This window comes from Sciurus carolinensis, chromosome 6, assembly GCF_902686445.1.
Source record: "Sciurus carolinensis chromosome 6, mSciCar1.2, whole genome shotgun sequence".
Classification (NCBI taxonomy): Eukaryota; Metazoa; Chordata; class Mammalia; order Rodentia; family Sciuridae; genus Sciurus; species Sciurus carolinensis.
Genome location: NC_062218.1, coordinates 99,597,303 through 99,668,770, shown reverse-complemented (window position 1 = coordinate 99,668,770; position 71,468 = coordinate 99,597,303). Strand labels below are relative to the sequence as shown.

At 38.5% G+C, this 71,468-nt stretch overlaps 8 protein-coding genes across 9 annotated transcripts in view; all 8 read right to left on the bottom strand.

The window, feature by feature from the left end:
- The window catches only part of Pcdhb15 (protocadherin beta 15), a 14,138-nt gene extending 12,823 nt beyond the window's left edge, over positions 1-1,315 (bottom strand). Inside the window, exon 1 of the mRNA XM_047556524.1 lies at positions 1-1,315. This exon is cut by the window's left edge and continues 1,326 nt beyond it. Within this exon, the coding sequence (XP_047412480.1) occupies positions 1-1,249 (1,249 nt within the window). The 5' untranslated portion in view covers positions 1,250-1,315.
- A 410-nt stretch (positions 1,316-1,725) lies between these two features.
- Positions 1,726-6,070, bottom strand: LOC124986710 (protocadherin beta-18-like). The gene has a single exon (XM_047555321.1). The coding sequence runs from the start codon at positions 5,965-5,967 to the stop codon at positions 3,625-3,627; it is 2,343 nt and encodes a 780-aa protein (XP_047411277.1). The 5' UTR covers positions 5,968-6,070; the 3' UTR covers positions 1,726-3,624.
- A 10,203-nt stretch (positions 6,071-16,273) lies between these two features.
- On the bottom strand, positions 16,274-18,982 carry LOC124986709 (protocadherin beta-14). The gene has a single exon (XM_047555320.1). The coding sequence runs from the start codon at positions 18,915-18,917 to the stop codon at positions 16,521-16,523; it is 2,397 nt and encodes a 798-aa protein (XP_047411276.1). The 5' UTR covers positions 18,918-18,982; the 3' UTR covers positions 16,274-16,520.
- A 3,750-nt stretch (positions 18,983-22,732) lies between these two features.
- Positions 22,733-26,597, bottom strand: LOC124986708 (protocadherin beta-12-like). Its single transcript, XM_047555319.1, has one exon. It carries the CDS (start codon positions 26,442-26,444, stop codon positions 24,048-24,050), a length of 2,397 nt encoding a protein of 798 aa, XP_047411275.1. The 5' UTR covers positions 26,445-26,597; the 3' UTR covers positions 22,733-24,047.
- Positions 26,598-31,053: 4,456 nt separating this feature from the next.
- Positions 31,054-34,890, bottom strand: LOC124987490 (protocadherin beta-10-like). The gene has a single exon (XM_047556765.1). It carries the CDS (start codon positions 34,186-34,188, stop codon positions 31,804-31,806), a length of 2,385 nt encoding a protein of 794 aa, XP_047412721.1. The 5' UTR covers positions 34,189-34,890; the 3' UTR covers positions 31,054-31,803.
- A 633-nt stretch (positions 34,891-35,523) lies between these two features.
- Positions 35,524-41,356, bottom strand: LOC124986586 (protocadherin beta-16-like). The gene is made up of 2 exons (XM_047555025.1): positions 40,961-41,356; positions 35,524-39,413 (listed from the first exon to the last, which is right to left on the bottom strand). The coding sequence occupies exon 2, from the start codon at positions 39,041-39,043 to the stop codon at positions 36,650-36,652; it is 2,394 nt and encodes a 797-aa protein (XP_047410981.1). The 5' UTR covers positions 39,044-39,413; positions 40,961-41,356; the 3' UTR covers positions 35,524-36,649.
- Positions 41,357-41,515: 159 nt separating this feature from the next.
- LOC124986587 (protocadherin beta-7) lies at positions 41,516-51,913 on the bottom strand. 2 transcript variants are annotated; one of them, XM_047555027.1, is made up of 3 exons: positions 51,575-51,913; positions 47,278-47,287; positions 41,516-46,030 (listed from the first exon to the last, which is right to left on the bottom strand). In XM_047555027.1, the coding sequence occupies exons 1-3, from the start codon at positions 51,770-51,772 to the stop codon at positions 43,836-43,838; spliced, it is 2,403 nt and encodes an 800-aa protein (XP_047410983.1). In that variant the 5' UTR covers positions 51,773-51,913; the 3' UTR covers positions 41,516-43,835. The 2 variants fall into 2 exon arrangements, with proteins under 2 accessions (XP_047410983.1, XP_047410982.1); XM_047555026.1 differs by lacking the exons at positions 41,516-46,030; positions 47,278-47,287 and having other exon boundaries at positions 48,834-51,913.
- A 15,934-nt stretch (positions 51,914-67,847) lies between these two features.
- Positions 67,848-71,468, bottom strand: part of LOC124987601 (protocadherin beta-17-like) — a 3,770-nt gene continuing 149 nt past the window's right edge. Inside the window, exon 1 of the mRNA XM_047556890.1 lies at positions 67,848-71,468. This exon is cut by the window's right edge and continues 149 nt beyond it. Within this exon, the coding sequence (XP_047412846.1) occupies positions 68,200-70,590 (2,391 nt within the window). The 5' untranslated portion in view covers positions 70,591-71,468 and the 3' untranslated portion in view covers positions 67,848-68,199.

Here is a 71,468-nt window from a genome sequence, read left to right as displayed (position 1 = left end):
ATGATGAAATAATTAGTTCTGGGGAGTTATCATTAACATCCAACACTTTAATAGAAACAGAGCATTTTCCAGAAAGTCCCCCGCCATCAGATGCCTCTATATCTAGTTCGTATGACGATATTGTCTCAAAATCTAGCATTTTAATTAGTCTAACTTCTCCTGAAAGGTTGCTTAGCCCAAAAGTTTTTCCTATCTCCTCTGAACTATAAAAAAGCGAGTATGTTATCTGTCCATTTGCTCCAGCATCTAAATCCCTAGCAGAGACCTTGACAACTAGGGAACCTAAAGGGCTATTTTCTGGGACCTGCACCTCATAGAGTGTCTGCTCAAACTGAGGGGCATTGTCATTGACGTCCAGGACCATGACACGAATCTGAGTGGTACCAGATCGTGGTGGAGAGCCGCCATCCAGCGCTGTCAGGGTTAATCTGAACTCACACTGTTCCTCGTGATCCAGCTCTTTGTCCAGCACCAGCTCCGGGTATTTCCGGCCATCTCCCGGGTTGGGAGTGGAAATATGGAAGTAAGAATTGGGGCCAATATTGTAGTTTTGAATGTTGTTGTTGCCCACGTCCAAGTCCTGAGCTTTTTTCAGAGGAAACACAGTACCAGGAGGGCTACTCTCTAGGATTTTCAGGATCATTTCTCTTTCAGGAAACTCAGGAGAATGATCATTTACATCTCCCACCAGGAGCTCAGCCCGAAATACTTCCATCGGTTTTTTCAGTAATACTTGGAAATGCATTATACAGGGCTCAGTGGGGCCGCATAGCTGCTCTCGGTCTAATTTTTCATTTAATATCAACTTCCCGGTCTGCAGATCAAGCTGCAAACGTGATTCGTTATCCTCAGAGACCACCCGGGCTTTCCGCGCAGCTAACTCCCCAATTCCTAGCCCTAGATCTTTGGCTAGGTCAGCCACAAAAGAACCGCTCTCAGTTTCCTCCATCACAAAATAGCGTCGGGGTCCCCAGTCTGCCTGAGCCACTCCCAGTAAGAGAAAGAAAATCAGGACTTGCCTTTGTTTGCGAACCCTTCCGGCCTCCATCTTTACTTCTGCACACACCTTTGCAGGAGCTGGGGGCCAGCAGTACCTTAGGGAGCAATGGGACTGAAATATTGGTCGATCTTTCAGTTGATAACCTGTCCGGAAAGGTAGGTAAGCAGCATTCTCTGGAGACTTACTGGTCTGACTCTGCTTACAGGCTTTTCTTTTATGGCTGGAGATCTGAAGTAGAGTTCCTAGCATTTATTGGCTTTTGTTTTGAAGCTTTAGCCTGCAGCGCCACCATGCGTTAATTTTTGCTTCAAAATGAATCGCTCCAGTGGCTCCATTCTTTATCTGACTTTAGAAGTTTGGAAATTGGGGGAGAGTATGTAAAAACTAAATCATGCAATTATATTTCATTCCTTCATTCAAAGAAGTGTTATTGACTGAAAGATACATCAGTAAACAACCCAGACTTGACCTCTGTAGTCTGGGTAGGAGTGCTCTGAGGAAAACTGAGATGTGAAAGGAGTAATAATAGATCATTCATCTTGTAAAATTAATGACACATAGGCATGTGATATTTTAAAGTCTCAGCAATATCCTTTGTCCTCGATTTTCTTTCAAATTCTAGGTGACCCATGTACCAATATTATGATTCTTATTGGTTGAATTACATCAAGAAAAAAATCCACAAGTTTATTCCAGTTTATGATACCCTCTTCATATAAAGTGAGTTAAAATTTTATAAAATATTTCAATAATAGGAAAATGCATATGAAGGGACTTCCTATATATCTTGCTCTGTTTTTTCTCCATAGCATTTATTATCTGTCATAGCATAGATGTACATATTTATTTCTTTCCTGTGTCACCAATGAGTGCTAGAACTTTATTTTATTCACCTGCATCACCCAAGTAATCCCTGGCTCATAGTAGATGCTCAACAAATATTTGTCCAATGGACCAGTGGATAAATCACAATTAATTTTAAAATTCTAACAGATGGATTCTTCACCTACATAAACATTCCTCCTTTTGCTGGGATCCCAGTCCATTAGATAAGTTGAATTAAACAAGACAGAATGTTCCCAAGTATCTATTTTCTATGAACTTTTGAAGAGTCATTTAAAATAATTCAGAGTGATATAAAATGTCTTGTCATTGAATGGTAAAATATCTTGGCCCTTTCTAACCAAAAAGATACATTGTAAAAAGAAATAATATAACAATAAGGTTATGAATATCCTACAAATAAGGTATACATCTCTTTTAAATATACATTTTACATCATCAATGGCATTTCACACAAACACTATGATACACAAACATTATGGTACTAATGATATTCAAAAGCTCTTTCTTGTATAGCAGAATTTTCTAAGAATTTCTATTAAACACTTGGAAAGCACATTTGGAAACTCCTTCAGTTCTTCTTAAATTACAGATTTTAACAGAACTTGTACATATCCCTTCCACTCTACTAATAGTCAACAACCCTTTTGATTGCAGATGATATTATGGTAATATAAAACTTTATACTGAAAACCTCAAATTAACAGCAAGGTCTAATTTACCAATATATACAAGAATATCTAAACATGCTTTTTAACAAGAAAAAAACCCTCACTTAGCTATCTTAGAGGAAAGTTATTTTTAATAATACCAGGACATAAAACTAATTAGGAGGGAATGAAACATCTGTAACAGGAAAATCTACACCTACACCAAAGTTACTTTTTTGATATCTCATTCCTTCTTGTCTCTCAGAGTATTGACTTTTTGTACTTATTTCACATATTTAGCCAACATAATATCACATGCAATGCTCAAGATATTCTAATAATTATATGCTGAGGGTTGATATATAAAGCGTAGGAAAGACTTTAAGTTTGAGAGAAATTATAGTCTTTCCCATTTAATCCTCCTATAAAATAAAACCATGAACTTTGGCAGATATTTCTCCATTTAAATATGCTCCACATGAAAGCATATTATCAGGTTAAACAAAATACATACTAATAATTCATTACATTATGCTTGCTTCAAAACATCAAAAGTTTAGAAAAAATGACTGGAAAACAATGAAATAGAGAATGAGGCTGGGGTCATATTCCCATCAATACTATTTGATGTTGAAATGTTGATAAATAAGCTGGGTACAGTGGCCCATGCCCAGCAACTCCAGAGGCTGAGGCAGGAGGATCACATGTTCCAGGCCAGCTGAAGCAACTTAGCAAGGTCATAAGCAACTTAGAAAAATCCTGTCACAAAATAAAAAAAATAAAAAGGTGCTGGGGATGTCCTTCAGTGTTAAAGCACCTATAGGTTCAATCCCCAACACTAAAAAGTAATGTTGATAGAACAGATATACTTGCAACTTTACAGTAACAGTAGAGTTGAAGGTTCATTACCATCAAGTAAAAATGATAAAGGAAAAGGAAACAATGGGAATACACTAGAGGAAAATTTCTTATTAACTAGAAAAATGAATGAAAAACACTAGAAAAATTTACATGAACCAAAAATATAATGGAGACACATTATATTTAGAAAGAACTTTAACCTTCATTCCAAATGATCTCAAAACCAACAGACTACTAATTATATCCCAAACCATTTACAAAGCTAGAATTTTACCCTGTGTCATTCACAGTCCTTTGATGGTTGTGCTTAATAGACTGCAGGAACTTGAAATCGTTAGTCCCTGAGCCTTCCTTTAGACACACTTCATACTGGTAGCTCTGAGACAGGGTTCCAGTGCCACTGATGTCCACCAAGTGGCCAGGAAAGTGGCCCTCAGGCACAGAGCTGGGCGCTGCCCTGTTCCTCCTGCACAGCCTCACCGCCACAAACACCAGCACCGAAAAGAGGAAGAGCGACGACACCGAGGCCAGGGCGATGACCAAGTAGACTGTCAGCGAGTCGGCCTGCGCGCGATCGGGCGCCACTTCCGGCAGCGGCAGGTAGGGCTGCGAGAAGCCATCCACCAGCAGCACGTGCAGCGTGACGCTGGCAGACAGCGGCGGCTCGCCATTGTCCTTGACCCGCACCACCAGCCTGTGCCTGGCCGCGTCGCGCTCGCTCAGCAGCCTGGCGGTGCGCACCTCGCCATTGTGCGCCCACACGCCAAACAGCCCGGGCTCCGAGGCCTTGAGCAGCTGGAACGACAGCCAGGCGTTCTGGCCCGAGTCTCTGTCCACCGCCACCACCTTGGTGACCAGGTAGCCCGGCTCTGCCGCCCTGGGCACCAGCTCGGTGCAGGGCGCAGAGGCGTTCTGCAGCGGGTAGAGCACGAAGGGCGAGTTGTCGTTGTCGTCCAGCACCACGACGCGCACCAGCGCCTGGCTGCTCAGCGCGGGCGAGCCTCGGTCTGTGGCGCCCACGCGGAACTCGAACGCCTGCAGGGCCTCGAAGTCCAGCGCCCTCAGCGCGAACAGCTGCCCGTTGTCCGCGTTGATGGAGACCAGCGAGGCGAGGGGCAGGTGCGGGTCCTGGGGCGGCAGCAGCGAGTAGGTCAGCTGGGCGTTGCTGCCTGAGTCTCTGTCTGTGGCGCTGACGCTGCCTATGTGCAGGGCGGGGCTGTTGTTCTCGCGCACCGACAGCGTGTAGGACGTCTGCGAGAAGGCAGGGGCGTTGTCGTTGACGTCGGAGATCTCTACTGTTACATTGTGTGTGGTTTTCAATCTGGGTGTTCCAAAATCTGTGATAGTGATGGTGAGAGTATATTCAGTTCTTATCTCTCTGTCCAGTGGGTGCTCTGTTACCAGCATGTAGAAATTCTTGAAAGTAGGCTTCAATAGAAAGGGGAGGTTGTCTTGAATTGAGCAAATCATTCTCCCATTGTCCCCTGAGTCTTTGTCTCGGATGCTGAAAACAGCAACCACCATCTCTGGTGAAGAGTTTTCTGGTATGAGGCCAGTAAGAGATGTCATAGCTATTTCTGGTGGGTTGTCATTCACATCTACAACCTGAACTATAATGACTGATTTTCCAGAAAGACCCCCACCATCAGTGGCCTGAATATTTATTGTATACGACTGAATAATCTCAAAATCAAGAATTGTTTTCAAATGGATATTACCAGAAATTGGGTGGATTTCAAATGTTTTCCGCACATCTCTAGAGATATGGGAAAATGAATAGGCTAGTTCTCCATTTATTCCTGCATCTAAATCTGTAGCGGACACTGTGATTATCAAGGAGTCAACAGGGCTGTTCTCTGGGACCTGCACCTCATAGACTGGTCTCTCAAACTCTGGGGCATTGTCATTGATATCAAGAACCACAACTTGAATCAGTGCAGTCCCAGACCTGGGTGGGGACCCACCATCTGAAGCTGTCAGAGTTAAAATAAGTTCAGGCTCCTTTTCTCGATCCAGAGATTGGTCAATTACCAGCTCTGGGTATCTTCTGCCATCATCACTGTCTTGTATGCTGAGGTGGAAGTAAGGATTGGGGCTTATTGTATAGGTTTGAACACTATTTCTTCCTACATCTAAGTCCTGAGCACTGTCCATTTGAAATGAAGTTCCTGGTGTAGTACCTTCAGAGATTTTTAGGAGTATGTTTTCATCTAGGAACATGGGAATGTGATCATTTATATCTTCGATCAAAAGCTCAGCCCGAAAAAATTGCAAAGGATTTTCAAATAATACCTGGAAATGCAATATACAGGGCTCAGTGATATCACAAAGCGCCTCCCGGTCCAGTTGTTCATTTAAAAGCAAGTTTCCAGTCTGCTGATCCAATCTCAAGTAAGGTTTATAGTCGTCAAAGATGACTCTGGCCCTCCGTGTAGCCAGGTCTTCCACACTGGAATCCATATCTTTTATCACATTAGCTATAAAGGAGCCAATCTCCATTTCCTCAGCCACAGAATATCTCCAGGTCTCAGAACACACCAAAGACCCTCCCAACAAAACAAAGAAAAGCAGCACTTGCCTTATCTGCTGAGCAATCCTCTTTTGCACATCCATGGCTTCTTAGTTGAACTCCTTTCTGTGGAAACGTTTCAACTTGATCTCTAGCAGCTCTGGGAGTTGCTCCTATAATGTGGACTTTTGGCAATCCATAGATTTGCAATCCTGTCTGGAGGATGTTGATGCCCTGTTTTACTTAGGAAAACCTTCTTTTTCTTGTTTACTCTAGCATGCTTAGTTCCACTGATTAAGGGAAACCCGAGCAATCTGCTTTTATGAAAATTTCTGCATCTTATCCTGCAGCGCCACCATGTGACTCTGCAGATTTTCAGGTTTTAGACAAAGGCAAATAAGTTCGAGACAAAATATTATTTATGTGTTTGCTAATTTAAATTATATTTTCCCGTATTCCTATTTTCCTTTCTGAGTTGTGTTTTTATGACATATGATTCTCTTATCATTCAGTCATTAACACAATAAACCACAATCTGCTAGAACTGTAGTAGATATAAAATATTTAAAACGTAGTCCCTTCCTCAAATAAGTTATGATCTCTTTGTGAAGACAATAAAGATAGTTAAGAGGACTCTTGCATACAGTTGACTTAGAAAGTAAGAGGTTCCCAGGAAAATAGGGAATAGGAATTTAGAGGTTTTATCTAGTTATTAGTTAATACTCCAGGAAGACAGTAAGAATGATGTTATGCACTTGAAAATGAACCTGGCATATTCAAGTAGGTGTTTCTGGTAAGTTGGCCATTTTAGGCCAAATACCATTTACTTAGGGATACTCCATTGGAAACTTACCTGGCAGGATAAAAAAACAAATGCTCAACAGTAAATAAAGTAAGATAATCTATATCCAGATCATGACATTAAAAGTTGAAAAAAAAATGAGACTTCAGTTTAGTTGTGAAACATCATTTTGTAGACCCAGAATTTCCAGGGGAACAATTCTAAAAATTTTATTTATTTATTCATTAATTTGTTCAGCAGGTAATTATTGAGCATATACTTTGTGCTAGGCATGACTACAAGTGTTAGGAATGGAATGATAACCAAAGTTCCTACCATGAAAGAGACATACAGAATAATGATCAACTATTTAAAATAGAGCATAATGCCTACTACAATAGGGAAAGTTCATACTACTATAAGAGGATAGATGAGGATCCCTTAGCCAAAATATAGAAGTTCTGAGAAGATAGAAGTATATTATAAATCGATACATAAAAATTGAGTAGGAGTAATACAAACAAAAATTGGGTATGCGATAAAAATTTCCAGGCAAACTGAAAACACAATTATGCAAATCCAAAATGGAAGAATGGAGATAAGATCTATATGACTGAGGCACACAGCAAGATGAAAAAATGGCAAGAAGTGAATTTAGAAAGATAGAGTTTGTAAGGCATGTCAAGGCATTTGGACTTTACACCAGTGCAAATGCAAGATTATTAAAGGGTTCCAAACAGAAAAGTGACATAATCATAGTTTTATTTTTTTAAAAGGTCATCTTGTTTCAGAGTTGAGAGTAAATTAGAAAAGAGTAAGATTGAAAGAATAGAGACTGATTAGAATTGGTGGCAGTAATACAGGTAAGAGGTGATTTTGGCCTCAACTAAAAATGTAGCACTGTGATTGTATTATAATGATGAAACAATATGAGATGTGGTGATAGAGTACATGTACAGAAAGGGATAGGAAGGAGTAAAAATAAATGTACTTTGTTTTCAAGCTTAGGGAACCGAGTGGTTGTTAGGGAACCAAGTGTGTTGTGCTATTTTCTGAAATAGTAAACAGAAAGGGGAGAAGGGGAATGGGCACTGAGGTGGATAAGATAATTTTAGTTTGAGGAAAGGAAATTTTTAATTTAAAATATGTTGAGTTTGATGTGCCATAGAGAATATATATAGTTATTTAAATGATTTTTCATTACATAAATGAAGTTGAGGAAGGAGGTTTGAGCTGCAGAGACAAATTTGGGATTTATTGGTGTAAATGATGATTGAGAAGGCCCTTCAAGAAGGTAAATTACAAATTTTGCTTTCATAAATTATGCAGCTCAGACTGAGTATAACTCTGGTAGAACACTTGCCTAGCATGCTTGAGAAGTGCTGGGTTCAATCCTCAAAAAATAAAAAAAAGCAGCTCTTCAATCCAGAATTGTGGCAAGGGATGGGCAAAGAGGAAAATTGTAAGAAGTTTTATTTGAGGCATAAAATGTCTTTATATCACTTCTTTCCTATGGTCTTTTAAACATTTCTTCTTTTTAGATATACATGACAGTAGAATGTATTTTGACATATTATACATACTTGGAGTATAACTTATTCTAATTAGAATCCCAGTCTTATGGTTATATATGATATGGAGTTTCGCAGCTCATGTATTCATATATGAGTATAGGAAAGTTATGTCCTATTCATTCTACTGTCTTTCCTATTCCCATCTTCTCATCCTTTCCTTTCATTCTCCTTTGTCTAATCCAATGAACTTCTATTCCTCCCTCCCTGCTTAGTGTGTGTTCATATCCACCTCTCAGAGAGAACATTTGGCCTTTGGTTTTTTGGGATTGACTCATTTCACTTAGCATGATAGTCTCCAGTTCCATTCACTTATCAGCAAATACCATAATTTCATTCTTCTTTATGACTGAGTAATATTTCATTGTGTTTATATGCCACAATGTCTTTATTCATTCATCTGCTGAAGGGAACCTAGGTTGATAATAGCTTAACTATTATGGATGGAGCTGCTATAAATATGGATGTGGCTGTGTCACTATAGTATGCTGATTTTGGCCCTTTGGGTATACACCACGGAGAGAGATAACTGGGTAAAATGGTGGTTCCATTCTAAGTTTTCTGAGGAATCTTCATACTGCTTTTCATAGTGTTTGCACCAATTTGCAGTCCCACCAGCATTGTTAGAGTGAAACTTTCCCCCCACATCCTCACCAACACTTATTGATGCTTGTTTTCTTGATAATTGCATTCTCACTGGAGTGAGATGGAATCTCAGTCTAATTTGTATTTCTTTAATTGCTATGGTCTTAATTTAAAACTAAACTATTTCAACTTGATATATTTATTATTGATTATTGATATATTTATTATCATTAACTTGATTTTATTATTGATGACTTATATACCATGTCTGTTTAGGCAGGAAAGTTTACTAATTTCAGCACATTGAAGATATATCTTTCTTTCTTTTAATTTCCATTGCTACTGTTGGAGCATAGACATCAGTCTATCATTGGTTTGAGTGATAGATGTCCTTTACTATGGCTCTTTAAAGAAAGACTTATGAAATTTTATTATAATGTTTCTATGGATGGATAGCTTTTTGGTTTATCCTGTTAGGTTTATTTAAATGTTTTGGGTCTATACATTGATGTTTTCATCAGTTCTGGAAACTTCCCGGTCATTATTTCTTCAAATATTTGTTCTAATTCAATCTTTCTCATTTCTAACTTTGGAATATGGTTAAATATATGTTAAACCTTTTTACTCTGTCCTACATTTCTCATCTTTTTTTCATTTTATTAACTTCCTGAGATGCATGTTGAATGGATTATATTCTAACCTATTTTTCACATCACTAATTATTTTGTTTTATCTAATTTTTTAATTAAATATTTTATTCCATTTTAATTTTTTTTAATTTAGGGTATCAACTTTATTGTTATAACATAAAATAAGTTGTTTATATAACCAGTTACAAAGTAATCATTTAAAAGACTTTAAAACAAGTACAAACCCCAATTTCTTTAAGTCTTAGTTTCCCTAAGTAATTAAACCTAACAGACAAAAGGAAATCTTGATAAGAGCAGATCAGTGTTTCAGACTTTGCTTCACATCAGTACATTAAAATTTGATTAACTTTGAGTGTGATAATTATAGCCAGTTTAATCACATACACAAACTTTTTGAGATTTACCTTCCATCAACCTTATACAACTTACTTAGACATTATACAACTTTTTTACAACCTTAATTTTGTCCTTTCTTTCATCTTGGGCTTTAGCGCAAGAATATTACTTTACCATATTTATCAAAATATTTTTGTCCAGAATATTTTATTGTCCAGAAACATTTCTTTTACCTTCTACTTTTCCATACTAAAATATATTTCCATACCTATAACTTTCTTGTATCTTTTTTATAGTTTCAGACCCTTTCTTAAATTCCTATTCTGAAACAATTCTTATGAATGCTATTTATGCTTTTAATTTACACACACAAAAAAAATTCATCCCATGAGAGGGTCAGACAATCTGGCAAACATATGAACTGTGCCTTTGTTACCAAAAGCAGACCCCAATGCCAATCCAGTAAAGAGGACATGGGAAAAAGCAAAAAGAAGTTTTATTGCTTTGCTAACTAAGGAGAAACACAGGGGACTCCTGTCCCAGAGGCTGTCATTTTGCCCATCAATCAGAGCAGGGGACTTCTTAAGAGGTAATTCCACATTTTCTGTCCGGAATTGATTTTGCTTGTTAGTTTCTGAGAACTTCTGGTGCCATCACCAAGACCTAAATTACTTTGTTTTTGTGCTGAAGGACAGATAACTCTGCCGAGGATGGGAAAGAAAGATAATCCTGTTTCCTGAGATTAGAGAAGAGGAGAGATTAGGGAGGAACAGGGAGAGAGGAATAGAAAGAAATATGTCCATTAAAAAAATGAGTGAGTCACAGTGGCAGAGCAGCAAGAGCTATATTCGAAGCATAAAGTGAACCATTGTTACACATTAATCTTTTTTCTCCCAGGTTACATTTGAGGGGTTGGAACACAGGATATTTTTGAATCTGGCTGTCTCCCTTAACATTATCACAATGCCAACAACTTTAAGTGAATACCCCACTGTGAATTGTACCCCAAAGTGTGCTTTTTCTTACACTAAGTATATTGATATTCAATGGAAGGGTCCTTTCCATCCTTATCTTTAGGCTTCCTTGAAGATCCCTTTGCAGAGGCAGATGGTGAAGGGTATTGTGACTTTTTCTTCAAAGTAGACCATGATGGAGCAACCTGTATCGTTCAGGGCTAGAATGCTGGAGATCCCCAAAGCAAAAGAAGCTTAGGCAGCTCTCCATTTTAAATTTTGTATTAGCGTTTTTCATTTCTATTTGGTTCTGTTCTAATCTGTCATGTTTTATAATTTCTTATTCCCTGCATGTCTTCAAGTTTAACTTTCATTCAATTAAAATGGTCAGGTATTATAGACTATCTGATAATTACAATATCTGAAGTGCTTATAAGTTAGTGTCTGTGTTCTTTTTTTACCTGCTGGCTCTCACTCATGGTGTCGTGTTTCTTGTTTTTGTAGTTGTCTTTAACCATGTTCAAGTTAAGGAGATTAGAAATTTGAAACTTATGCAACTTTTGCAGAAGATCTGTATTTGAGTATATTAGAACCTTGGAACACTACTTGTTGATGATCACAAATCAAGTTTAAGGCTAAAAATCAAGTTCAAGGCTGAAATTTCTCACAAGAGCTCATCCACTTCCAGTTATTAGGGATCCATGCTTATTAATGGGAGTGTCTTCTGTAAACTTCTCACTTTGTTAGGCTTTGATTTCCCTCCTCATATAAACCATGGGAATGGAGTTTCAAATTTTCCAGGATTCCAAATATTCCCAGGGAAAAAGTAAGTTTTGTGCTCATTTGTCTTTCTGAGGTTTCTTTTAACATTCACTTTCACCTGATAATATGAGTGTCTTAATAGCTAATTGTTTTCAGTGAAAACATTGACCTACATAAATTATTCCATCCTTATGGAATAAGGTAAAGTCTCAGGCATGTTGCTACAGTTCAAAGTTACAAGTAAACTTTTAGCTTTTATGTATGAGCAATTGATCTTTTTGAAAGGCTACAGAAATGATATATATTGTTAATCAACTTCAACTGATCAATACCAAATCAACTCTATAAGGATGCAATCAAGTTAAACAACCTCTTGGGAGAAACAACTTCTATTATTTACATTGATATTAGTTTCTACTTTTCTTTGTAACCCTGCTTCCCTCAAATACCTGTATCTTATCTCCTATGTCCCACATATATATTCACCTATTATCCCTTATATATTCTTTCCTATATCCATTCTTTCTTCTCTTCTTCCAATATGTGCATTTCTATATTTGTAAATTTCTATAAATAGAATATATTGTATATAGTATGGATATATTTATATCCTTGTCCTATAAATCTCAGTCTCTTTTTTTCTATATTTTTAATTGGTATATTATAGTTAGACATAAAAGTGGAATACATTGTGATATATACATACATGCACATGACATAGTTGGGTAAATTTCATTCTGTTGTTCTTCCCCTTTCCCATCCCTCCTCCCTCCTCATTGTTACCCTTCCTCTGCTCCACTGTTCTCACTTATACTTTCATAAGAACCCCTCTTTTAATTCCTATTTCTCACTAGCTTCCACATATAAAAGAAAGCATTTGACCTTTGAGTTTTTGAGTCTGGCTTATTTCTCTCAGTATGATGTACTAAAGTTCTATCCATTTGCCAACAAATGACATACTTTGATTCTTCTTTATGGCTTATTCAAACTCCATTGTGTATATATACCACATATTGTTTATCCAACCATCTAGTAAGGGACACCTAGTTTTAGCTATTGTGAATTTGCTCATCTAAATAGCAATATGCACATATTACTATAATATGCTGATTTTAGTTCTTTTGAATAAATACCAAGGAATGGGGATACCTGGGTCAGATGGTGGGTCCCTTCCTAGTAATTTGGAGAATCTCTGTACCCCTATATTTGTTTTCCAAACTGGTTGTATTAATTTGCAGTTCCACCAATAAGGTATTTCTCCCCACCACTCTTTTTTTTCTTTAAAAACCTCTGGGATTTGTCCATGGGCTTCTCTGTATATTTAGGTCACTTCTTTTCATCACTCCATAATGATCCTTCACAAACACATTCCAAATTTTATTTATGGATTGATTTACTGATGGATACATATATGGATGGATTCCTATGCTTTGCTTCTAAAAGATGAACACACTCATATTTATCATATTGTAAAGCTGCAAAAGAGTTGTCTGTCTTAAAGTAGAATTGTGGGATCATAGGGAATGTACTACTAAATTTCACTAAACTTTAATAGGAAACTCTGTAAATAGTGTGTACATGTAATTTCTAATTAATCCACATTATATCATTAAATTTTCATCTTTACTATAGATGTAAATGTATGTCCCACATTAGTGCATGTTTCAAGAACTAACAAGGTTAAACATTATTTCAAGTACTTTCAGACTGTGTTTCCCTCCCTTTCAAATTTTCTCTCCCATTTGTCCTTTTTAAAACATCCTTTTGGCTCTCCTGGTTTTTGGTGCCTTGCTTATTTCCAAGAGTTATTTGAATAACCTAAGTATTAATCCTTTTCAGTTAAAATATTGCAAATATCTTTTCCCTGTCATCTGCTTGCTTGTACTATTCTTTAGTTTTGAGGTAGTAATATTCATTAATTTGCATTTTTATTGTTTGTACTTTAAAACTTTGTAAAAAATCTAAACCAATGATAAGGTTATGAAGATATTTTACTTCTATTCATTTTCCTATTCAAATATTTCAAATTCACCTCTTGGATATATATGGAATTTATTTTCATATGACAAGAGATAAAAATTTTGTTTCTTTATATAATGATTCAGTGTTCCAAATAATATTGGATAAGTAAACACTCTCTTTTCTCACACCTCCCTAGTGATTTTGACACCTCCCCTAGTATGACCAAGTTTTTTTTTAATATAGAAGTATCTTATTCTATCTAGTAATCTCTGAGTCTGAATCATTCAAATATATTTATTTGCTTTATATTTTTCATATATACTAATACCTATAAAGTAAAAAATTCCCCTATTTCCTTTTTAAACATTATTTTGGCTCTTCATGCAAGAGGAAAGCATTTTGTTCATGTCAATATTAGGAACAATTTATAGATCCTTATTCATTTGTCATGGACTTTGTAAAAATTGCATTGAATTTATAAATGATTTTTTTGGAGAACAGATATCCTTATGTTGTTGTTCTTTCAAAGAACAGATATCCTTACGTTGTTCTTTCAGGGAACTAGTATCTTTGTCAATTTCTTCAGACAACTATTTCATTTATTATTTTATTGATATCATTTTTTTTTTTTTTTTTGCAGTGCTGGGGATTGAACCCAGGGCCTTGTGCTTGCAAGGTAAGCACTCTACCAACTGAGCTACATCCCTAGATTGATATCATTCATTTTTAAGTTAAACTCTGTCTTCTTTGTTAGGCTAATACCTGGAAATATTCTAGTTTCATCAGTATTTTAAAATTTATTTTTAGTTGGTTATTGGTGGGGGTAAAGATACACTCCTCTTACTTCTTTTTCCATTTCACTTTTTTCTAACTTCTTATCCTATTCTTTAAATTCTCCTTCTATCCCCAACCATTTTTATTTTTTATTTTGAGACAGGGTCTTAGGCCCTAAGTTGCTTAGGGCAGGACTCAAAATTTAGGTTCTCCTGCCTCAGCCTTCTGAGTCACTGGGATTACAGGCCTGTGACACCACACTGGGCTCCTTCCATTCTTTTGAACTAGACAAGCACTTTGCCACTGAGCCATATATCTAACCCCTCAATGCTTTTTCCTTTCATCTGTTTATTATTAGACTTACAAATGACTTTCTTGGGCATAGTTTTAACTCTTAGGACTCTGAGGGATAAGGAGGGTCTAACCGTTCTTCTCAGGATGTTATTGCTTAAATGTCAAATTAAATGAAATTCATACAACTAATATATATTGCTGCAAAAAAGAACCCTAAAAATCAATTAAAATTGCTTGAAGCAGAGGAAAAATATGATTCCTAAGGAAATCTGATTTTTTTTACCTATTTCACAATGGCAAGTGAAATTCCACTTTACTACATCATTTAATCTGTTACTTCATTTTATGAGCAGTTACAGAAATGTATATGCACACTAGCACTATATCCATGCTACATTCTAGTTCAACATTTCTACTATAATCCTTCATTGAATGGCCTGCTGATAAGTTTGAGACATTATAATTTATAAAATGATGAGGCATCTATAAATCATAATACAGACCTATTGTTTCTTGTGGATATATGAGAAAGGTCACACAGCATTAATGATAATTACTCTTTTATTTTTTTCATGCTGGGAATTGAACCCAGGACCTCTTTCTTGCTACATAAGCACTCTATCACTGAGTTATGCTCACTACCCTTGTATTTACTCTTAATAATGATTAGGAAAGAAAACCCAGGTAATTTTCTTTAACAGTTTAAATCTTCATTCTGGTTTCTTCAAAAGTTTTTGTCTTTTATAATCTTCTGATTAACATTATTTTACTCAGGGTGAGACTACAAACTCTTTTATGTTTTAGTAATAAATGACAAAACAACACAAAATTAAGCTAGTAAACACGGTGCATTTAAAGAAAACAAGATAGCAGAGAAAGAAATAGCAGATAAAGAAAGCCCAGAATATTTTAAGACTTTCTTCCACGAACAGATTAATCAACAACAAAAAGGAAAAATTACTTAGAACACCATTAATATGCAATGTGATCACTTTATCTAAAATTAATCTCCTATGGTACTAGGGATTGAACCCAGGGGCACTATAACATTGACCTACATCCCCAGTGCTTTTTGAGATAGGGTTTGCCTAAATTGCAGAAGCTGCCCTTGAACTTGGGATCCTCCTGCCTCAGCCTCTGGAGTGTCTGGGATTTTAGTTGTACAACACAAAGCCCAGCCTAAAATGGGTTCTTGACAAGCAATATATTTTTAAAAGTTCTCTAGTACTGAATATGGAGAGATAGCATATTTTTACCTTTTATGATGAAAATTTTAGAGACCAGTAGAATTAATTTAATATAATTTCCACTCATATTCACCATTCTTAAATATTTTTGCTTTATTAGTATCTTGATGGTGTGCAGAAACAATTTACATATATTGTGACATTGCCCTTTTGTCATGGGGTGGGACCTAGGATTCAAACCTGGGGCCTCAGGAACATATGCACTATACCACTTAGTTACATCCCCAGGCCCATGATATTTGCTCTCAATATTTTAGTTTACATTTCCAAATGATTAATATTTTCTTGCTTAATAATACCGCCGAGACAACAAATAAAAATAACTCCATTAAGATGCGTGACGGCACACACCTGTAATTCCAGTGGCTCAGGAAGGCTGAGACAAGAGGCTTAGGAATTCAAAGCGAGCCTCAGCAAAAGTGAAGTTAAGCAACTCTCTAAATAAAATACAGAATAGGGCTAGGGTTGTGGTTCAGTGGTTGAGTGCTCCTGAGTTCAATCCCCAGTACCCAACACAAATCTATATATAAAATTTTTTACAAAGAGCAGATTATATTTTATTATCATTATAGCAACCAAAAAAAATTTTAAAGCAACCATCAGAACACCATGAGAAATAATGCATGCAAATAGAGTACAACCTAAAATCCATTGCGAATTAGGAATTAAAGTATCTGCAGGAATAAAAGTATCAACAGTTTGCCAAGTAAAATAAAAGATTAAAAGTTTTTAAGAAATTGTTTTATCGACCGCTGAATCCAAAGCTATTCCCAAAGTTCTCGTCGTCTCCCATATTCCTACCAGTATCATGGGCTTCAGGATTGGGAATATATGGCTTCAGGAAATTGAACTCCTTTATCCCAGTACCTCCCATCAGACACACCTCATACTGGTAGCTCTGGGACAGAGTGCCAGTGCCACTGACATCTACCAGGTGACCAGGAAAGTGGCCCTCAGGCACAGAGCACACACCCAGCGGCGCTGCCCTGCTCCTCCTGCACAGCCTCACCGCCACAAACACCAGCACCGAAAAGAGGAAGAGTGATGACACCGAGGCCAGGGCGATGACCAAGTAGACTGTCAGCGAGTCGGCCTGCGCGCGCTCCGGCGCCATTTCCGGCAGCGGCAGGTAGGGCTGCGAGAAGCCATCCACCAGCAGCACGTGCAGCGTGACGCTGGCAGACAGCGGCGGCTCGCCATTGTCCTTGACCAGCACCACCAGCCTGTGCCTGGCCGCGTCACGCTCGCTCAGCAGCCTGGCGGTGCGCACCTCGCCATTGTGCGCCCACACGCCAAACAGCCCGGGCTCCGTGGCCTTGAGCAGCTGGAACGACAGCCAGGCGTTCTGGCCCGAGTCTCCGTCCACCGCCACCACCTTGGTGACCAGGTAGCCCGGCTCTGCCGCCCTGGGCACCAGCTCGGTGCAGGGCGCAGAGGCGTTCTGCAGCGGGTAGAGCACGAAGGGCGAGTTGTCGTTGTCGTCCAGCACCACGACGCGCACCAGCGCCTGGCTGCTCAGCGCGGGCGAGCCTCGGTCTGTGGCGCCCACGCGGAACTCGAACGCCTGCAGGGCCTCGAAGTCCAGCGCCCTCAGCGCGAACAGCTGCCCGTTGTCCGCGTTGATGGAGACCAGCGAGGCGAGGGGCAGGTGCGGGTCCTGGGGCGGCAGCAGCGAGTAGGTCAGCTGGGCATTGCTGCCTGAGTCTCTGTCTGTGGCGCTGACGCTGCCTATGTGCAGGGCGGGGCTGTTGTTCTCGCGCACCGACAGCGTGTAGGACGTCTGCGAGAAGGCAGGGGCGTTGTCGTTGACATCGGAGACGAGGATTAGTATGCTGTGCTCGGTTTTCAGCCTTGGTATGCCAAAATCAGTGACTGTGATGGTGATGTTGTATTGGGCTCTGCTCTCTCTGTCCAGTGCTTTTTCAGAAACTAGAGTGAAAAAGTTCTTGAAGGTGGGTTTCAAGATAAAAGGGATGTCATCTTGAATAGAGCAAAGGATCCTTCCATTGTCCCCAGAGTCTTGATCTCGGACACTAAAAAGAGCCACCAGGGTCTCTGATGAATTTTCTGGGATTGTCTTTGCAATTGATGAAATTGTCATTTCGGGTGGGTTGTCATTTATATCTAATACTTTAACTAGAAGAGTGCATTTTTCGGAGAGACCTCCACCATCTGTAGCTTGAATATTTATTGAGTAGGACTGTATTATTTCAAAATCCAGTTGTGATCTCAAGTTAACTTCCCCAGATATCGAGTTGATTTCAAAGGTTTTACGAATATCTTCTGATGCATGGAAAAATGTGTACCATATTTTCCCATAATTTCCTGTATCTAAATCTTTGGCAGAGATGGTGATAATCGAGGAGCCAATGGGTGTATCCTCTTGGACTTGCACTTCATAGAGACTCTGGACAAACTCAGGGACATTATCATTGATGTCCAAAACTTTGATGAGAACCAAAGTTGTCCCAGACCTGGGTGGAGATCCACCATCCAGTGCTGTGAGTGTCAATCTAAGTTCAGGTTCCTGTTCATGGTCTAATGCTGTATCTAGGACAAGTTCTGGGTATATCTTTCCATCTTCATTTTCTTGAATTTTAATAGAGAAATGAGAATTGGGGCTTATTGTGTAATTTTGGAGACTGTTGTTTCCTACATCCAAATCCTGAGCATTCTCTATTAAGAATGTGGTTCCAATAGTAGCACTTTCTGATATTTTAATAAGTATTTGCTTGTCCAGAAATGTAGGGGAGTGATCATTTATATCTCTGACATTCAACTCAGCCCGAAAAAATTGTAAGGGGTTTTCTAATACAACCTGAAAATGCAGCACACAGGGATCAGTAGAACCACACAGCTCTTCTCTGTCCAGTTTCTCATTTAGGAGTAAATCTCCCGTCCTCAAATCAAGGTGCAAATGTTTTTCATTATCATCAGACACTACCCGAGCCTCCCGTGAGGACATCTCCTCTACCACTAACCCTAGGTCCTTTGCCAAATTAGTCACAAAAGAGCCAATTTCTGTTTCTTCTGCCACAGAATAGCGTTTGGATTGAGTATCTGCCTGCGACAACCCCAGCAAAACAAAGAAAAGGAGGACTTGCCTTTTCCGTAGAGTGCATGCCCCTCTGATCACCATGATTCCTTCAGGCAACCTTTTTTGTGTAGAATAATATTAAGTTCAGTCCTAATTTTGGAAACTGAAGCCCTGCTATTTCGATAGGATACCCCTGGAAAATATGTAGCCTTCCAACAGTTCTGTAAGTGAAGCTCCTTTAATACCTCCCTTCTGAGTGGGTTGGATGGTCTCTGTTCTGAATAATGTGCTAGCTGTGTACCATTTTAATCTTATCCTGTAGCGCCACCATGTGTCTCTAGAATTTTTTTCATTAAGAAATTTTTCTCTTTGAAAAAGAAGTTTGTGAATACATCTGGAGTATTCAAAATTCAATCCCAGATGTCACATATTTTCCCTTCCAAATACTTCGTTAAGTATCTCTAATAGAAAAGGCCTTTTAAAAATACTACTACAAACCACTATCACAATAAAAATTTTAGCAGTAATTCTTGGATACAATTTTACACTTTGACTCTAATTTCCCCCGTTCTCACCAAAATGTCTTTTATTTTTGGTTTGAATCATAATCCAAACAAGGTCCATACTCTGAATTACATTATCACTGTTTTGAATGCTTGACACAATGAATCTCATAAAATGTCCTGAGCTGAAGAAATAACATTTTATTCAGGTCACATCTTAAGGAGTTACAAATATATACTCTGCGCAGTTCTTGTCACTATTTGTCAAGTTCAGTCAATTATAGTTAACATAAAATTTATTACATGCCCAAGGCATGGGAATGTAAGATTCTGAATTTTTATGTTTAACAAATGTACATGTAAGAACATGGAACAAATAAGATAATTTTTGTCTTTATGGAGCTCAAAGGCTAAAAACTTGGCAGATCAGTAATTAAAATGTGTTACAATGATGCAGGTAATAATAATAATACAGAAATACCTAGAAGGGTTATGTACTTATGTACCTTGGAAACTGTATGGAATTATGGTTAGAAACGTGGGTTCTGGAACCAAAGTGTCAACATTAGAATTCTGGTTGTGCCATTTACTGCATGCAAACATGGGTCAATTTTCTGTTTTCTTATATGTAAAACAGGGCACTAATAGTATTTATCTCCTACAATTATCATAGGGATATAAAGAGTTAACATTTAGAGATTGGTCAGTATGTGCTGATTAAGTGTCTATTAAAAACAATCTCTTGGGTTGGGTGCAACTCAGTGGCGAGACATGTGCTTTGCATGCACACTGCAGTCCAGGGTTGAACCCCAGTACCCAAAAATAAAATAAAATAGAACAATTAAAATCTAAGCCAAAAATTTCATCTGTGTACAGACTTCCCCCTAGCATTATTCTCTAAACAATAGAGTATAATAACTATTTACACAGCATTTATATTTATTAGTTATTATAAATAATCTAGCAATGATTTAAAGTGTACAAAGGGATGTGACTAGGTTATATGTAAATACTGCTCTTTGTGGATTTTGATCTCCATAGAATCCTAAAACCAATCTCCCACAGATACCTGTATGACTTTATATGGAGAATTCTAGGATAACCAAGCAAAAATGTCAAGTGTCAAGTGTAAAATTGTCAAGTAAGAAAATAAAGAGCTTCACTCAGAACTCTGAGAAATCTCTTCATTTAGAGGAGAGAAGAAAAGAAGTATCTTAAATGATGGGAAGGCCCAGGGTTCAAAAATATGAAAATAAAAGCAAGGAAACGAGGAAGAGTAGCAGTAACAAATACTTCAGAAAAATCAAGAGAAAGGCAAATATTAAAATTGCCTGTTGGATTTAAGATGATGATCATTGTGGAAGACTGACAGATGTCTGCTAAAATATGTACTTTGTTTCTTCTATAGTAATAGAAATGCACAGAGATACATGGTCAGTCAGATATATTATCTGTCCATGCTTCCCTTGTAGTTAGCTATGGGCAAGTGAACTAAGTCCTCACAGATGCACTGTGAGCACAATTTTTTTTTCACTTCCAGGTTTGAATGTGTCTCTTCCCTCCAAGCCAGTTGGAACATAAATGTGGTGGTAGTGACCAGCTACAGCCATGCAGGTTATGACATTCCCAAAGGGAATGTTGGAATGGTTACTTGGAAATAAATTGGATTCCTAAAGGACTGTTAGGAGCAAAGCTGCCACATATATCTATAATCATGTGGATTGGAACTGTCACATGAAAGAGGCACATAGTTTTATGAGCTTTTGCATTGTTACATATCTTTGTTTCTACAGTATACCAAATTATGTGGAAATCTGTGGTAGCATTTTCAGTAAAGTGGTTGCAGTGAAAGGTAGATTGCACTTGGTTGAAAAGTATGAGAGTTGAGGAATCCAAAATGAGGGTAGATAAAACTTTTAAGAAAATTTTAAGGGAAGAAAAGGCTGTGGGTGGAAGAAAAAGCTTGGTAACTAGAGAATTTAACTTAATTATTTAAGATTAGAAAATGAACATATTTAAAATAATGTGTAACATTTGGTAGAGAGGGAGAAAATTAAGATACAGAAGAGATAGTCAATAGGAGGCCCCTAGAGGGTGGTTAAAGATGAGCTCTGGAGAATACAGGAAGGGATTAGACTTAGGTGGGAGGGAACTCAGTAGGACAATGGTATTGGTAAAGATGCTGTCAAAGGTGCAAAGTTGGGACAGGAAGTGGAGATATTTCCATGGATGGAGTTTATTTTCTCCTTAAGGTATTAGGCAAGCTCATCTGTAAAAGAGGGTACATGAGTGGTAGAGTGAAAAGTTTGAAGTAAGACAAGTAGGTTTTAAGAGAAAGCTGATTAGGAAAATTATAAAAGGATTTATTGGTCTCAAAAGCCCAAATAACTTTGGACATTATATAGTGGCAATGGTATGGATAAATTTTGTCTTATAGAGTGCAGCAGCCCAAGTGTAAGAGGGGATGAAGGAGATGATTATATTCATCTAGAGTAAAGTTTCATCAAGTGATTTTTGTGAAGAAAATTTAATAACAGAATGGAAGATATAGGCATGAGAATGAATAGAAATGGCAAACGAGGGAATTGACTGGATAGAAAGGGAATTTAAAACCAGAGGAGAGTGATAGGTTGTAGCAGCATGATGGAATGGAAGTCCTGAAAAGGTCGAAGACAAGACGTGATAAGAATGGTAAGATAAGAGGATTAAAAGCATAGAAGATTCTCTTTTCAGGAAGATATCTGAAATGATTATATCATGGAAAAAACACTTCCTGGTGCAAAGTAGAGCATGTAGTTATGGCACTAATGACTGAGTATATGTGAAGACCTGGGGGCCAAGAGGCTATATTTTAGATTAACTAGGAGACTCAGAAATGTAAAACAAGGAGACCATGTCTGTAAGCTATAATATTTTTTCTTCTAGTAATTTGGCTAATTCCAAACCTGCAATTTGGCTTTTATTGGTAATAAGCAATCGCTTGATTCATCCTTACTTGTTTTCTATTTCCCTTGCTTGCTCTCTCACACATACACAAACACACCCTCACAGATTCTTTTTCTTCTCTTTATTAATCTACATTTTAGTTAATCTACATTTTCATTACTCCACATACAGTCTTTGGAATTCTGATGAAATTCATGAGAAACCTCTTCAAAACATGGGGGATTTCCCCCCTTTACTGTTATGTAGTAAGATCATTAAAGGCAAGAATGTTTAGTTGGTCCCTAAATTAACATAAGACAAAACTTCCTCCTACAATGGTTTGAATTTTTTTAAAATTGAAACCCACCCAGCAGCTTGGGAGACTGAGGCAGGAGGATCACAAGTTAAGTCTAGCCTCAGCAATTTAGTGAGACTCTAAACAACTTAGTGAGACTCTATCTCAAAATTAAAAAAATAAAAAAGCTTGGGGTGTGGTTCAGTGGTTAAGTGCCCCTGGGTTCAATCCCTGGTACCAAAAATAAATAAATGAATAAAATTTAAGCAAAATAACATTTAAACCCAAAGATTATGTTTTGATAATTTTCTATGTCCCACATGTATCACACTTTGTTTTTTGCAGTGCTGGGAATGGAATTCAGGGCCCCACACATTCTAGCCAAGCTCTCTACCACTGAGCTATATCCCCAGCCCTGTATCACACTTTTATATCTCCAAGAAAAGTAGTCATCAAGCTCTGGATTGCTACCCCTTAGTTGGCCAATTTAGTGCATCATGACCACACCAAAAGTTTAAAACAATGCAAAAGTACAGGCATTTTCAGGTTGCATTACAAAAAGATGAAGAATTGTTTATAAAACATTTATTTGTAATATGCCTGAATGTTGATGACACATGCAACCTCATCTTACTATTGGTGGGGAAGAAATTGAAACTTAGTGCTCAGTATATGTACATTAAACTTAAGGAGAACACAGGCAAAAAAAAAAAACTATATACATTAGCACAGAAGCCCACTTTATAATCTACAAATTATTATTCAGTTACCTGAGTTCAATTGGGTTGCATTCTGGCTTTGGAACATTAGTAAGACATCTAGGAAATTATAACTTCATATTTGAAGATAATATGAGTGGCCATTAAAGAATCTTCACAGTCACTTTCCAGGATGAATAAGGCTTCTTCCTTCTTTTCCTCTTCCTCCTACTTATTTGATTTTGTTTTTTCTGTGCTGGGAATCAAACCCAGGGCTGTACCACTGAGGTATACCCCCATCTCCTCCTCTTCTGGCATTTTTAAACTAGATTTTTAGACTAAAATGTTCTATCATATGAAATGATTTTACAGTATATTTTAAATAGTAATAAAGATTTTAAAATGTTAACTAAAAATGGAAATGGATTTAATTTAAAAGACATATTTGTGACTAGAGATCATTATTAAACCAAAAGAAAAACTACAAAAAGAGTCTAATTCTTTAACTACTTCCAAAGTGATCTGTTTCATTTTACCATAAACACAGTGTGAAACTGGAGTGAAGGACATGGGCCAAAAGTAATTTTGTCTTAGGTAAAGAGGTTTAAAAATTAAGACCTCCTGGGTTAGGGAATAAATCTAATTATGACTACATAAACATTCACATAAACACAAAAAAAAGCAAAGGTGGGAGAACACAATCAAATAAAAAAGAACATTACTACTACTTAAAGTACATGCAAAGTGGGGGAAATAAACATTAGGAAGTGCCAAAAAGTAAAATGCATATGAAATATAAAATCAATTATGGTCACTGAATATTGAACCCAAAGCTACTTTGGAAAGGAGGAGCTTCCTCTGTTTCTTTCCCGGAACAATGGGGTGAAAGGCTGGGGATAATTGGCCTTAGAAATTTAAACTCATTTGTTCCAGTACCTCCCCTGAGACACACCTCATACTGGTAGCTCTGGGACAGGGTGCCAGTGCCACTGACATCTACCAGGTGGCCAGGAAAGTGGCCCTCAGGCACAGAACACACACCCAGCGGCGCCGCCCTGCGACGCCTGCACAGCCTCACCGCCACAAACACCAGCACCGAAAAGAGGAAGAGTGATGACACCGAGGCCAGGGCGATGACCAAGTAGACTGTCAGCGAGTCGGCCTGCGCGCGCTCGGGCGCCACTTCCGGCAGCGGCAGGTAGGGCTGCGAGAAGCCATCCACCAGCAGCACGTGCAGCGTGACGCTGGCAGACAGCGGCGGCTCGCCATTGTCCTTGACCAGCACCACCAGCCTGTGCCTGGCCGCGTCGCGCTCGCTCAGCAGCCTGGCGGTGCGCACCTCGCCATTGTGCGCCCACACGCCAAACAGCCCGGGCTCCGTGGCCTTGAGCAGCTGGAACGACAGCCAGGCGTTCTGGCCCGAGTCTCCGTCCACCGCCACCACCTTGGTGACCAGGTAGCCCGGCTCTGCCGCCCTGGGCACCAGCTCGGTGCAGGGCGCAGAGGCGTTCTGCAGCGGGTAGAGCACGAAGGGCGAGTTGTCGTTGTCGTCCAGCACCACGACGCGCACCAGCGTCTGGCTGCTCAGCGCAGGCGAGCCTCGGTCTGTGGCGCCCACGCGGAACTCGAACGCCTGCAGGGCCTCGAAGTCCAGCGCCCTCAGCGCGAACAGCTGCCCGTTGTCCGCGTTGATGGAGACCAGCGAGGCGAGGGGCAGGTGCGGGTCCTGGGGCGGCAGCAGCGAGTAGGTCAGCTGGGCGTTGCTGCCTGAGTCTCTGTCTGTGGCGCTGACGCTGCCTATGTGCAGGGCGGGGCTGTTGTTCTCGCGCACCGACAGCGTGTAGGACGTCTGCGAGAAGGCAGGGGCGTTGTCGTTGACATCGGAGACGAGGATTAGTATGCTGTGCTCGCTTTTCAGCCTTGGTATGCCAAAATCAGTGACTATGATGGTGATGTTGTACTGGGCCCTGTTCTCTCTGTCTAGTGTTTTCTCCGTTTCTAGGGTATAGTAATTCTCAAATGAAGATTTCAGTACGAATGGGAGGTCTTCTGGGATAGAACAAATCATTCTTCCATTGTCTCCAGAGTCTCTATCTCGGATACTGAAAACCATGACTGCAGTCTCTGGCGAATTTTCTGGGATTGGACTGGTAATTGATGACACAGCAATTTCAGGAACATTGTCATTCACATCCATCACCTGAATTCTGACTGTAGACTTTCCAAAAAGCCCTCCCCCATCTGTGGCTTGAATGATTATTGAGTATGATTCAACTGTTTCAAAATCCAAAGATGTTGTTAAACTAATTTCTCCAGACTTTTGATTTATTTTAAATGTCTTTTGAATATCTTCTGAGGCATGGGAAAAGGTATATGATATTTCCCCATTTATTCCTGAGTCTAAATCCCTTGCTTTGACAGTAATTACCAGTGAGCCAAGGATGCTATTCTCTGGAATCTTCACCTCATAAAATGGCTGCTCAAACTCAGGGGAGTTGTCATTAGTGTCTACAACTACCACCCGAACTAAGGCAGTCCCAGATCTGGGTGGGGAACCACCATCCAGAGCAGTGAGGATCAAACTGAGTTCAGGCTGCTCTTCATAATCCAGCGCCTTGTCCAGAACCAACTCTGGGTATTTCTTATTGTCTGGGTTGACTCTTATTTTAATGTGGAAGTGAGAGTTGGGGTTTATTGTGTAGCTTTTTACAGCATTCATTCCTACATCTAAATCCTTTGCACTTTCTAATAAGAACACAGCACCAACAGGACTATTTTCTGGGATTTCTAGGAGCATTTCTTTTTCCAAGAAGATTGGAGAGTGGTCATTTACATCCCTTACTTGAAGCTCAATCCGTAAAAACTGCAAAGGATTTTTCATTAATACCTGGAAATGCAGCACACAGGGCTCGGTGAAGCCACAGAGCTCCTCCCGGTCTAGTGTTTGGCTTAAAAGCAAATTTCCAGTATTTACGTCCAGCTGTAAAGATTGTTTGTTGTCATTAGAGACAACCTGAGCTCCTCGGGTGGACAGGTCGCTCAACTCTAGTCCTAGGTTTTTTGCCAAATTGCCTACAAAGCTTCCACTCTGCATTTCCTCTGCCACCGTAAAGCTCCCAGGCACAGAGTGTGCCTGAGATATTCCCAACAAAACAAAGAGAAGCAGGACTTGCCGTGACTGCAGAGTACGGTCCCCTCCATTCTCCATAGCTCTTGCCCGGAAAGCTTCCTGCAGAATTGATTCAGCTCCACTTTGCCGTTCTGGGAAACGTGCTTCTGAATTTGTCCACTTTGGAAGAATAAGATTTTAACCCTGTTGATGGCTTCTAGGTCACCCCTTGATAGCTCGTTCTGTCTTCCCTGTTCTCTGTGTGCACTGATTAAGTGTCCACAATGTCATCCAGTGGAATATATGTTCCCCCCGTAGATATTATCCTGCAGCGCCACCATGCGTCACCACAGATTTTCACAGTTTGATGAAAGCTACCTAAATTAAATTCTCATGAATGTCCCATGGAAACAAATGTTTATTTATTGTTTGAATACAAATATATTCCTTCATAATTGTTTTATATACTTTATAATTTCTAATGGTATTATTATTTGTTTTAAAATATTTATCAGGTATCCCACTGTCCACACAACCTAATGCACTCAGTATTTTGGAAAACAGAAATAGAAGATATAGTTCCTGATCCTCAGGAGTTTGTAATCTTTTTGAGAAGGTTATAAACCTGAAACTAGGAGGGTAATATAACTGACTGTCGAACTGAACAAAATTCCATCACTATTTGGTCTTCCTAAGTACTAAAGGAAAGAGACAGTATCAATCGGTAATTTAAGTGTTCTCAGGGAGTATGAAATTGGATTAACAATGAAATGGTACCTATTTATATAGTTGCTATAGTACAAGAGAATATTTCTGTAGATTAGATTTCCTTAATAGAATGAATTGTGAAATGGTAGAAATGAAGTAAGATATTGGGATAAAACACATGATATAAACCCACAATTTAGTTCCACATTTTCATATTTTACAAAATTTATTAACTATACAAATGAAAACATGGTAGTGTCATTTAAAGCAGACTCTTACTCCTAAAACTGACTTCCTTCAGGTTCCCAAGATTTACCCCCACAACAACCATGGCTAACTAATTTCTTTTTCATCCCAGGCAGAGAAAGTGGGAGAGATTCTTTTTGCCAAACAAAACAAAAACTTAACCTTTACTCTGATTAGATCAAGTATATTTCTTCTACTGAAGCAGTCATTGTTTCAAGAGGTATACATAGCATTATAGATGAAACTTTTAGTTTTGGCATTTGAAGATCTGTGTTTGAACTTACTTTGCTTAACCCTGTTGGGAACCACCTCTAAGTTTGAGGTAGTTTCAGTTCTAGCCAAAGTGCATGGTTGCTACTTAATGAAGGCGATTATTTGGAATAGGTGCTAGAAGTTTATTAGTAGTATCAACTATAGGAAGTCTCAAAATTATACTAAGAATTGATGAAGAAAAGTCCTAAACACATGGCATTTTAAAAACATAATTCAAATTATATTCTATAAAATGTAAGCGCTATGCATGGTTGGAAAAATAGATTAAAAAGTTTGCAAAATGAAAAGTAACTTGATTAACTTCAAGTTATCTTCCTTCCTTTAAAAATACCTGCTAACATGAAAAAAATTTAAAAATGAACCCAAAAAGGCTAAAAATACACAAGGGAACATTCATTTTTTAATACAGAAATCAGATAGAAGAGCAGATCAACTCAGATGTTCCAAGAAATGGCTAATGTTTCTGCATTGAAGATACAAAAAAATAGTGAGATTGTCCTACACAATCTCATTTTAGAGGAATCAGGTGCATAAGAAAACTACAGTTACTTAGCAACTATATAAAGTTATTAATTTAAAATGTGTGTATAGGAAAGTTGAATTCTCTGTTCCTCTAACCATCCTACAGAGGCAGGAAAGCATTTCAGGGCCAGAGAATGGACAGTTCATTCTATGGAGAAATTAAATAAGACTTTTTCTAGTCTTGGAGACAGAGGCAGAATTAAACACAAGTGTAAGGTGTGAAACTAAAACTAGGAAAAAAAAAACTTTTCATTTTGGACGATGAGACTTCTAGTAGCTTCCTAGGCAATGCTCTGAGGTTATATTATACAAGGTATATACCTAAAACTGACTCCCACACAGTGGATATTCTAAATTTCTAACTCGAGAATATGAAAAGCCCAAATACTTACACATACTGATACTTCTGGGTCTCCCAAGGTAACAACCCTGTCCTTAAATGGTTAGAGTGACGCCTTTCCTTCAACAGGATTTATTCACTTACAAAGTGTTGATTGCCAGCATTTTAATATAGTGTCCTTATATACAAGAGGAGAGCTAAGTACCATAACACATTTGAGGAGATGCCTATAGCATGAAGTAGAAAGGCAAAAACACCACCCATAGGCTCATACCTTTAATCCTAGTGACTCAGACGGCTGAGACAGGAGGATCACAAGGTCGAGGCCAGCCTCAGCAACTTAATGAGGCCCTCAGAAACTTAGCAAGATCCTCTCTCAAATTTTTAAAAAAAGGGCTGAGAATGTAGCTCAGTGATAAAGTGCCCTGGGTTAAATTTCCAGTACCCCTCCAAAAAAGCAAAGTTAAAAAAGAGAAATACTTAAAAAGAGAGAGAGAGATAAAAATGCCTTTGAAAATGTCTAATTAGCTGGCTAGGGATGTAGCTCAGTGTAGAGCACCTATCTAGCATGCACAAAGTCCTGGGTTCCACCACCAGAACTTGAGGAAAATATAATAAAAAGAGATTGTCTGATTAATATCCCCAGAGAATTAAAATTTAATAAAACTCAGTTTTTAGAAATTAGAACATGCTTCATGCTGCCCATTGTTCTAAGTGCTTCCTACATTTCCCCACTTAATCTTTTGTGGTGTTTTTCAGTTTTTTGTTCATTTTGTTTTGTTCTGCAATAGTGGGGATTGAACCTAGAATTTCTAGCCTGATAGGAAAGTGCTCTACCACAGAATTATATTCCCAGTCCTACACATTTAAACTTAATAGCAATGTTATGAAGTATACATTCCTGCTGTAAGATAAAGAACAGATTCAGACTTAAGTGTCCTTATCAGCTCAAATTATTATGTTGCCTGGTTCATTATCATTATTAGATGGATATATAATAACAATATTGCATAATGCACTTTTTGAATAATGTATTTTAGGGATTAGATTAATTATAGATGAGAGAAGAAGAAATTGCATGAATAAATTTATAACAAAATAACTATGAAAAGCTGGGCACACACCTGTAATACCAGTGGCTCAGGAGGTTGAGGCAGGAAGATAGAATGTTCAAAGCCAGACTCAGCCAAAGGGAGGCACTAAACAACTCCGTGAGACACCATCTCTAAATAAAATACAAATTAGGACTGGGGATATGGCTCAGTTGTTGAGTGCCCTTGGTAACAAAAACAAACAAAAAATATGAAAACTCCTCAGAGAACTAGAAAGAGCTTTTAAAAATATTTGTCAGACAAAAAGAAAAACTTTAAAAAGATTGAACCATTACATTAAAATGTAGGGTCAGAAAAAAAATGTAGGGTCAGAGACAAATAAGATAGGAAATATGAAAGGAAAACAAGTAGAGGGTTTTACTTAATCAAGGAAGTCTAATATTTTAATGAGATTCTAGTTAAAGTGATAATGTAGATAACTCAGGGGAGAAATCATAGTTAAACGTAACAAAAAATTTCTCAGATCTGAAACTGAATGTGTAAACATTAACAGAGTACACCCATATAATCATATTAATAAATAAAGCCTGTACTAAATTATTTTCAGAATATAAGGGGAGAGTTTTCTAATCTATCAGAAAGAAAGAAAGGGGTCTCATAAAAAGAGAAATCAGAATGGAATTTGTCTTCTGAACAATTTTATGTAATAAATAGAGGGAACACTGCTTTTGAAATCTAAGGGAAAATTATTTTCAACCTAGAATTTCATACCCACTGAAACTATCAATCAACTGGAAAAAAGGATGACTTCACAATGCAAGGCCTTAAATAATTATTTAACCTCTTCTGCATCTATTTTAATGAAGGTATTAAGAGATGCATCTTAGCCAAAAGAGAGTAAATTAAGAATCTTATAACAGGGGACCAACACAGGAAAATATTAAAGGGGTAAAAGACTTAGGATGATAGCTTATATATCAGATAGTATAAATGAAGCAGAAATATAGGTAAAATATCTCCAGGAAATAAACATAATTGATAGGTATCTGATATATTTGAATATTTTAAGGAGAGGACTAGCTATTCAAGTGAAGGATACTGTGGAAAATCAATTGCAGTTAATGGAAAATAATCCTTCTAGGAAGGATAATTTTCAAGAAAGGAAATACCACACTAACAATATGGACACTAACTACTAGTTTAACTTATAAAAATATGTGACAATTCTATTAGGAGAATAAGAGAAAGGGAATGTGCAGTATTGTATTTATTGTTGGGAAGTAAGAAAGTTAAATTATTCATTTATTCTAGCAAAAAATGATTAAAATATAAACAATATTAAGATAAGGCATTTTAAACCTACTATTTAGAAATATTGAAATCAGTTTTAGAATAAGCCACTGTGTAGAAGTTGTCTGGAAAAGGAAGAAATTACTTTTCTTTGTAACATTTCATTATCTTGTTTTTAAACTTGAAAATATTAATTTACAAAATTTTAAACTGAAAATTTAAAATCTTTCTGATATTTCACCAAATACACACAAATTTTCAAATGTTTTAAGATTTGTATTTATTTTCATTCAGGTTATTACATTTTATTTGAATTATTAGACATGATGTTTTATGTATCAGCAAAAGTGAACATAAGAAAATATTGACTGAGTTAGAATAGTATATGTAAAGGAAATAAAATAATAGACAATTATGGCAGTCCCATATCAATCCCAAAAAGATGTTTCATTTTGCCATGAACACAGAAAATAATTATTTTTTTCCAAATGCTGTGATTTAGAAGTAGGCATGATTTTTAAGATGAATAAATACAACATTAGAATTAGGTTGGAAGTGCAGATATGACTTCTCACGTGAAGGAAAAACAGCAGATGGGTAGTTAGTATTATGAGGGGTGCAGGCCCTAAAATATACCAGGTGAGGGAATTGGGTGTAACTCAGAAATGCAGTGCTTAGGATTCCAAAGCACTAGGTTCAATAGCCAGCACCAAACAGAAGAAAAACCAAAAGCTCAATGCTCTAGAGAGAGAAATGGCAATATAAATATGTGTGCAATTGTGAAGGATTAAAATCTTAAAGGTATTATTCACAAGTGGATATGAATTCAAATTACACTAGATGTTAATGCAAAAAGAGATCGAAAAACATTGTAAAAAGCTAGACGTATAGTACCTGAAAGTTGAAAATCAGTTGGTTATATTGCATTACAACTAGCAGAAAGCTAAACTTAATAGGGTTTATAATATTTCAAAAGGACATCACAATATAAACAGAAGTGATGCTGAAAACTAAGTTTATAGCTGTTTCAAAAGATAGGATTTTCTTCACTATCCCTCCCAGGACCATGGAGGTGGATATTCGGGTAAATTGGTTTCAAGAACTTGAATTCGCTTGTCCCAGAAGAACCTCCCGTCAGACACACCTCATACTGGTAGCTCTGGGACAGAGTGCCAGTGCCACTGACATCCACCAGGTGGCCAGGAAAGTGGCCCTCAGGCACAGAGCACACACCCAGCGGCGCCGCCCTGCGACGCCTGCACAGCCTCACCGCCACAAACACCAGCACCGAAAAGAGGAAGAGCGACGACACCGAGGCCAAGGCGATGACCAAGTAGACTGTCAGCGAGTCGGCCTGCGCGCGCTCAGGCGCCACTTCCGGCAGCGGCAGGTAGGGCTGCGAGAAGCCATCCACCAGCAGCACGTGCAGCGTGACGCTGGCAGACAGCGGCGGCTCGCCATTGTCCTTGACCAGCACCACTAGCCTGTGCCTGGCCGCGTCGCGCTCGCTCAGCAGCCTGGCGGTGCGCACCTCGCCATTGTGCGCCCACACGCCAAACAGCCCGGGCTCCGTGGCCTTGAGCAGCTGGAACGACAGCCAGGCGTTCTGGCCCGAGTCTCCGTCCACCGCCACCACCTTGGTGACCAGGTAGCCCGGTTCTGCCGCCCTGGGCACCAGCTCGGTGCAGGGCGCAGAGGCGTTCTGCAGCGGGTAGAGCACGAAGGGCGAGTTGTCGTTGTCGTCCAGCACCACGACGCGCACCAGCGCCTGGCTGCTCAGCGCGGGCGAGCCGTGGTCTGTGGCGCCCACGCGGAACTCGAACGCCTGCAGGGCCTCGAAGTCCAGCGCCCTCAGCGCGAACAGCTGCCCGTTGTCCGCGTTGATGGAGACCAGCGAGGCGAGGGGCAGGTGCGGGTCCTGGGGCGGCAGCAGCGAGTAGGTCAGCTGGGCGTTGCTGCCTGAGTCTCTGTCTGTGGCGCTGACGCTGCCTATGTGCAGGGCGGGGCTGTTGTTCTCGCGCACCGACAGCGTGTAGGACGTCTGCGAGAAGGCAGGGGCGTTGTCGTTGACGTCGGAGACCAGGACGGTTATGCTGTGCTCGGTTTTCAGCCTTGGTGTCCCCAGGTCTGTGACTGTGATGGTGATGTTGTACTGAGCTCTACTCTCTCTGTCTAGTGCTTCTTCTGTCATTAGGATGTAAAAATTGTCCACAGAGGGTCGCAGAAGGAAAGGCAGATTATCCTGTATGTAACAAAGGGTCTTTCCGTTTTCTCCAGAGTCTCTGTCTTTAACCCTAAAAACTGCCAATACTGTTTCAGGAGAGTTCTCATCAATGTAGTTGGAAAGTGATGATACGATCAGTTCAGGGGGATTGTCATTGGTGTCTAATACCTGGACCCAAACCACACATCTTGCAGAAAGGCCCCCACCATCAATTGCCTGTATGTTTATTTTGTGAGACTTTACTAGTTCATAGTCAAGCAATGCTCTGAGAATGATTTCCCCTGATAAAGGATTGATTTGAAAGATTGTTTTAATATCTTCAGCAGCATCAAAAAATGAATAGGATACTTCTGCATTGACCCCTGAGTCTACATCTTCTGCAGAGACTTTAACAATAAGAGACCCTATGGGGCTATTTTCTGGAACCTGAGTCTCATAGATCGACTTGGAAAATTTCGGGGCATTGTCATTGACATCCAGGACAAGGATGCGTACAGTGGTGGTCCCAGACCTGGGTGGTGATCCACCATCTAGTGCTGTGAGTGTTAAACTGAGCTCATGCTGCTTTTCCCAGTCAAGAGCTTTGTCCAACACTAGCTCTGGATATATTGTGCCTTCATCACTGTCACTAATTGTAATATGAAAAAAAGAGTTGGGTTCAATTGTGTAGTTTTGGATACCATTAAGTCCTCCATCTAAATCCTGTGCTCTTTCTAGTCGAAATGTTGCCCCTTCTGCTGTATTTTCTTGTATTTTTAATACCATTTCTTTGTCCAGAAACACTGGTGAGTGATCATTTATATCTCTGACTTTCAGCTCAGCCCGGTAAATCTGAAAGGGGTTATCCATTAAAATTTGGAAATACAGCATACAGGGCTCTGTGGGGCCACACAACTTCTCCCGGTCCAGTTTCTCATTTGTGAGTACATCTCCAGTTTGAGAATCCAGAAGCAAGTGTTGTTTGTTATCATCAGAAACCACCCTCGTTCTCCTGGTAGCCAGCTCCTCCACCCCTAGTCCCAGTTCCTTTGCCAGATTGACCACAAAGGATCCTCTTTCTGTTTCCTCTGTCACAGAATAATGTTGAAACCCATTACCTAAGGACACTCCCCAAAACAGAAAGAGAAATAGGACTTGCCTTTGTCTTGGGAAGCACAACCTTCTGGTCTCCATAACCTCTCCTTTCATCAATACCAGTAATAAGTAGAGCTCTCAGCATAAACAGCAGTTGCAAGCCTCAGAGCTACAGGGAGCTAAGATTTCTTTTTTCCTTTCCCAGTCTTGGGAAGCTACAGCTTTTCTTCCCAGCTCATCTGTCCGGGATCTTCCTTTTTTGTTAGAGACCTCGGTAGAAACCTCAGTTCAAAATTTCCCGTCTCTTTAGCCTGCAGCGCCACCGCGTGGCTTCCAAAACACTAAAAATTTTAACTTTTTTTTTTTTGGTGTATTATAAGTTTTCATTTATTGACTTTTTTCAATTTTTATTTTCTATTGATTTTTGAAAAATGTTGATATTGAGATCCATTCACATTGTTTATTCTTCATTACTCCATGGGAAAAATTTTTAAAAAGTGGGAAACAAAAAGGTTTATGGCAGTAACTTTGTTCACTTCACTGATAGGTTTAGCACCTGTACTAGTTCTTTCAATTCTGACACAACTCCTATGCAACCAAATGGAAAATTTTGGGTGCCTTATGGAACCACCAAATTAACTATTTTATTTTTCTAGAGACATTGGGCATAGGAACACCAAAAACTGGCAAAGAAACCTGTTTCACATATTCTTCAAAAAACTCCTTTGAAATCTCATTACAGTGCCTAAACAGAGTCATCACTCTATAATCAGAACCAAGCATTTAGGCTTTCCCTCTTCTGTGTTCCCATAAAGACTCATGCATATAACTATGATTACCTTATTAATAGTATTGCTCTTGTTTTATGCCAGTCTGTCCCTTCTTCAATATGTGAGCTACTTGAGGACAGGAAATACATCTTAGTTATCTCTGGTTGGCAAATAAGTCACTGGGAAAATTGTCATTGACATGCAGGACAAGGATGCTTACAGTGGTGGTCCTAGACTAGGGTGCAGATCCACCATCCAGTGCTGTGAGTGTTAAACTGAGCTCCTGCTGTCTTTCCCAATCAAGAGCTTTATCCAATACTAGCTCTTTGGTTGGCAAATGATTCACTCACTAATTCTGGTAATAAAGCAAACATAGATCAACTGTAGCGAATAGGACCTGAAACAATATTTAGTGCCTTTCGCCTTATTCCCTTACCATTTGAAAATTGTTTTCTTTCATTTACTCACACATGTTTTGCAATTTCTGTTCTCCCTGCTTTGTAGTTGTTGTTGTTCTATAAAATTTTCAATAACTTCCAGAATTAAATAATGGTCTGACCTTTATTTCAAGGTTCCTTTTAATTGAAATTCAATAAGACTTAATTTATGTGTATCAAATAAAGGGAGGCAAAGAACATAACTAACACATGACATTATGGAAAGTAAAAATAACATTAGGCCATTTGCTCACAGAGAATTTTATTTGAAGGACTAATACCTAGAAAGATAATCTTCTAGATATTATGATTTCCCATAACAAGTAAGTGATATAAATTAAGTCCAGTGAATCTAGGAATGTTGCACACAGAAAAGGCTACATAATGCCAAGAAACAAAAACAAAAAACAAAACCCCACTACTCTGCTAAATATAAAAGCCACATTATATAAACTAATTTTTTTTTTCAGCTGAATGGAACTAGATGGCTAGCCAATAAAACTTAACAGGAACTTCTGACTTTTTCACACACAATTAAAAGTAATAAATTATTAAATAATTTCCATGTGATTCTGTAGAATGCCTGAAGTTTGCCTTTGTCTTACAAACTTGAACTTAAGCACATTCACAAACACTCAATATCTTACAATGACTTTTCTTATTTTCAGGTTAGGCTGATTCAATATCATACCACTTACAACAGAAATATCTTAAATGCAGATACATCAACAGGGAAAAAACTTTAAAAAGTAATATAGTTTAAGAAATCTGTAATAATGAAAGGATGACAGATCAAAAGAATACCAATTTAGAAAGGAAAATAGAATATCAAATAGTATATATGCACATCCCATGCAGCAGAATGTTTTAATAATTGCAGAAGTCTAGAAAAAGGAGAACCAACATGAAATATGTGGAGATAATAAAGCCAATAAAAAATATATAGGAAAAGTTTAAAATGATGTCAGCTTTAAAGATTGGCTCATTAAGAGTCTATGAGAAACAATTGAGTACACATAAAGGAAAAGCTATGTAGTTAACTAATAATGAATTAAACTGAAAATTAAATAGTTCTTAATTATTCATGGTAATGGCATAAACAATTGAAACCAACAAGACAGTATTAAAACATTTATGACAGCCTGACATGTCGGCATATACTTGTAATCTCAGCTACTTCAAAGGCTGAAGCAGGCAGATACAGGTTGAAGTTGCTGTTCAACCAGAACAATTCAGACAGGATCCATCTCAAAAACTAAAGATCTGGGCTTGAAGGGCAGTGTAGAGTGCTTGTCTAGCATTTGAAGCCCTGTTTCAAACACCAGCACAGGGAGCCCGTGGGTAAATGCCTTTATTAAATGGATTCTATTAATAATTAAATCCAAAAGTATTGTGGCAGATAGAATTTTCTTCTATTTCTTTCCCATGGCACTCTGGTGGGTGGACGGGTATAATGGGTTTCAAGAACTTAAACTCGCTGGTCACAGAACTTTCCTTCAGACACACCTCATGCTGGTAGCTCTGGGACAGGGTGCCAGTGCCACTGACATCCACCAGGTGACCAGGAAAGTGGCCCTCAGGCACAGAGCACACACCCAGCGGCGCCGCCCTGCTCCTCCTGCACAGCTTCACCGCCACAAACACCAGCACCGAAAAGAGGAAGAGTGATGACACCGAGGCCAGGGCGATGACCAAGTAGACTGTCAGCGAGTCGACCTGCGCGCGCTCGGGCGCCACTTCCGGCAGCGGCAGGTAGGGCTGCGAGAAGCCTTCCACCAGCAGCACGTGCAGCGTGACGCTGGCAGACAGCGGCGGCTCGCCATTGTCCTTGACCAGCACCACCAGCCTGTGCCTGGCCGCGTCGCGCTCGCTCAGCAGCCTGGCGGTGCGCACCTCGCCATTGTGCGCCCACACGCCAAACAGCCCGGGCTCCGTGGCCTTGAGCAGCTGGAACGACAGCCAGGCGTTCTGGCCCGAGTCTCCGTCCACCGCCACCACCTTGGTGACCAGGTAGCCCGGCTCTGCCGCCCTGGGCACCAGCTCGGTGCAGGGCGCAGAGGCATTCTGCAGCGGGTAGAGCACGAAGGGCGAGTTGTCGTTGTCGTCCAGCACCACGACGCGCACCAGCGTCTGGCTGCTCAGCGCGGGCGAGCCGTGGTCTGTGGCGCCCACGCGGAACTCGAACGCCTGCAGGGCCTCGAAGTCCAGCGCCCTCAGCGCGAACAGCTGCCCGTTGTCCGCGTTGATGGAGACCAGCGAGGCGAGGGGCAGGTGCGGGTCCTGGGGCGGCAGCAGCGAGTAGGTCAGCTGGGCGTTGCTGCCTGAGTCTCTGTCTGTGGCGCTGACGCCGCCTATGTGCAGGGCGGGGCTGTTGTTCTCGCGCACCGACAGCGTGTAGGACGTCTGCGAGAAGGCAGGGGCGTTGTCATTGACGTCTGATACCTGCACTGTTATGTTAAGCTGAGTTTTTAGCATGGGTGTCCCCATATCTGTGACAGTAATGGTCATGTTGTATTCCGCTCTTTCTTCTCTGTCTAGTGCTCTCTTTGTTTCCAAGGTGTAAAAGTTCTTGCCTGAAGGTTTTAGAAGAAAGGGCAGGTCTTCCGGAATGGAGGAAATCGTCTTTCCGTTGTTCCCAGAGTCAGGATCTGAAACTCTGAAAACAGCAACTACCATCTCCGGGGAGTTTTCAGGAATGGGACTGTTGAGTGCAGACACGGCCACTTCAGGGTGGTTATCATTTACATCCAACACCTGCAGGAGAAGAGTGCATTCTCCTGAAAGACCTCCTCCGTCTGTAGCCTTGATGTCCACTTCATAAAACAGGACTCTTTCAAAATCTACTTGTTTTCTAAGTCTAATTTCTCCTGTCATAGGATTTAGCTCCAAAGTTTCGCTAATATCTTCTGAAGGCTGAAAGAGTGTATATGTTATTTTCCCATTGATCCCGCTGTCTAAATCACTGGCGGAGACAGTGACTACCAGAGAGCTTACCGGGCTGTTCTCAGGAATTTGCACCTTGTAGATTGACTGCTGAAACTCAGGGGCATTATCGTTGGTGTCCATCACTTCGATATGGACCTCTGCTGTTCCAGACAGCGGTGGAGAGCCGCCATCCAGAGCTGTCAGGGTTAATCTTAATTCAGGCTGTTCCTCCCGATCCAGCTCTTTTTCCAAAACCAGTTGAGGGTATTTCTTGCCATTGCTGCGCTCGTGGGTAACAACGCGGAAATGGGAGTTGGGGCTGATTTTATAGTTCTGAACATTATTGCTTCCTACGTCCAAGTCCAGAGCATTATTCAGAGGGAACACATTTCCTAGGGGACTGTTTTCCGGTATTTTAAGAAGTATTTCTTTTTCAGGGAACACAGGAGAATGATCATTTATGTCTTTCACCCTCAGTTCAGCCTGAAATATCTTTAAGGGTTTTTCTATTAACACTTGGAAATTTAGTATGCAAGGCTCAGTGGGCCCACATAGCTCCTCTCGATCTAATTTATTATTTATGAGCAAATCCCCAGTTTGAACTTTGAGCTGCAAATGCTCTTTGTCTCCTTGGGAAATGATCCGGGCCCTGCGGGTGGACATCTCTGTCAACTGCAGCCCCAGGTCTTTCACTAGATTTGCCACTAAGGAACCCCTCTCCGTTTCTTCCACTACCAAATATGGTCCCAACTCAGCGCCTGCCCCAGACAAGCTCAGCAAAACAAAGAAAAGTAAGACTTGCCTTTGTCTCCGATTTTGCAGCCATTCAATCTCCATTGCTCTTTCCTGGAAATTTTGGTTCAGGAGATTCACGTGTACCCAGGGTCTTGGTAGAGCTGTCCTGCAGTCCAGAACGCCAGAATCAGGAGGCTAAATAGAGTGTTTAAAGATATCACACTCGCTTTTGCTCTGGCGGAGAAAGCTTTTCTTTTGCTTCCAGGCGGCAGGAAACTGGCTGGCAAACTGGAGTTGCAGAAGCAATTGTTGTTTTCCATCTTCTTGGCCTATAGCGCCACCATGCGTTCACTGAGTCTTACATTTTTTGGTGGAACTGGAGACCAAATTCTCAAAACTGAAGAAATAGGCTATGTGATATAAAACACTTGAGTTCTATTTTCAAGTGGCTTTTGTATGTACAGAGAGAACTCTGTGGTGTTTCATGGGAAGGAGTACAAAGAGCAAATTATCAGTGATATTACTGACAGTTGCTATTGTTAATGATTAAATGTTATAATATAGATTTAAACTGAAGAACATACATGTACAAGCAAAATGTTTCCAAAGTGACAGCACATATGTTTCATGGTACTCATTGTAGAATTATAAATGAATGTAAGATGCAAAATTACAATCAGTGGGGTTCTAAAGAATACAGTTAATCTCCAGGGCTTCTTGCATGGTAAGCAAGACCTTTACCACAAAAACACATCCAAGACCCTAACTAATGCTTTATTAAAGAATAAATAACTTCTTGCCAACACCTAAGCTTCAGAACTGAATTTTTACAATTTTCAAGTTGATGGAAAATAATTTTCTAAATAGGCAAATCTCAAGGTTGGCCCTGCCACACTTTGGGATTCTTTTTTAAAAAAATACAATAACATTTTCTGTCTTATTCTTTTAAAAACAGCTTTGAGATATAACTCACATACCAAAAATTCACCAACTTAAAGCATTTGATTGAGTAATTTTTAATATATTTGTGTTGTTGTGCATTCATAATCAATTTTAGAATATTTCCATCACTTTAAGAAGAAACCCTGTGTCCTTTAACTGTACTCCTACTATTGTCCCATTTTCCTAGTTTCAACCCCAAGCATTTATTAATCTACTTTTTATAGAGTTTCCTATCTTAAACTTTCACATGAAGAAAATGATAAGATATACAGACTTCTGTGACTAGTTCCTTTCATAGAATAATGCTTTCAAGATTTTATTCAAGTTTTAGCATGTAACAGCACTTCTTTTTATGACTGAATAATACTCTGTTGTATAGATAGATCACATTTTGATGATCTATTCATGCACCAATGGACATTTGAGTTGTTTACACCTTTTGGCTATTCTGAACAAGGCTGTTATGAACATTCTTATACCAGTTTTGGGGTGAACCTATAATTTTGTTTTGCTAGTCGTGAAATTTCTGGGTCACATGATATTTCTACGTTTGATTTTTTTCCCTAAATGACTGAATTACTTTACATCCTCAGCAGTATATCAGGATTCCAATATTCCTACATCTTCCCAGTGCTTGTTATTATCTGACTTTTTTATTGTAGCTACCCCAGTGGTTATGAAATGGTGTCTCACTGTAATTTTGTATTTCCCTAATGACTAATGATATTGAGCATCTTTTCATGTGTTTATCAGCCATTGATCATTTTCCTTGGAAAAATGTCTATTCAGATGTTTGCCTGGTTTTGTAAATTGAATTATTTTATAATTCGTTTATGTGTCCTTTATATATTCTAGATGTAAGACCCTTATCAAATTTGGATTCTTTTGTTTGTGTTTTCCATTTTATAATTTGAATTGAATTCCAGTAGAGATTCATGGATGGGATGGGGGTATACCCAGTGGTAGAGTTGTCTAGCATGCATGAGACCTGGATTTGAGTCCCAGGACCATAAAACAGTTCATGATCTTTATCAATTCAGTGCTCTTGTGCATAAGTTTAAGAACTTTTTTAATTACCTTGTCTTGAGTTCAAGCATCAAATCAGTGAGGCCTAAACTTCTGCTGTAAAGACTTTCATATGCCCTCCTTTGACCACAGGTGGGTGGTACTGTTAGGATGGAGAATTTTCTTCCAAGTCACCAACCTGTGATAGAATAATGGCTACTCAAAGATGTCCCAAAATCTGTAAATGTGTTACCTTACATGGCAAAAAAATTATTTGCAAATCTGTTTAAATTTAAGATCTTGTGAAGGGATGACCATCCTGTATTATTTAGATAAGACAGGCTCTTCCCTGGCTACAGTCAGAGGGAGATGTAACCAGTAAAGAATGACAAGAGTAGCTATGTTTCTGGCTTTGAAGATGGATGAAAGAGTCATGAGACAAGTAATATAGGTAGCACCTAGAATCTGGAAAAGACAAAGAAACGGGTTCTCCTCTAGAGTCCCTGAAATGCAAAACATCACTATTGATTTGGTATTTTAGCTCAGTAAGACTCATACAGATTTCTTGTATAAAAAACTGTAAGATTATACATTTTAATTGTTTTAAGAAACTAAGTTTGTGATTTTTTCAAGCAACAATAGAAAACTAACACATTAACATAAATATGGATTCACATGCACATAGCAGTTGAATCAACAAAAAGTTATAATTTCTACAAGAATAGTACTATAACAAATGCTGAAAAATTATTTCAGCTCTGATGGGTCATTCTTTCCAAACAGTCATTTATGACACATGCATAGTTTTTTTTCAGCATAGTTTTAAAGAGGAATGTCAAAGACATTGTTAATCTTAACAGAAAATAACTGGAGCCCATCATATTTTTTCTACTGAATTTCCAGATCTCTAAATTATTTAGTGAAGAAAACTCCTCCACAATATTGCCTGTAGTTTTCTAAAATTAGGTTTTGATTACAACTAGTACTAGAATAGCAACTGCTTTCAAAATATGATTTACCAAAATGAATATAATATATTTAATTTTAATAAGGGACGTATGCAAATGTATATAATAAAGCAAGTTTCAACTTTCCAAACAAAACAAATATAAATACATTACAGTTGATAAAGGAAGACTGAAGAAAAAAGCATAAAAAAATTCAAGAAATGCAACCAGAGAGTAACTACTCTTTTTTCAGTGCCATCATTTCTGCAATAACGAATGTGACATGCTAAGAACACCACGAATACTATCAGACTGATTTGGATCAATTGTGGTATATGACCCAGCTTACTAGGAACAGGAATTCTCCAAGAAACTTGGTTTTATTTATCTACAGAACTTGTATAAAAATGAATACAAACTATGGGCTAAAAGTTTTATTTTCACATAGGAATTTAATTCATGGAGTAAGATTAGAACTAATAATTAAATTTACTTCTTTGGGAAACAATGCACCCAGTTAATGCCTGCCAATATAGCATACTGGTTAAGAACTGAGGAATTAAATTTAGGTAGACTTAGATTTATATTTCAAATTTACTCAGAATCATGAGCAAGTTACTTTATTGTCCTAAATCTCCAATTTCCTCATATGTAAAAAGGGGAATAATATGCTGGCTCCCTTAGGATTTTGGAAAAGATTAAAAAGATAATGAATGTAAAACACTATACAATACTTTTAGATAAATTAGAAATCAAGAAACACAAATGTCAAAAAGATCAGTTATATCATACCATTTACCTAAGATTTGTGCATTTTAACTGTGTATTACTGTTAAATAGATTCCACTGGAGGTAGCATAAAAACTGAAATAGTGGTGGGTTACATAAGATAGATGTTCCCTTATTACTTAAGTAAAAAATGTTTAGAAGGAGGATGACATGATGACTCAATGTCATCACACTGTCTTGGTCCATTGTTTCTACCATCAGAATTCTACATGGCTGTTTGTTTATGACCCATTCCATACACATTTAAAGCACCACAAAGCAGTGTTTTTGGAGAAGGAAAAAATGTGACACCCTTCCAGATGAATTATCTCCCTCTAAAAGTTCTTCCTGAGGTTAGGGGGTGAAACTCAGTGGTAGAGTCTGCCTAGCAAGTGAAAGGACCAGAACCAAAAAAGTATTGGGAGTTACCTGGAAGTTTTGTGCATACATCTTAGACTATAACATAGTAATGTGTCCAATTCCAACTGCCAAGAAGCATTTGAAAATATATTCTTTTGATCAAGTACCCTAATTCCCTAAACTTGGGGTCTGATACTAAAGAAGAAAAGATGAATGAACATTGGTCACTGTACTTTCTGTTACAGATGGTTAATGTTTCTCAAAGCAGAAAAGCCAATTTCACTACCATGCTACTTCATCTCACAAGATAAATATGGCACAACATTTCCCTTCCTTTAACACCAATGAAAGTAAGTGAAAAGCAGTTTAAAATAATTATCTTAAAAACTTTTCTGTGATAAAAGAAGTACAATTATATAACATTTTAAGAAAAAAAATCAAAGAGTAGTACTATCTGGATAAAATAAAGCATGACCCAAATATTCTCACTGTACAGTTATCTTCCTTCCTGATTAGACAGATTATTAGTACATTACTTCTCTGTAGATAGAGTCATGCTTTAACAACTAAAAAAATATACAAGGAATTGCAATTGAGTATGTAGAATTAATTTTCCAGTCTTCCTCCCCATTCCTAAACTATTGCAGAACAAAGATTTCTATGACCATTGACATCAGCAGTGTTTGAAAGGCAAGATTTAGTATCACTCATTTTATAAACATAGAGAAAAGATAAGAAACCAATATTTTAAACCAGTGAAAACCTAAATACTTCAGGCTAGTTTAGTGTGATTTAAAAATTCATAACACTCTGACATAAAAACCATCACTTTGAATTTGCCACGAAATTAAAATACCATATATTAAAAATGATTATTTTAACTGAATATTGAAGCCTAAGTCATTTCTACAGTTGCGGTTTTCTTCCATTTCTGACCCAAGGGAACGGACTTGGAAATTAGGTAAACCTGGCTTCAGAAACTTGAATTCACTGGTCCCTGAGCCTCCTGTCAAGCACACCTCATACTGGTAGCTCTGGGACAGGGTGCCAGTGCCACTGACATCCACCAGGTGACCAGGAAAGTGGCCCTCAGGCACAGAGCACACACCCAGCGGCGCCGCCCTGCGACGCCTGCACAGCCTCACTGCTACAAACATCAGCACGGAAAAGAGGAAGAGCGACGACACCGAGGCCAAGGCGATGACCAAGTAGATTGTCAGCGAGTCGGCCTGCGCGCGCTCGGGCGCCACTTCCGGCAGCGGCAGGTAGGGCTGCGAGAAGCCATCCACCAGCAGCACGTGCAGCGTGACGCTGGCAGACAGCGGCGGCTCGCCATTGTCCTTGACCAGCACCACCAGCCTGTGCCTGGCCGCGTCGCGCTCGCTCAGCAGCCTGGCGGTGCGCACCTCGCCATTGTGCGCCCACACGCCAAACAGCCCGGGCTCCGTGGCCTTGAGCAGCTGGAACGACAGCCAGGCGTTCTGGCCCGAGTCTCCGTCCACCGCCACCACCTTGGTGACCAGGTAGCCCGGCTCTGCCGCCCTGGGCACCAGCTCGGTGCAGGGCGCAGAGGCGTTCTGCAGCGGGTAGAGCACGAAGGGCGAGTTGTCGTTGTCGTCCAGCACCACGACGCGCACCAGCGTCTGGCTGCTCAGCGCGGGCGAGCCTCGGTCTGTGGCGCCCACGCGGAACTCGAACGCCTGCAGGGCCTCGAAGTCCAGCGCCCTCAGCGCGAACAGCTGCCCGTTGTCCGCGTTGATGGAGACCAGCGAGGCGAGGGGCAGGTGCGGGTCCTGGGGCGGCAGCAGCGAGTAGGTCAGCTGGGCGTTGCTGCCTGAGTCTCTGTCTGTGGCGCTGACGCCGCCTATGTGCAGGGCAGGCTGGTTGTTCTCACACACCGACAGGGTGTAGGATGTTTGCGAGAAGATTGGCGAATTATCATTGACATCTGATACCTGCACTGTTATGTTAAGTTGTGTTTTCAACATTGGTGTTCCTAAATCAGTGACAGTGATGGTGATGTTGTACTCAGCTGTTTTTTCTCTGTCCAGCGGTCTCTCTGTTAATAGGGTGTAAAAGTTTTCCACTGAAGATTTCAGGAAAAAGGGTAGATTCTCCCCAATGGAGCAAATTATTTTCCCATTTTCTCCTGAATCAAGATCCAACACACTGAAAACTGCAACCACTGTCTCAGGAGAGTTCTCAGGGATGGGACTGGTAAGTGCAGACATGGTAACTTCTGGGGCATGGTCATTAACATCCGTGACTTGGGTCAGAACCGTGCATTTTCCAGTAAAACTTCCGGCATCTTTCGCCTCTATATTGATTTCATAGGACTGAACTCTTTCAAAATCAAGTTGTTCTTTCAGTCGAATTTCTCCTGTCAAGGGATTGATTGCAAAATTTTTGCTAATCTCATCTGAAGCCTGGAAAAGTGAATAGGAGATCTCTCCGTTGGCTCCAAGGTCTATATCTGTAGCAGAGACTGTGACAATCAGGAAACCTATCGGACTGTCCTCAGGAATCTGCACCCTATAGATGAGCTGCTGAAATTCAGGGGCATTATCATTGATGTCCATGACTTCTACGCGGATCTGAGCTGTGCCAGACAGGGGTGGAGAACCGCCATCCTGTGCTGTAAGGGTTAACTTGATCTCAGGTTCCTCCTCTCGATCCAACGCTTTCTCCAGCACCAGCTGGGGATATTTCCTGCCATCACTGCGTTTTTGGGTAAGGACCCGAAAATACGGGTTGGGACTGATTACATAGTTCTCAATATTATTTTGGCCTACATCCATGTCCTGAGCATTCTTCAGAGGAAATGTAGTCCCAGAAGAACTGCTCTCTGATACTTTTAGCAACATTTCTTTGTCCAAAAACACAGGGGAGTGGTCATTTATGTCTATTATTTGTAACTCAGCTTGAAAAAATTCTAAAGGATTCTCTAGCATCACCTGGAAACGCAGCACACAGGGCTCTGTGTGCCCGCACAATTCCTCCCGGTCCAGTTTTTCATTTAGTAACAAATCCCCGGTCTCCTGATTGATCTGCAAATGTAGCTTATTCCCTTTGGAAACGACCCTAACCCCCCGCCTGAAGAGTTCCCTTTGTCCCAGACCCAAATCCTTTGCTAGATTGGTTAAAAAGTAGTTGCCCTCAGTTTCCTCCACTACAGAATAGCGCCTAGCCTCTCCAGCTACCTCCATAAATAAGCCCAATAGGAAAAAGAAAATGACTTGCGTTTGTCGGCAAATGCGTTTCCTGCTGGTCTCCATTGTTGTTTGGTACAACCCACTGCAACAGTGTTCTGAAGAACTGTAAAGTCCCCTGTATCTGATGCTGTGGTTATTCCACAAGACATTTGAGAAATATTCCAGTCCTTTTTAGAGTCATTTTCAGAGGACCCAGTCCTCCTTTCTGTGGCATTCAAGTTTCAGTTGGATTTCCAGTCTCTGCTGGTAATTTTGCCTCATTAGAGTCTCAGCTATGGTTCCTGTTTGTACCTTCTTATCCTGCAGCACCACCAAGCGTCCTTATAGGTTCTTACAATTTGTGGAATGAAAATGGATGCAATATTCCTAACATTGCCTCTATGTACCAGTTACAACACCACCTCAATTATCACTGTACCTTATTGGGCAGACAATTACCTGAAGTGCACACAAGAGAAATGACAGTAGCAGAGCTTTTCTATAATTCTCATTGAGTTTGGGGCAAAAGGCTACATATTGAAACAGTCTAATCAGAAAAAATATACATATATTGGAATAACAGAAAACTTTCAGAATTATACACTTTTTATTACTGTGAACTATGGAAACAACTACTACTTATGAACCTTCCTTAGGAAGCTTGGGCAAATCACTTTATCTTTCTTTGCCTTAGGTGAACATAATAATAGCAATTACCACACAGGGTTATTATGAATTTTCCACCTTATAGATGAGGAAACTGATGTAGAGAAAAATTAACTTTACAAATAAACAAAATATAGTGATTTGATGCCACTATCTAGCTGAATCTGCATGAATTCATTGCTTTGACTAAAAACACCTCAAAATTCACATGATAGATGAATGCATAAGCAGAACTATCTCAGAAAGAAGTTATGTCAAATGATGAAACAAGGAAACACTGGAAATTTTATCTAAATACAGGCATAAATACTGGTACAATCTGTGACAGTAGTAGTAATTGTGTATCTTGGAAGAATGTCTTTTTAGATTACCTCTATGTCTTTTCTCACAAAATCAACTTCTAATAGCTCTGTCATTAAAAAAAAAAAAAAACCACTCAAACCTCATAAAAGAATACCACGATAACCCTCCATGTACTCATCACTAGTTTCAACACTTATCAATATGTTTCCATAATTCTTTACTCCATCAATCCAACATTTTTGCATTCAGGAAAAGTGAATTTTCATCCACACTTTGTTATGCATTTCTCACTGTTAAAGGCTTAAACCTAAACTACAGCTGGGCATGGTGGCACATGCCTGTAATCCCAGCCACTCAGGAGGCTGAGGCAGGAAAATCACAAGTTCAAAGCCAACCTCAGCAACTTAGTGAGATCACAAGTAAGTCAGTGAGACCCTGTCTCTAAAAAAAGTACTTAAAAAAAGAACAGGGAAAAAAAAGGGCTGGGGATGCGGCTCAGTGGTTAAGCATCCTGGGTTCAATTCTTAGTATCACCCCCCAAAAAACAACCTAAACTATAATTCCATTATCATACCTAAGAAATTGTTAATATTATTTAATATTCATGTATATTCAAATATTTAATATTCATATATATTCAAATTTACCTAGTATATTCAAAATCATTGTTGGTTTCAGTCAAGATCCAAGAAAGACATACATATTGTACTTGGCTGGCAAGTCTCTTAAGTTCTTTTATTGTTTAAATTTCCCTTTCTCATTTTCCATGCTATTTATTTGTTGGAGAAGTTATTGAAAACAATTTAAGATTTTGTTCCTATAATTTGTCTATAGATGATATCACACTAGTATTATACAGTGGTACTACTACTATTTTGGGACTAATGTAAAATATTTTGAGAGCACATTCATATCTATATATCTGTATCTATCTATCTATCTATCTATCTATCTATCTATCTCCTCGAGATTAAATACAGAACCTCAAGCATGCTAGGTGCTCTATACTGGATCTACATCTCCAGCTCTGGATAATTTTTAAATACAAAGCTTCTCCTTAATGCCCCAGAATTTCTAAAATTTATTGACAGTTTATGTTTCTCTTTGATATTATACATTTTAAACTATTCATTTTCTTAAATTTTTCTGATTCAGCACTGCATTATATTGAGTAGGAAATTCTAAAAAATAAACCTTTAAAATAAAATGGGAAAATGTATTATAATATAGCTATGAAATACTGCAGAAGAAACACTGCAATGTGAGGAAACCAATGAGCTAATGAAGCAATCAAAATTATGTAATATTCTTACTCAGGACCATTAATCTTTTCTTTTAAATGAAAATCATGTTCATGAGAAAGCACTAGTTGATCATTTTTTTTTTTTACTTGAGATTTGGTTAGCTCAGATCTTTAATAGTAATAGTTGAATAACTGACCTATAAAAATGGATTGTTGTTTATAATAAAACTATAGACCAATAGTAACATCATTATTTCTAAATATAGAAGACTGAACAGCAGTGTGACAGAAAAAAATCTCTTCTATTGTTAGAAACTTGCCAAGTGATATCTAATGTCAGAAAACAGCATAGCATTGGTGCAAGGTCAATTACCCATAGTCAGACAGAGCTATGTGAATATCCCCAGAATTGCAACCCCACAACAAACAAAAACACAAAACCCAACAATGATACCAACAACAAAAACTAGGAGATTCTCATCTCTGACATTTACTAGTCACTTACTTAACCTTACTGAGTCACTATGAACATATATTTGCCCACTTAAAATACCTATTCTCATAGGTTTCATGTGAGATTAAATGTGTTGAAATAGTGTATGATACATCTTAAAGTCATTAAAAAAAAACTTTAAAAGGTAATCTACAATCGCTACTCTCCAAACTTATAGTAGGTACATAAAATTCCAATTAACTTGTACAGAATCCCAATTAACTCGGAAAAGAGCAATAAAGAATGAAGACAATGGGGAGCAGTTTAAAAGGACTCTAACGAAATTTAACATTTAACATACTGTGCATTAAACATAACTGTTTGAGATAAAACATGACACACATTCATATCATGCTTTGTGGATGGTTCTTGGGAATTAAGCTGTATCTTTTTCTGTATAAAGAAATTTATTCTTTGACTTTAAGAGTTCTTGAAATAATGCAAAGTCACTTCTTTACAGGTATCCAGAATAAGTTTCTAACTAGAAATATATCCTCAGAAGGACTTATTTTTCATTCTTTATCAGAAGCCCAAATTGTTCTGAAAAGAGGGATTATCTTCCACTTCACTCCCTATTCTCTGGGACAGGATGTTGGGGAAAATTGGTTTTAGGAACTTGAATTCACTGTTGGTCCCTGGACCTCCCTTCAGACACACCTCATACTGGTAGCTCTGGGACAGGGTTCCAGTACCACTGACATCCACCAGGTGGCTAGGAAAGTGGCCCTCTGGCACAGAGCACACACCCAGCGGCGCCGCCCTGCTCCTCTTGCACAGCCTCACCGCCACAAACACCAGCACCGAAAAGAGGAAGAGCGACGACACCGAGGCCAAGGCGATGACCAAGTAGACTGTCAGCGAGTCGGCCTGCGCGCGCTCGGGCGCCACTTCCGGCAGCGGCAGGTAGGGCTGCGAGAAGCCATCCACCAGCAGCACGTGCAGCGTGACGCTGGCAGACAGCGGCGGCTCGCCATTGTCCTTGACCAGCACCACCAGCCTGTGCCTGGCCGCGTCGCGCTCGCTCAGCAGCCTGGCGGTGCGCACCTCGCCATTGTGCGCCCACACGCCAAACAGCCCGGGCTCCGTGGCCTTGAGCAGCTGGAACGACAGCCAGGCGTTCTGGCCCGAGTCTCCGTCCACCGCCACCACCTTGGTGACCAGGTAGCCCGGCTCTGCCGCCCTGGGCACCAGCTCGGTGCAGGGCGCAGAGGCGTTCTGCAGCGGGTAGAGCACGAAGGGCGAGTTGTCGTTGTCGTCCAGCACCACGACGCGCACCAGCGCCTGGCTGCTCAGCGCGGGCGAGCCGTGGTCTGTGGCGCCCACGCGGAACTCGAACGCCTGCAGGGCCTCGAAGTCCAGCGCCCTCAGCGCGAACAGCTGCCCGTTGTCCGCGTTGATGGAGACCAGCGAGGCGAGGGGCAGGTGCGGGTCCTGGGGCGGCAGCAGCGAGTAGGTCAGCTGGGCGTTGCTGCCTGAGTCTCTGTCTGTGGCGCTGACGCTGCCTATGTGCAGGGCGGGGCTGTTGTTCTCGCGCACCGACAGCGTGTAGGACGTCTGCGAGAAGGCAGGGGCGTTGTCGTTGACGTCGGAGACCAGGACGGTTATGCTGTGCTCGGTTTTCAGCCTTGGTGTCCCCAAGTCGGTGACGGTGATTGTGATGTTGTATTCAGTATTCCACTCTCGATCCAAAGATTTTTCTGTTACTAAAGTGTAGAAATTTTCTACAGATGGCTTCAGGACGAAGGGGAGATCATCCTGGATGGAGCACACCATTTTTCCATTGTTCCCTGAATCTCTGTCTCTAATTCTAAAAACAGCAACCACTGTCTCTGGTGAGTTTTCCGCAATTGGGCTAGTCAGTGATGACATGAGAATTTCTGGTGGATTATCGTTTATATCTGTTACCTCAACAACCACTGTACAATTTCCAGAAAGTCCTCCACCATCTTTGGCCTGAATAGTTAATGCATAAGTTTGAATCGCCTCATAGTTCAATCTGGCTTTAAGATAAAGATTTCCAGATGTTGAATTGATTTGAAATGTTTTGAGAATTCTTTCAGTGGCATAAAAAAATGCATAGACTATTTCCCCGTAACTTCCTGTATCTAAATCTCTAGCTGAGACCGCGACGACCAGCGAGCCAACCGGGCTGTTCTCAGGTACCTGCACTTTGTAAAGTGACTGCACAAATTCAGGGGCGTTGTCATTTACATCTACCACCAGGATTCGTAATAGCGTGGTTCCGGATCTGCTAGGAGAGCCTCCATCCAAGGCCGTGAGGGTTAAATTGAGTTCGGGTATCTCCTCGCGATCCAGCGCTTGATCCAGTACCAGTTCGGGGAAGATATTCCCCTCCCCTCCAACATGGACATTAATATGGAAATAGGCATTAGGGCTGATGATGTAATTACTCAGGCTGTTGGTTCCAACATCTGAATCCTGTGCACTTTCAAGGGGAAATGCTGCACCTGGATTTGTACTTTCTGATATTTTCAATAGAATCTCTCTGTCTAGAAAGACTGGAGAATGATCATTGATGTCTCTGACTTGTAGTTCAGCACTGAAAATCTGCAAAGGTTTTTCCAATAACAACTGGAAAGGAAGTACACAGGGTTCTGTGGGGCCGCACAGTTCTTCCCGGTCCAATTTCTCATTTAGAATTAAATCACCAGTAAGTGAATTGAGCAGTAAAAATCGCATATTCTGATCTGAAACAATTCTAGACCGTCGGTCTGAGAGTTCCCCCACCCCCACCCCCAAGTCTTTTGCTAGATTAGCCAGAAAAGTTCCTCTCTCAGTTTCCTCTGCCACAAAATACCGAAGCGGTTCCACGCCAGCCCAAGACATTCCCAGAAATACACAAAGAAATAGGACTTGCCTTTTCTGTACAGCACGCTTCCCTCTGTCCTCCATTATTTGTCAATCTTTCAAAAACACAACCACTCGGCCTCAAGCAGATCTCAGAAATGGGAGCAACTAAATCCTTAGAAATGGTGGGATAAAAGCATTTCTTGTGGGGAGCGATTCCCACTTTCCCCTTATGCCGATGACGGTGATTTCCTTTCCTCTTCCCTTCTGGCAAGACTTTTCTTTATGCGGGAATCCGTAACATCCTCTGAGGATTTCTTTCACCCTCTCTTTTAAGCCAGCAGCGCCACCTTGCGTTTTGTGCTTGTTATTTTCATTCTCAAGAATAGACCAAAAAAAAAAAAAAAAAAAAAGATGGCGGATTGAAGGCATTCTGCAACAGGAGTGAGTTTCCCCACGTCCTCGCCTTTCCATTTCATCTCTTTTTCTCTAATGGTCGCAGTAATGCTAGTAAGTAATAGCTTGTTGTCGCTTTCACCTGTGATATTCTGAATTTGTAGAAAAAATGAATTTCTTGTTTTCTTAAATCTAGGGACACTAAGTTAAACTCTGGCTCCCTACCAAAATCTTTAAAAAATCTGAAGAAAACTTTCTTCCATTCCACAAATTGATAGTAAAGAATATGAGCAAAAATGAAGCCTTAACCAAGAAGTCAAGAAATATTGGTTGAGGACATTTTATTTATTTGTAAGCCGCTTAGCAATGATGAAGTCTACACCAGCAGAACTGACCTTTTCAGTTTATTGTGCATTATATAATACTTACATTTTCAAGGTCTTCACTCTTCACCATGGTATTTTCTAGAACACTTTATGCTGAACAACCTTCAACCTTCACTTACTTAAGTTTTGTATACAGTTTCAATGGCCAGGATCTCCAATATCCAGTAAATAAAATTGTAGTAGCAAGTAAGTCAATCTTACAGTTGTGCTTGTAGTGTTGCATATTTAACTACTAGTGGTTCTTCTGAATTTGAGAAAATTACTTTTTAAAAAATAAATCTTCTTTGTTCTTTCACAATTTAAAGTAATTTTTATTTGTTTAAATTTTCTCTTTATACTTAAGCTTTTTAATTCTTGAGTCATTGATATAAATGAACTTTAACCATGATGTCTTACTGTTTTGTTGCACAGATTTGATGTGTTAACATGGTTAACCATGTCCCTCCCACATGGTTTTGTGTGTTTAAGTTCTATGGTTTTTGGTATTAAAGTATCATCCTAGCCTCATAGAATGGGTTAGGAAGCTTCCCATCTACATCTATGTGGCAGATTAGTTTTTATAAGCATATTATTTGTTTCTACATACTTAATTTCAGCTTGCCTTGTAAACTGGTTGGATTTGGTGACTTTGCTGATGGTAGATCCATAACTATTATTTGCATTCACCTTGGTTATAAATCTGTTCAGGTTTTGATTCCTTTTAAAGTAAATTGTATTTTATTTTAGAAACCATTTTTTACAGTTTTCAAATTTTTATTATATTACTTATCTTTAGTTGTATCTCTATTATTATTATTACAATGTTTAGTATTTTATCTCCTATTCTTGAGACTTGAAAGAGCTTTATTTTACTGATATTTAAAATGTATTTTATTTCAAAATAACATATGACCTTGTTCAAAATCAAATAGTACTGAGAGGCTTATAATAAAATACAGTGGTTCTCTGCCATTTCCCTCCTCAACATTTTCTGATTCCCACCCCCACTTTAGCCATTTTAAATTCTTTTAGCTGGTTCTTCTGCCACTTGTCTCTATTCTGATGTATCTTGATTGATTTTATACATTATCAATGGATTCCCTGATACATTAGATTAAATTTTAGCCCTTTCATACCTTCTTTCACTCATAACATTTTGGAAACTTTGCTCTGTGCTAATTATATTTTATTCATTTAATTCTTGAAGTTAACAATTGCCTTTCTTTTTCATTTCTTGTTATACTTTCAATAATTCCAGTTTTCTCTCAGTAAAATTTTCCAAATGGTGATTACCATCTTTCCTGAGAACATCAATTTTTATTTAAATTGAATGGCTGCTTACTACAACTACTGCAGTGCTATTTAATTTCAGGCCCTCTCTTGGAACTTCCCTTTGCTGTCTTTCTTGTAATACTCTCTACCTTTTATTCTGGCTTATATTTTCATCCTTCCCATTTTATCTATGGTAATAATAGATCTTCCATATAGGGTCATCTGATGGAAAAGATGATACATTGTCAAGGGACTCACTGAGAATATCCTTTGAAATGGCTATCTTTTGAGTCACCCAACTCCAGACTTGACTACTGTTGTGCTCATTATGCTTGAGACGCAGCTGTCATCCTGAGATTGTCCTTCAGTACCACCGGGAGATTGATTTGTCTTGTTTTGTATCTTTTATGTTTTGTCTTCCTCTCTCTTTGCTTTCTCATTTTGATAGAAATTTTTCCAGAGAATGATATATAAGAATGAAATTTTGTGATTGTAAGTGTATCAAAACATCTTTATTATACTCTCCAACTTGATTGGAGTAGAACTGAGTTTTACGTTGTAAGCAATTTTCCTTCAGAATTTTCAATGTTTTTATATTGCTTTATAGTTGTACATAATATTGGGTTCATTTTGACATAATCATACAAGCATGAGATAGAATTTGCTCAGCTTCAGTCCATAGTTCTCCCAGTTTCCCTGCTCTCCTCCCTCCCCTGTTCCCCTTCCTCTACTGTTCTTCCTTATATTTATTTATACTTCTCTTTTTTAAAAAAATTAAGTTTTTTGTCAATGTTTATTTAAACCAATGTATTTTCTAAGAATCCTACCTCTAATCTTACTCTTATCCTTCAAATGTGACCTATATTTTTATCTCTTGTGTTTTGTCAGTATCCTAAGCATTTTAAAATTAAACAGTAATGTGTGCTTTGGTTTGGGCTTATATTTCTTACAGGACAATTGATGAACCATTTTATCTAGAAGATTGATTTCCTCCATCTGTTAAAAATATTCTTAAGTTACTTCATTGATAACTTCTTTCTCTTCCTCTGTCTTTTTGGAATTCTTGTAATTCAGAGGTTGAACCTCAGATATGGTTCTAATTTCCTTCCTTTTTTCTTTTTTGTTTGCCCTATTTTTGAAGTATTTCCTAGGATATTTTATTAGCTTTATTTTCAAATTCTTCTACTGAGATTTTAATTTATCGTATTCATGTTTTCCAAGAACTCTCCATGTACTTATTTCTTAGATGCAATAACATCATCTTTTATCTGATGATAATTTTTCCTCTATTGTTCTCTTTGCAAACTTTGTTTTCCCCAAGTTACATTTTTTCCTTGCTTTGTTTTGATTTTTATATTTCCTTCTGGATACTTAAAGTGATTGTTCTTTTACTTTTTTTTTTTTTTGGTTGGGGTCTTTTGTGTTTTCTTCTCTTTTTTGGAACTGGGGTTCAAACCCCCATGCAAGGCAAGAGCTTTGCCATTGAGCTACATTCCAGCCCCAAGTGATTGTTCTTAATTCAGTTCAGGAGACTAAAGAGTTTTAGCACAGCTCCGAGCAAGTTGGTAGTGCTGGTTCATTTAAAAAAAAAATTTTTATTGTAAACAAATGGGATACATATGTGTTTCTGTTTGTACATGGAGTAACAGCATACCATTTGTGTAATCATACATTTACATAATGATGTTTAATTCATTGTTATTTTTTCCTTCCCCCCGACACTTCCCACCCCTCTTTTCGCTCTATACAGTCCCTCCTTCCTCCATTCTTGCCCCCCTACCACTCCCCATTATGTGTCATCATCTGCTTATCAGTGAGATCATTCATCCTTTGTTTTTTTGAGATTGGCTTATCTCACTTAGCATGATATTCTCCAATTTCATCCATTTGCCTGCAAATGCCATAACTTTATTATTCTTTATAGCTGAGTAATATTCCATTGTATATATATATACCACAGTTTCTTTATCCATTCATCAATTGAAGGACATCTAGGTTGGTTCCACAATCTGGCTATTGTGAATTGAGCAGCTGTGAACATTGATGTGGCTGTATCTCTGTAGTATGCTGATTTTAAGTCCTTTGGGTGTAGGCCAAGGAGTGGGATAGCTGGGTCAAATGGTGGGTCCATTCCAAGTTTTCTAAGGAATCTCTGCACTGCTTTCCAGAGTGGCTGCACTAATTTGCAGCCCCACCGTGCTGGTCCATTTTGATCCTCATTCCAAGGCCAACTGGGAGCACTGATGACTGGGGAAACACTGACATTAGTGTGATTAGCTCTTTCCCCATAGTTGACTTATAAGGAAAAGGTAAGGATTGAAAAAGGTAAAGAATTGAGTGGGGAAAGGGGAATGGAAGTTTGCATCAGCATAGGCTAGGTTCATTACCAAACAACTCCACAAATCTGAATGGGTCAATATACAGAACGTTGATTTCTTTCTCATGCTATATATCCTGCACATTTCATCATGGGGCCCTCCTCACAGCAGTCAGTTAGGAATCCAGGTTTTGCTTTCATCATCACTGTGGTGTGAAAAAAGTAAACATGTTGCGCTATTCACTGTACATGAAAATTTCAACTTAGAAGTGATTCACAGCACTTCTCCCATTTCATTAGTCAAAGCAAATTACTTGTTATACATAACTTTAAAAAGAAATAGAATTGAAATTCTATCATGTGTCTGAAAGGAGAACTTAAGTATTTGTAATTGTTTCTAGTGACTATTATAGCTTTTTAACAATCATTCAACATTTAATATTTAGATGGTTACTTACTTTTTACTACCCATATTACCACTGTCCTCATTTTTGCCAGTAGAACCTATTTTATAATAGACCCTACCTTTTCACACTTATCACAAATTAAACTCTAGACTTGTTAGGGCCAGGGAGGTAGGTTACTCAGTGACTGAAGTGGAGAAGTGTGATCCAACTGCTAGAGGTTTAACTGCTTCTCAGGTAGTTTTAACAGTTTTCCTTATATGGCACCCTATAATTATTCAGAATATCTATCTGATGCCTCTAAAATGTCTGCAGTCTAAACAGGATTGGCTCTCACTTACCCCATGGGAGGTTTGGTGGTTGGGTTTTCAGGTCTACTAATTTATCCACCTGCTTTCCTGCTTCGAAGATTTTTCTCTGTTGTTTCATACACTATTCTACCCATATTTTTGTTGCTGTTTTTAGTTATACATGACAGGAGAGTAGTATAACTTGATTTATTTTTACAAAGATGGAATACATCTTATTCTAATAAGGATCCCAGTCTGGTGGCTGTACATGATGTAGAGATTCACTGTGGTATATTCATATATGTACATAGGAAAGTTATGTCAGAATCATCCTGCTGAATTCTACATATCTTTGTAAGTTTGTATTTTAAAAATATTGTTTATTTTTTTGTCCATGTATTTATAGAGGGAACCAATTAAAGGTGTATGTCCAGTTCACAAATTATATATAGAACCCAAATTATGCTTGAATTTTTCAAAGAAATAGATTTTTGTTTAATTGGTCAAACATTCTCTAGTTTACTCTATTTAATTAATTCATGCTTTTATATTTTTAATGAACTCATTTTAAATTACTTTCTTGATTCTTGAGTAATTTGCTTTGCCTATTTTTTCTCAATATTGATTTCTGAGATATGCGTTTAAGTCTCACATTTTTCTCTATCCTTTTGCTGTTACCTTAACTATCACATTATTTACAAAATATTTATTATCATATATATAGTATTTATTACTTTATATAATTTCTAGTTATATGTTCCATATCATTTTGGCCTGACAAAATTGGTTTTTTAAAGTTTAGTTATCTTTTTAGTTATACATGACAGTAGAATTCATTTTCACATAATTATAAAAGCATGGAGAGTATCTTGTTCTAATTCATTCCGTAGTACTTCTCCTTACACTTCCTTCCCTCACCCCTACACCCTTCTCTCTACTAATATTTCTGCCATAACAGTGGCTTTTAAAAATAAAGTTTTATTTATCACTCATATAAAAGGCTAGTAAGTAAAATGTACTCCATAACACCTAGGATCTAGTCTATCACTGACCTGATATATTCAGAACATGGCTTTTACTTCTTAGTACAAGATAGCTGCCTAATATTGAGCCATTACATTTCTCTTCATACCAACAAATAAAAGGAAGAAAGATGTGCCTTTATTAAAAAAAATACTTCCATGAAATACTCCATGGATATAACTTCTGTGATCTTGTTGGAAAATATAATCTATAGCAGCAAAATGTGGGAAGTCTCATTTTAACTTAACAAGGGGATAAGATATATTTGGGTAAAGTTAGCAGTCTCTATTATACTAACTCAGACCTGACTTATAGTCTCACCCACTGGGAGCAAGGGTTAGGCAAGTGCTCTACCACTGACCTATACCCCTGACCCAAGAGTATCTCGTTTCTGAAAATTAAGGTGTAGACAATTCAGATGACCCTCCTGTGGGAAAAAATGTTGGACACAACTTTTTAAAAAGTTTCAAAAATATTGAAGAGCTAAAAACCTGGTAGAAAATACACTAAAAAAAACAGTAGAAAACTGAGTAAAACCTATAGCAGAGGGATAAATAATACATAAGAAAAACCAACTTCCCTTAGGAAATTTTTAAATATTCATATTTGGCTTTAATCTGAAGCTGTGTGTGATTAAAGAAATATAAATCAAGGCTTTGGGGCAACACAAATTGCCACATATTTTAGGAAAGTCTTACCCATATAAAGGGATTCTACAAGGTTATATTATAATGTAAACACAAGGTAAACATGAATGGATAAAAAGCTGCTCTCCCTCTGCTCAAAGGAATTTAGAAACCTTCCTGGTATTAAGTAGAACCAAAAAGAATAGGAAAACATTCGGCCTTTGGTTTTTCGGGATTGGCTTCTTTCACTTAGCATGATATTCTCCAATTCCATCCATTTATTTGCAAATGCCATATTCTTCTTCTTCTTTATGGCTGAATAATAATCCATTGTGTGTATATACCACAATTTCTTTATCCATTCATCTGTTGAAGGGCATCTAGGTTGGTTCCACAATCTAACTATTGTGAACTGAGCTGCTATAAACATTGATGTGACTATGTTCCTGCAGTCTGTAAATAATTAAAAGATAAATAAAAAAGAATAGGAAATAAAATATGCCTCATAGTTGTAGCTCTAGATTGATTCTCCTGTGTATTTTATTTTGAATATGCATAGGTTGAATTGCAAGAAACTTCAGGTCATAAACTTGGTTTGTGATGAATCTTGATTTGTGGTGGTCCCCTATTCATGTTTTCAATATCCCAGCTGAAGCAAATGAAGACCAATTTTGAGGGATGGACCATCTTAAGCTTTGTGGACACCCCATAAATACATTTTAAGGGCAATTGATCATGTGAGTCAATCATGCTAAGTGAAATAAGTTAGTCCCCCAAAACCAAAAGCTGAATGTTCTCACTGATATGTGGATGCTAACATATGATAAAGGGTGGGAAGGGAAGAATAGAAGTTCATTGGATTAGACAAAGGGAAATGAAGGGAAGGGAGGAGGGTTGGGAATAGGAAAGTCAGTAGAATGAATCAGACATAACTTTACTATGTTCATATATGAATATATAGTCAGTGAAGCTCCACATCATGTACAGTCACAAAATTGGGATCCTAATCAGGATAAGTTATACTCCATATATGTCTGTCAAAATAGACTCTACTGTCATGTTTTAAAAGAACAAATTAAACAAAAAGAAAAGAGAAAAATCATGTATGTCACACAAAGAAAGACAACATGAATGAGAAGCTGCAGAAACAAAATACAACAGAAACAGGCCCACTCAAACTTCAGATATTGGAATTATCTGACAGAATTTTAAATAAATTAAATTCACCATAAATAAATTTTAAAAATACCTGAAAATATCTGCATGGACCAGATTGAAAGGGCACACTCAATTCATGGTAAAAAAAGATACATCTTACAATCAAGATGTAATCTAATAAAGATAATGAATTTCAAGAATAGAAAACAAGTTGCCCAAAGGGGAAGAAAACAGACTTCAAATTTCCTCTGAGAAACATTTAATACAGACATACCAAGGAAAAGAAATTTTGGATCTGTAATTTTACACCAGTCAGTATATTGGTCAAGTACAAAGATAACAATGCAGCAAACAGGAAAAAATTCACAAAACATTACATTAGTACTCATGTGAGGCTTTTGGAAAAAAAATAAGGAGGAAATTCAGCCAACTTACAGATGAATGGAGAAACTATGACAGAAGGACTAATATATATTGATGTCAATGAGAAACTATGACAGAAGGACTAATATATATTGATGTCAATGAATTTTTGAGGAAAAGAAAGTCAACTGAAAAATTTTATACCTAGCTAAATTGTGCTTTTTAGGAATCTTAGAATTCAAGAAATAAAGCAACTATAAACTTGTGGTGGGGCAGGTGCCCAGGGGTTTTCTACCACTGAACTACTACAGTCCTTTGTATTTTAAAAATTTGAGTCAGTGTTTCACTAAGTTGATCAGGCTGACCTGGAACTTGTGATCCTCCTAAATCACTGGGATTACATATGTGCACCCCCATGCCAGCCTAAACTCTTAAAGGACTACATGGGATGAAATACAGCAAATAAATAGATGAAAAACATAAATGAGCCCAGTAAGGGGAAACTGGGAGAATAATAAACTAATAGTAAGAATTGCATTTCATTTCAGTTTGAGCATACCAGTTTCCCTTACAATTCTCTCCTTAAGCCTCATTAAAATGATGGAAAAGGTTTTAAAATAAATGAACTTTTAAAGACAAGAATTGGAAACCACCAAAATTATGGAAAATGCAACAAATATAAACAATTAATAACTAACACATTTCATTATTTTCGCTCCCAAACAAGAAGGGGAAAAATTAAGAAGAAAATCAAATCCAGCCAAAGTAATGATTCAAGTCAAGTGTCCAGGGGGAAGGCTAGAAGACCACATTGCTTGAAAATCTATATAAGGATAACTTATATCTGAGAATTCCTTTACTAGTCCATGAAGCAAGGTACGTTCCCTTTTCTCATAGTGACAGAAAATGAGATGTGGAGTGTCTCTAAAGGTTAAATAGAAAGGGCTGTGCATAGAGGGACACAGAAACAACCAAGGACAAGACTGAGATCTTCATGAGAAGAAGGTTAAACATTTCTACATATTGATTAATACTGCATCCCCTAAACCAAGACACTCTCAAAGTGCTTGGTATCAGCTTTTTAATACCTTCCGTCCCACCCATCCCCATCCTTACTGAATACTTCTCTGGAGAAAAACTTGGTTCCAAGAGAAAAGACTTAAGAATATCGACCTTTAGTCCTCAAGGAAAATATTCCATTTCAATACCCTAAGGTGAGGACCACCACCCCACTTGTCCCTTGTAACATTTGATGTCTAATTAACTTTTCACTGCTCCATGAAAACAATAAAAACAGTCAGTGTAATAAAGTCTCTAACATGAAGGTAGAGACAAAAAACAGAATGAAATGTAACTTAGAAGAAAGATAAAATGCTAGTATTAGAAGAAATATATAAAAACATAAAATAAATATTTTCAGAGATAACAGAAAATTCCCACTCTCTGTAATAAAATAAAAGGCCAGAGATGGATTAAAGACCTAAAGGTATGGGCTAAAACCATAAAACCCTTAGAAGAAAAAGTGTAAACCTTCATGACCTTCCATAAGGCAATGATTTCTTAGATAATGACACCTAAATTACAGGCAATAATTGAAATGAAATAAAACAAAAGTAATGCCATTGTGTTCTGACATGACTCCATTGTATGCTTGCTTAAAATGTTCTTTTCAGCCTCCTGACAACTGTATCTGTTGATAATACAGTACGACCTTCCCATGTCCCTGACTATGGCCCTGATGTACAATAAAAATGACTAATCAGAACAATTCTCTCATGTAATCAAAATATGTCTCAATAAGGTCTTTTCTTTTTTTTCCCTTTATTTATTTATTTTTTGAAGAGTTACACCAGCAATCTTTATTTATACATGTCTCACTATCAGGTTAAAGACTATGCAACCATTACTCTTTTTTTTTCCCTCTATTCCTTTTTTTAAATTTATTTTTATTGTAAACAAATGGGATACATGTTGTTTCTGTTTGTACATGGAGTAACAGCACACCATTTGTGTAATCATACATTTACACAGGGTAATGGTGTTTGATTCATTCTGTTATTTTTCCCTTCCCCCCACCCCTTCCACCCCTCTTTTCCCTCTATACAGTCCCTCCTTCCTCCATTCTTGCCCCCCTACCACCCCCCATTATGTGTCATCATCTGCTTATCAGTGAGATCATTTGCCCTTTGGAATTTTGAGATTGGCTTATCTCACTTAGCATGATATTCTCCAATTTCATCCATTTGCCTGCAAATGCCATAACTTATTATTCTTTATAGCTGAGTAATATTCCATTGTGTGTGTGTATATATATATATATATATATATATATATATATATATATATATATATCACAGTTTCTTTATCCATTCATCAATTGAAGGACATCTAAGTTGGTTCCACAATCTGGCTATTGTGAATTGAGCAGCTATGAACATTGATGTGGCTGTATCTCTGTAGTATGCTGATTTTAAGTCCTTTGGGTATAGGCCGAGGAGTGGGATAGCTGGGTCAAATGGTGGGTCCATTCCAAGTTTTCTAAGGAATCTCTGCACTGCTTTCCAGAGTGGCTGCACTAATTTGCACCCCACCAGCAATGTATGAATGTACCAACAAGGTCCTTTTTGACCTACATATGCCTCAATTGTCCTTGTGGCTTTTGTAGCTTTTGCCTTTATAAACTCTGTACTTCCAAAATTCAGGTGCTGGGAGTTCTTTGAGGCATGAACCTGCTCCCAGTCACTTGCCTGGCATGCTTATTAAAAGATCTCTTTTCCCTATCAATTTGTCTTAATAAACGTGGTGATCTGTAATTCCTGTGCACTCCAAAACAGCAATAACAACATAAAGATAATTTGGGCTACATATATTTTTTTAAAAAAGCTTTTGTGCTCCAAGGGACAATATTAGCAAAGTAAAATAACAACTCAGAGAATGGGAAAATATCTAAGAATAATATTTCTGATAAGAATCCAGTCCATATTATTTAAAGAATTATTACAATTCAACAATAAAAGATAAAAATTTAATGATAAAATCAGCAAGGAATCTGAACAGACATTTTCCCAAAGAAGATACTTAAATGACCAATATGCATATGAAAAAATGCACATCATCATTAGTTATTTGGGAACTACAAATCAAACCACAATGATACTACTTCCTACTTTTTAGGACAGGAAGAGTCAGAAAGAAAAATAACAAGAGTATGTGTAGAAATTGAATCCCTCATATACTGTGGATAGAAATATAAAATTCTTCAATTTAGAAAACAGTTTGATGATAACACAAAAGTTATGCATAGTCACTATATGACCCAGCAATTCTAATCTTCAGTATGTGCCCAAGAGAATTAAAAACATGTGTCCCCACAGAAACGTATACATGAGTGTTCATAGCAGTATTATTAATAATAACCAAGAGTAGACACAAATCAAAATAAATGTCCATCAACTGAAGAATGGACAAAATGTGGTACATTCATACAATGGAATATTATTCAGTCATGAAATGGAAAGAAGTACTGATACATACTGTTACATAGATGAACCTTAAAAACATTATGCTAAGCAAAGGAATATAGACACAAATAGCTACATATTGTGATTCCATTTATATGAAATGTCCAGAATTGTAAATTCAAAGAGATAGAAAATTGATTACTGGTTCCTAGGGGTTAAAGGAAGAAGGTTATGAAAGTCTGCTAGTGGGGACTAGGTTTTGGGGATGAGAAGTGAAAATGTTCTGAAATTAGTGGTAATATCTATGCACCATTTTGCATAAACTAAAATCCAATGGATTCTATTTTTAAAGGTTATTGTATGGTATATGAATTATAACTCACCAAAGAATTTAAATCCAAAGGCTTCTGTCAAAATAAAAATTCATTGAACAAAAAATAGTTCTTTGAAAGTAAAACTGGGGCTGGGGCTGTGACTCAGTGGCAGAGTGCTTACCTAGCATATGCAGGGCACAGGGTTCGAGTCTCAGCACTGCATATAAATAAATAAAATAATGATCCATTGCCAACTAAAAAATATTAAAAAATAAAGTAAAACTGACCAAAAGTTTAAAATTCAGTTAGAAGCATGCAAAATGAGTGAGAATATCTTCTAGAATGAAGGAAAATAAATATAAAAGATACTAAGAATGAATGTAAGAAAAAATGAATATTAAACAACTTACTATTTAATCAACAGATCAAGGATGAAATCAAGATGGAAACTTAAAAGTTTTTTCAAACCAATGAAAATGGAGACACTACCTACCAAAACCTATGGGATACTGCAATAGCCATATTTAGGGAAGTTTACAGAAATAATAAAAAAAAATAATAGAAAAAGTAGGTCAATCTCAAATAAACAACCTGTTGTTGTATTTTTAAGGAACTAGAAAAACAATCAAACCCAATCCAATATTAGTGTAAGCAAAGAAATAATAAAGATCAAAGTGCAATTAAACTGGGTGGAGTGATGCACACCTTTAATCCCAGCTACTTAGGAGGCTGAGGCAGGAGGATATAAATTTGAGGCCAGCCTTGGCATCTTAGACCCTGTCTCAAAATGTTAAAAAAGGACTGGATTTGTAGCTCAGCAGTAGAGCAAACCTGGGTTCCATCCCTAGTATTACAAAAAAATAAAATAATAAAATAAAATAAATAAAAATCCAAGGAAAAAATAGATACTAAAAATCAATACCAAATATCAATGAAATGAAAGAGCTGGTTCTTCAAAAAAATAAGGCTGACAAACCTTTACCTAGATTAATAAAAAGAGATGGCTCAAGTAAAATCAGAGATAAAAAGGAAACATGACAACTGATATGACAGAATATAAACGTTCATTAGAGAGTATTATGATTAGTTATGTGCCAACAAATTTGATCATTTAAAAGAAATGGAAAAATTCCTGGACACCTAAACCTTACCCAGATTGAATCATGAAAAATAATGAAAATTCAAAAAGACCCATAACAACTAATAAGACTGAATCAGTAATAAACATTCTCCCATCAAAGAAAAGCCCAGAACCAGACATCTTCACTGCTGAATTCCACCAAACATTAAAATAAAACAATATCAAACTTTTTAAAATGATTACAAAAAATGGAAGAGAAAGGAATTCTTCCCAACATATTCTATGAGACCAGCATTACTCTGATACCAAAACTGGAAAAGAACACAGGAAAAATAGGAAAATAGAAGGCAATATCCTTAATGAACATAGATGGAAAAATCCCTGTCAAAATACTGGCAAACTGAATCCAACAGCACATTTAAAATATTAGTCACTGACTCGGGGTATGCCTTAGTGAGAGAGCACTTGCCTAGCATGCATTTTGCCCTGGGTTCATTCTACCATCACACACACACACACACACACACACACACACACACACACAAAGATTATTTACCATGGTCAAGTAAAGCAAGGATGGTTCAACATAAATTTTTAAAATTTTTTTAAAGGAAGGGGAAAAGAAAGGAAAGAAAAGAAAGAAGAAAAGTTTAATATCAACCCAGGAGCTCACTATACAATTAACAGGAGTTACAGAATAAGAAAACAAAGAACATTTAGTGAAGGAAGTAATTTTTAAATGACAAAAACAAATCTACAAAATTCTCAAATCTGTCCTAGTTTGAAGAGCATATCTTAAGATTGACAAGTCTCATTACGTACCTACTACAATGAATGACAAATTTTTTACACTATGACACAATAGTGAAATTCTAGAATGCTGGAGATACATATAAGGATGTAAATTCATGTAGAGTAAGGTTTCTCATCCTCAATATTACTGACAGTCGAGGTTGGGTAATTCTTTGTAGGAAGCTGTCCAATGGATTGTGAAATGTTTAATAGCATATCTGCCAACAAGAAGCATGTCCTTCAACTATGAATATCAAAATGTTTCCAGATATTGCCAAATGTTGCTGAGTGGTAAGATTGCCCTGATTGAGATCCAGAGATCCAGAAGACGGTGGAGGAATGCCTTCAAAGTACTAGAAGCAAATAATTCCACCTATAATTTTGCACACAATAAAATCTTCAAATAGACACTGGATATTTTGACCTCTGACATTTTCAAACAGTCAAGCTCTCAATTAATTTAATACCAAATATTCTTTAGGAACTCTAAGGAAATAAACTAAACAAGAGAAAGGTAGAAAATCCAGAAAATGAAATCAAATGCAAGAGAAAGATAAAATTCCTATCATGAAAGGTAAAACAAACCACTAGCTGTGCAATAGGTATAGAGAGCAAATAGTATACTGTTGAACAGGAGTATGTTTTGCTTTAGAGTGGCTCAAAGAGAAAAGTATGAAACTAACAGATTTCTTTTTGAGTCTATCAAATTGGGAGCTTTAGATTTTATAAACCTTGGGAATATCTTAAAAATATGTGCATAGAAAAGTAAATATGATGAAAAAAGAGGAAACTATTAAGGATACACAAAAGTGGCTTTTCTTTTTCTTCTTGAGGCTCAGATGTAAGCAATATTTGCACAGTATTAATTATATAAACAATATAAACAATTATATTGTTTGGAGAATAGAATAGAGAAAATGTAAAAGTATATGTGTTTTGAATGTTTGTGTGTGCTGTTTAAGAAAGTAAACATATCTAAAAATGAAAATTGAGAATAAGCATTTTATAAACATATTATTTAGAAATACAGAAATAGTTGCTGGAGAGGTAGCTCAGTTGTAGAGCACTCATTCAAAATATGTGAGACCCTGGGTTCTATCCCCAGCACTGCAAAAATTAAAAACAACAACAACAACAAAACAAATCATATTTTATTAAAGAAAGAAATACAGAAGGAAATAGGGGAAAACAGATATAAACATCAAAAGTAATTACCTCTGGGTAAATAAAATTGAAAAATGTAGCATTGTATGAATTTCAATTAAAAAATATAAAAGGGCTGATTATAGAAGTTACCTTTTCAAATATATTATAAATCTTATAAATATTGATAAGGTAATATATAGGTATATATCACAAAATGTAAGTATGGTGAGGATGCAAGAGATTTAAGTGTTTATTTGATTATTTTTACTTTTTTTGGTTTTATGTACTTATTTTTGTAGTGCTGGCAATCAAGCCCAGGATCTCATGCATGCTAGGTAAGCACTCTATTGATAAGCTACGTTCACAGCACTATTTGCTCATTTAAAAAAAACAGTTAAATTGTGCTAATACTTAATATGCATAATAGCAGCAACTTTTGGCAGAGCTGGGAATTGAATAACCACTGAATAACCACTGGGATACATTTGCAGTTCTTCATATGCATCATAATCTTGTTCTCAAACCTCATAGATATTATCTAAACCTAAGAAAGTGCTGTAGTTTCACAATTTATTACATTTTATCTAATAGTTTTAATTAGAAACTGTCAGTTTATTATCAGTTTTATAAATTATCTCCACCTAGTAATTTATTCTTACATGGATTTAGAGGTATATTTTATTTACATTCTTTTTATGTCATGTTGGGTATGGAACTCGGCCTCTTGATTGCACATTGTGTGAACTACTACTGAGCTACACCCTCAGTCCAAGCAGAATATTTTAGAATAATGTTGCTTAAATTATTTCTGGATAATTATTATGTTAATATTATTTTTTTGTATTTACTATATATGTTTGAATCATGTGAGTAAAAATAATTTGAAAAATGAGAATCATTCAGTACCAGTCCCATTTATAATGAAAAAGTTGTCTAAAGTCTACCAAAGATTTAAATTTTTTATGTAATAGATATTGAATCCTATATGATAACAGATCACCTAACTAAATGATATCAATTTTGAAATAAATTACTCAGCTAAGAAAACATCATCCAGATAAAATTTTTTCTTTGAAGAAAGACAATTATATTTTTGAAACAAAACAACAAATACAATTTATGAAGTCACTTAAATCTATTGCATAAATGAAAATTATTTTGAAAACAGACATTATTTACAAAAAATGCATGCGGATAATCAGAAAGTTTGAAAAAAAGAGTACCTTAATCATAAAAATATCGACAAACAAGCTGAAACAATGAACCTGAAAAATCTGACTTGCAAACACGTGACCAAAAGAAAAAAAACACCACCTTTATTTCTCTGCTATTGTGTCCATATTGATCATGTGAGATATTTCAAAAATGGAAACAATGTAAAAATATTTCTATAGGTTGGAATTCTTGTAAATATGACAATAGTTACTACCACATGGTTGTACCTTCTTTATATGAATGAAAGTATAAAAAGTTTTCAAGACTAGTGAATGTAATGATTTACCTCATGTTGTCAAAGTCACATTCCTAATTGAACCCAAAATGATTCCTAATGTTGCGGTTCTCTTCCATATTCTTATCAGCACCTTCATCCAATAAGTTGGGGGGCATTGGTTTAAGAATTTGTAACTCACTAGTCTTAGAGCTTCCCGCCAGGTAAACTTCGTACCGATAATTCTGAGAGAGGGTCCCAGTGCCACTGACATCTACCAGGTGGCCAGGAAAGTGGCCCTCAGGCACAGAGCACACAGCCAGCGGCGCCGCCCTGCACCTCCTGCACAGCCTCACCGCCACAAACACCAGCACGGAAAAGAGGAAGAGTGACGACACCGAGGCCAAGGCGATGACCAAGTAGACTGTCAGCGAGTCGGCCTGCGCGCGCTCGGGCGCCACTTCCGGCAGCGGCAGGTAGGGCTGCGAGAAGCCATCCACCAGCAGCACGTGCAGCGTGACGCTGGCAGACAGCGGCGGCTCGCCATTGTCCTTGACCAGCACCACCAGCCTGTGCCTGGCCGCGTCGCGCTCGCTCAGCAGCCTGGCGGTGCGCACCTCGCCATTGTGCGCCCACACGCCAAACAGCCCGGGCTCCGTGGCCTTGAGCAGCTGGAACGACAGCCAGGCGTTCTGGCCCGAGTCTCCGTCCACCGCCACCACCTTGGTGACCAGGTAGCCCGGTTCTGCCGCCCTGGGCACCAGCTCGGTGCAGGGCGCAGAGGCGTTCTGCAGCGGGTAGAGCACGAAGGGCGAGTTGTCGTTGTCGTCCAGCACCACGACGCGCACCAGCGCCTGGCTGCTCAGAGCCGGCGAGCCGTGGTCTGTGGCGCCCACGCGGAACTCGAACGCCTGCAGGGCCTCGAAGTCCAGCGCCCTCAGCGCGAACAGCTGCCCGTTGTCCGCGTTGATGGAGACCAGCGAGGCGAGGGGCAGGTGCGGGTCCTGGGGCGGCAGCAGCGAGTAGGTCAGCTGGGCGTTGCTGCCTGAGTCTCTGTCTGTGGCGATGACGCTGCCTATGTGCAGGGCAGGCTGGTTGTTCTCACGCACCGACAGGGTGTAGGACGTCTGCGAGAAGGCAGGGGCGTTGTCGTTGACGTCGGAGACCAGGACGGTTATGCTGTGCTCGGTTTTCAGCCTTGGTGTCCCCAAGTCGGTGACCGTGATGGTGATGTTGTACTCAGATCGGGTTTCTCTGTCTAGGGCTCCTTCTGTGACCAAAGTGTAGAAATTTTCTACTGAGGGTTTCAGAAGAAAGGGGAGATGGTCTTGAATGGAACACATCATTTTCCCATTATCTTGAGAGTCTGGATCTGAAATTCCGAAAATAGCGACTACAGTTTCTGGGGAGTTTTCTGGGATATCACTGATCAGTAATGACATAGTCAGCTCAGGTGCATTGTCATTTACATCCATCACTTTTATGACTACAGTGCATTTTCCTGAAAGACCCCCGCCATCTGAGGCCTCAATTTCCATGTGGTAAGTATCAATTTCTTCAAAATCCAACAGTTTTTTCAATCTGATTTCTCCTGAGGCTTTATTTATTTCGAAGGCCTGAATGACTTGATTTGGGGATTGGAAAAATGAGTAGGAGAGCTGCCCATAGATCCCAGCATCTAAATCTCTAGCGGTGACGGTGATTACAAGGGACCCTACAGGGCTGTTCTCTGGGACCTGCACCTGGTAGAGTCCTTGAGTAAATTCTGGAGTGTTGTCGTTGATGTCCAGAACGAGGATGAGAACCTGGCAAGTCCCAGTTCTGGGCGGTGACCCGCCATCCAGAGCTGTAAGGGTTAACCTGAACTCGGATTGCTCCTCTCGGTCCAGGGCTTTTTCCAGCACCAGCTCAGGATATTTCCTGCCGTCGCTGTGATTGCGAGTGAGAAGGTGGAAATGGGAGTTGCTGCTAATTAGGTAGTTCTGAACTGTGTTGCTACCCACATCCAAATCTTGAGCTATTTCCAAAGGAAACAGAGTTCCCAGATGGCTGCTTTCCGAGATTTTAAGAAGGATTTCCTTTCCCAAGAATTCTGGGGCATGGTCATTTACATCTTGGAGCTGTAGTTCACCTTGAATAAACTGCACCGGGTTTTTCAGTAACACCTGGAAATGCAGTATACATGGGTCTGTGTTCCCACACAACTCCTCTCGGTCCAATTTTTCTTTTAGGAGCAAATTACCACTCTTTTGTTCAAGCTGCAAGTGCTGTTTGTTCCCTTTGGAAAGAATCCGGGCGCCCCTCTTGGCCAGCTCCCCTGTGCCCAGCCCTAGATCATTTTTTAGGTTGGACACAAAAGAACCGCTGTCTGTTTCTTCTAGAATGGAATACTTAATGGTTACACTGCCCACCTCCCACAGTAGAAATAATAAAGTAAGGATGGTCACTTGCCTTTTCTGCGTTGCTTTGGGGAGCGGAGACTCCATTGTTCTTCCAAGTCCAAAAGATGCAGTATATTATTCACAATAATTGATTTAAATCCAACCCAACTATCTAGGTTTAATAATATTGAGTTAATTCTTTAAAAAAAAAACACTGGTTGATATGGGGGAGCTGCTTCTTTCAAGTATTCTATCCCCAGTAATGTCACAAGTTTCTTTTTTAAAATGCTGAAAACTGTTCAGTTTTTAAGGAGTCACTGACTCTGCAGTTTTACACTCTCTTAGCCTGCAGCGCCACCAAGCGTTCAACTTTACAAGTTCACATAATTTTTTAAACTCCAAAGTAAAGTGCAAGAGCTACCATGAATTATAGGTCATAGTGTTAAATACACTCCCCGTTCCTCAACCCACTTTGCAGTCTTATTCATGTAGCTAACAATAGTTATGAAAACAAAAGTAATATCTAGTCCTTATTAATGTACAAATCCAGTAGACAAACTCTGTTGCAGTAAATTCATTTAACAAATATTTACCAGTGCAGGCAATCTTTAAACTTCTGAGGATCAACAGTAAATGAAACAATGTTTTCTCTCTTGGGGATTTTATTTCTATTACATTTGTTCATTTCATTAGACAAAATTATTTTTTAAAAATCTGATTTCCTAAATTTCCTAAATTGCAAAGTAACTATAACTCATAAAAAAATTAAAATGTGTTTTCTTCTCAGTCCTAGGTTTACATAGCTTCTGGGGATTTTTTCCTTCATAAATCCACTGAATGTAGTACCCAGTACCCAATCCTGAAAGAGGAAATACCCACTTGTTTTATTTGAAATCAGCATAAGCTCAGACTTCAGACAATGTCTTTTCTACAAACTTGAAGAAGACAATAAGGAAAAAAATTTAAAAATATATACTTTCCGG

Coding starts and splice junctions, on each gene's coding strand:
- LOC124987490 (XM_047556765.1), bottom strand. CDS start 34,188: ATGAAAGGAGAGGTTATGGAGACCAGAAGGTTGTGCTTCCCAAGACAA.
- LOC124986586 (XM_047555025.1), bottom strand. CDS start 39,043: ATGGAGATTGAATGGCTGCAAAATCGGAGACAAAGGCAAGTCTTACTT.
- LOC124986587 (XM_047555027.1), bottom strand. CDS start 51,772: ATGGAGGACAGAGGGAAGCGTGCTGTACAGAAAAGGCAAGTCCTATTT.
- LOC124986708 (XM_047555319.1), bottom strand. CDS start 26,444: ATGGAGAATGGAGGGGACCGTACTCTGCAGTCACGGCAAGTCCTGCTT.
- LOC124986710 (XM_047555321.1), bottom strand. CDS start 5,967: ATGGATGTGCAAAAGAGGATTGCTCAGCAGATAAGGCAAGTGCTGCTT.
- LOC124986709 (XM_047555320.1), bottom strand. CDS start 18,917: ATGGTGATCAGAGGGGCATGCACTCTACGGAAAAGGCAAGTCCTCCTT.